Raw genomic sequence first — 71039 nt, forward strand, 5'->3', positions numbered from 1 at the left:
TTAATATTTTAACTCATTTTCTGCCAATCTTTGCTAATTTATCTATTTCTTTATACACACATATCTTCTTTAAAAGTTCCCTTGCATTTTATGGAGCAAAATCTATTTCTTTTAAATAGATTGGAATAAATATATGCTCCATTAGTTTTCATTTTCTCCAGGAAAGGAAAATAATTTTTTTGCTAAAAATACATTGAATGATTATGGGGGACAGTGGTCAAGACTACGCCAAAAAAAAAAATGTGGGAAAACAATTAAACTTAGGATATTTCCTAATCTATTTCAAAAGTACTTTATACTATGTTCTGTATTTAAAATGTTAAAAATTTAAATAATTACTATTAAAGGTAACTAGCTCATATTTTAAACAAATATTTATTTATTTATTTGAAAGAGTAAAAGGAGAGAGAGAGACAAAGAGATCTTCCAACTCCTGGTTCACTCCCCAGATGGCCACAAAAGCCAGGGCTGAGCCAAGCCAAAGCCAGGAGCCAAGAGCTTCATCTAGGTCTCCATTTGGATAGTAGGAGCCCAAACAGATGGGCTATCCTCCACTGCTTTTCCCAGGCCATTATCAAAGAAGTGGAGCAGCTAAGACACTGCATCACAGGCAGTGGCTTTACCACAATGCTGGCCATATTAGCTCACCTTTATATGGATTGAGGATATCCTACATTAATGAGATAAGTACAAGTGTTAAGAATGTATCAGTCAGGGCCGGCACTGTGGTGCAGTAGGTTAAAGCCCTGGCCTGAAGCACCAGCATCCCATATGTGCACTGGTTCTAGTCACAGCCGCTCCACTTCTGATCCAGCTCTCTGCTATGGCCTGGGAAAGATGTAGAAGATGGCCCAAGTCCTTGGGCCCCTACACCCAAGTGGGAGACCCAGAAGAAGTTCCTGGCTCCTGGCTCCTGGCTTCGGATTGGCACAGCTCCAGCCGTTGCAGCCATCTGGGGAGTGAACCAGCAGATGGAAGACCTCTCTCTCTGTCTCTACCTCTCTCTGTAACTCTGTCCTTCAAATAAATAAAATAAATCTTTAAAAAAAAAAAAGAATGTATCAGTCAACAGGATCTAAGTTACAGTTAGGAGAAGTAAGTTCCGGTGTTCTATTGCACAGTAGGGTGACTACAGATAACAATAATGCATTAAATCTTTTTTAAAAGCTAGAAGAAAGGATTTTTAATATTTTTACCTCAAAGAATTAATACATATAATTCATAAATATGTGCAATTTTTTATGTGTCAATTAAAAAGAATTTATCGAGTTAATAAACATGGGTTGACACTTTTTAAATAAGTGGCCCTGTGATCCTTAATCAGGCCATGCTTCTATGGATAAAAAAAATTTTATGGCATTACAGACCATGCTAATAATCTCTAGAAAATGTCAGATTCTTTCTGGGTGTTCTAATGACAGCTTTGTATATGGCCACTGCTAATTTCTATTATTTTTTTAAAACATTTTTAAAAAGATTTATTTATTTGAAAGGCAAAGTGACAGAGAAGGAGAGATAGAAAAGAGATCTTCTGTCTGTTGGTTCAGTCCTGCAATGAAACCAGGAGAGTTTTTCACATAGGTAGTAAGGGTCCAAGTACTTGGGCATCTTCTGCTTCTTTCCCAGGTGCATCATTAGGGAGCTGACTGGGAAGAGGAGGAGCTGGGACTTGAACCTGCACTCTGATATGTGATGCTGGCATTGCAGGTAGTGGCTTAAACTGCCTGCCCCAATTCTGTGTTTTAATAGTCGCTTCAAAGGTATATTCTGCCACATTTACTTTGATATAAATTCGACACCAATAAAAGGAGTGAGCCAGATATCAATTTGAATTTCAATGTAAAATCATACAAGATAGGGAAAAATATAAGCAAAATCAACAAAAACTGTAAGAAAAAAGGAACTTATGTCACAAAGGTTAACTGCCTTATTACTTAGCACTTACAAATTGAAAGACCAAGCTCTACCATACACACTAAAAAATAAAAAGGGCAAATGACTTATAGTCAGATCACCAAGAAAGAAGGGCAAGTAACTCAAGGCTACAAGGATACTTTAAAAAGTTTGTGGAAAATGGAATTAAAAGATGTTTATTTGGGTACAAAAAAGTTTGAACTCAATGCATAGTTTTTACATAATACACATTTTCCATGAACTTTTTTAAGACTTCTCATACATGAAAATATAAGTCAGATAGGATTTTTGCTTAAAGTTACATTTTTTTTTAAAAAAAAAAGACATTTATTTATTTTGAAAGTCAGAGTTACACAGAGAGAGGAGAGGCAGAGAGAGAGAAAGGTCTTCCATCCGCTGGTTCACTCCCCACTTGGCTGCAATGGCCAGAGCTACGCCGATCCGAAGCCAGGAGCCAGGAGCTTTTTCTGGGTCTCCCACACAGGTGCAGGGGCCCAGGGATTTGGGCCATCTTCTACTGCCCTCCCAGGCCATAGCTGAGAGCTGGGTTGGAAGTAGAGCAGCCAGGTTTTGAACCGGCACCCATATGGGATGCCAGCACTTCAGGCCAGGTTATTAACCTGCTGTGCCACAGCACCAGCCCCTTAAAGTTGCATCTTTAATGAATCTCTCTTATCTCCTGGGATTTTGAAGAAGTAACTCAAAGAAGGGCTAGAAATCAGTTGTTTGAGGATTTGCCTTTCTGTCATTACAATAAATCTTTTTTCCCTTCAGAATAGAGTACGGAGCAATATGACTAATAAGTATCTGATGCCTGTGACTTTAATTGCAAGAAAGACAATTTTTTTTTCTATTATGTCAGTTATCATGGGAAATACTATATACACTGTGGGCAAAATGCTATTTTGTCTAGCATGATTTGTATTCTTAAGCATTTCTATTAACCTCTGGTCTTATTGTTTATCTGAAAAGTACAGGCTGGTCCAATTACTCTCCTAAGATATTTCTAGTGCTGGCTTATTTTCTTTCATTTACTGTTTTTTTTTTTCTTTTTGTACACTTAAGTGTGAGATGTAAGTTAGTTAATCTATGACATTTAAATAGTTTTCTGTCTCCACCATTAAAATGAGAAAGGAATGAGACTTTAACTGCAAATCTACTTATGGAATATAGTGTCTATTACCAATTTACCTTTCTAAAACCTTTATTAGCAAAGAAGATACAAAAATAAATACATGTCCTTTCTGAGAAATGTCCTTCTTGCTCTCCTTGATTGTTATCAGAATCCCTGTCTCAGATATGGCATACCACAGTAATGCTTTTGATGGTTAAGGGGAAAGGGACTCTGGCACAACTGAATATGAAAGCCAACTGGCTGGCTGGTACTCACCAGGTACAAGCAGACGTCCATTCATGCTGCAGCACCCGTTTCTGAAAAAGCATAATGTAAATAGACTCAGAGGTAGAGAATCATCTAACATTAAATTTTAAAGAAGTTGGCTACCATTTAATGGCATTCCATGTCACCCCTACTCCAATGCCCTTCATAAAGCCTTAAAGGAAAGTACACAGGGTTCTAAACCTTGGCCCACAAATACATAGATCCTCCATTTTCTCCTTTTCTTCTCTTTGACAATTTGACAAAATCTTTGAGGGGAATCAGAGGAACCACTGGTATCTAATTCCCTATTTCATTCAAAGCATTGACTCTTGAGTTCTACCCCTCAGGAAGTTCACTCTCAAAACTCTCCCTTTGAACTTAGCCACTAAAACCACCTCAAGGCTAATGGGTTAGACAGTAGTTCCACTCTACAAGTAAACTTATGATGGTTAACTAGAACAGTTTTCTGTGCAGACAGTTGTCATTCATTCCTTTTAGAGACAAATCCCATTTTTTCTCCTAGTGTCTAAAATTATTGAAAGTCAGAACTTTTCCAGCATTTGATACATTCACGCTGGGAGAGAACTGGCAGAGACATGTTAACTGCTCTTGACAACAAGACTCATTTATCTCATACAGTGTTTACCAGGTGTTCATTTGAGATGAGTTGGCACTGGAAATATGGCAAGAAAACTCTACTCCTGGTTCATGGAACTTGCCCACAAAATTGGGAACAAGGCTCCGAACATTTCAAATGGAGCCTCTACTGGGTCAAATTACAATTAGTTTTACAAAACTCAATGTGAAAGTACATTAAGAATGGCTTGAGAAACCAGAAGGACAGAAATTCTAATTGAAACAAGTTCCAATAAGACATCAATGTAATCCAGCACCTGAAACTAAACACTAGCCATGTATTTTTCTTTTAAAATTTCTTGGAAGAAAAAATCCAAGTGACGTTACTACCAAGCCTGGGACATTTTTAGCATTTATTGTTATACAGAAACAAAGTGATTCTGTTTTCACCAGTAAGTGCTGACACTGAGCCACAGACCGTGTCCGCCTTGCATAACTCTAGGCACTAATAGAAATAATAATTCCTCCTTTCCTTGCCATTGAGATATGTCTGGATTTTATCCTCCAAGATTCTCAGGTGTTGATTTTATACATCACCTTCACACATAGTGTATTTTATGCTCTGCCTAGAATCAATTGCTTCATTGTTGTTCTGACAGAAGAAATTGCATGATTTGGTGAAACCAGAAAGTTTTCAGTACCTCTCAGACACAGAGCTGTAGTAGCGATAAAGTTGTATAATTCCAGAAGACCTCTTTGAGATCTATATGGTTACCCTCTATTTCCATGCCATCCTCTCCTACATCAGTCTTGTGTAATTCACGATTTTATGAACAAAACAGTCTTTGATATACAGGTTGAATTTTTTAAAACTTTTTATTTTATTCTGAATGTAACATAGGATCAACATAGAAAACGTAGAAAGCTGAAAATGCTAAAGAAAATGAAATGTCTACAATCCTATCAGCTGATGTTATTGTGGGTGTATTTCCAATGTCTCTTTTTATGGGTAACACCAGGATACGTTTGTTTTAATAAAAGCCGTGTACGGATTTGGAGTTGATTTTTCCTGCATACAAATACATCACAGTTTCTTACGGTGATACTCTTACAATACTTGATGCCCTGAATTCCAACACATAAAGATACCTACCATAAATTCCTTAATGCTTTCGCCACTTCTAGGATTTCTATTTTTTTCCTGAAATTATAAACCTTCGCTCAGAGCTCTGATGTCTTTGGTCTAAATTGAGGGGCACGGGTGGCCCACAAGGCTTGTTCCCTTCAGAAAGGCTCTAAGAGTCCTGAAAAGCCACTCGCACGGGTTGATGTTTTCACTCCGCCTGTCTGACAGGAAGAACGCGTCCGCCCGTTTCGTGCCGGCCACTCCACGCGCTCTTTACTTTCCCTTTTCGTCACGCAGGCTCCCTCACGGCGCCTGTGCGGTCTCGCCGCTTCACCACAGGAGTTCTCCTCAGCCGCTCTCCTCAGCGCGGCCGGCCGCTCGCCGAGACTCCGGAACCGCGCGTCCTCGCGTTCCCACGCCTCTGTGCTAGCGAAGCTTGCTCCAGGGCCTCCGCGCCCCACCGCGCCTGACAACTGCCATCCCCGGGGCCGCCGCTCCGGACAGCCTCGGGGCCTGAGGGAAGCGGCTCCACCGCCACCCGCGGCCTGCGCGCCGGGTCTCGCTCTTTAGCCCGCCAGGCTTCATTCTTCAAGGGGGAATTCCCAGAAACGATGACAACAGCACCAGCTGGTTTCTTCCCACCCTTCCTGGGCAGGGCAGCGGCCCTGTTTACAAACTCCGCGGTCTGCAAAGAACCGCGAGGCCCTGGCCAGCCCGCTGACCCGGGGCGCTCCGGCACCTCCAGGCCCCGCCCGTCCGCTTGAGGCCCCGCCCCTCCGCCCGCCAATTGGCCCCAGCCTGCTCGGCCTCCTGTCACTTCCGCCCAGGCCACGCCCACCTGTCGTGCCCCCGGCCTGGACACTTTGTGAGTTTGGGGATTGTTGCGTTTGCTCCCCGGACTCAAAAAGGGCTCCCCTGCTCAGTTAGCTGCCAGTTTTCCTCGCCCAGGTCTGGAAAAATGACGGCGTCTTCCGCGCCGAGCAAGGAGCCGTCGGTGCGGCGCGAGAGTCCGCTTCCTTCACGGTGGCGCGTGCTTGGGACGCTCCTGGTGACTGTGGGGTTCCTGCTGTTCACTTTCTCGGGTAGGACCCTGGAGAGGGCGCGCTCGCCGGCCGCGAGGCTGGAGCTCGGGCGGGCGCGGCTCCGGCAGGTGCAGTGCCTGTGCTCCGGGAGCGCGCGCGTGTGGCGGGGGACTGTGGGGACCACGCAGCACCCGAGCGACCGTGTGCTTGGCCGTCGGGTGGCGGGCCCCGGGGGCGTCTCCGCGGCGCCTGGCACTGTCCCTAGCCCAAGTTTGCAATGCATTTCCGGGATTGAGCACGAACAGGTGCACCACGGAAAGGCCTGCTTGCACTTGGGATTGCCCCGGTGCGTGGAGGTGCTGCTGCAGCCCGCGCTGAGCTTACCCTGCCTGCCCCGGTGCCTCGGTGAGTGGGGGTGCTCCCCACAGGGCGAGCCTGCCGTGCCCGGTTGTGCTAGGCTGCGGGGTTTGAGATGCGCTGGCCAGCGCTGCTCCGAGGCTGCGTGGCGGAAGCGGCCCGCCCTGCAGCGCTCGCTGTCCTGCGTTCCGGGCCGGCTCGGGCTCGGCCTGTGCTCCGGCTGCGGTTCTGCAGGCCCGGAGCTACCAGCAGGGAGGAACGGTAAGAGCGCGCCACCGTTTGGGGACCTCCAGTGAAGCGAGACACTATGAGTCTTGGCTTACATAACAGTTGCTTTTTTTTTTTTTTTTTAATAAACCACGGAGTTCTTTTCCCATTCATAATCAATTCAGACGGTATCCGATTCTATCACCTAAAGAGTTTATGGTGGCCGGCGCCGCGGCTCACTAGGCTAATCCTCCGCCTTGCGGCGCCGGCACACCGGGTTCTAGTCCCGGTCGGGGCGCCGGATTCTATCCCTGTTGCCCTTTTCCAGGCCAGCTCTCCGCTGTGGCCCGGGAAGGCAGTGGAGGATGGCTCAGGTCCTTGGGCCCTGCACCCGCATGGGAGACCAGGAGAAGCACCTGGCTCCTGGCTTTGGATCAGCGCGGTGCGCCGCGCCGGCCGCAGCGCGCCTACCGCGGCGGCCATTGGAGGGTGAACCAACGACCTTTCTCTCTCTCTCTCTCTTTCTCTCTCACTGTCCACTCTGCCTGTCAAAATTAAAAAAAAAAAAAAAAAGAGTTTATGGCGTTATTTTCCTTGTTTTCATAAGGCTGAGTCACATTTGAGGCAATTCCGGAGGAGCATAAACCACACTGTTGCCAACCCTAGTGAGAGATTAGCATTTTAAGAAAGGGACTTAAATCAGGTTAATCTGAGTTTTCCCTACAGCCTTATAATTAAATCTGTTCTTTGAATAAATTCATTCATTGAGTGAATAAATACTTTAAAATGCATTAAAATATTGAACACAATGTACACAAAGAAAAACCACTTTTAACATTTTGGTATATTTTTTGTGTTTTTCTATATACTTTGTGTGTGTTTGCCCCAGCTATCATAATTAGGATCCCATTACATATAACAGGACTCTTCAAAAAGTTCCTGAAAAGTTATTATGAAAAAACTATGCGTGGATTTCATAATCTCTCACCTGTTAATTCCATTTTCCACAAACATTCTGAAGCACCCTCCTATGTGCGTGAGTGTGAGCAGGGACTATGCTCACTGATGTATCTCCAGTGCCAGGAACATAATCAAAAAATGTTTGCTAAAACTTTCAGGGAGTGGCAGACATGCACCAAGGCTTAATCCTGACGGAAACATTTACCATAAACTCAGAGACACGCCCTGGAGGAAAGCGCATGGTCTTCTAACAGCACAGGACAGTGACAGGAGCAGGGAAGATTCTTCGGCGCACCAGGCAGGCCAGGCTTCCCCGCTTTGGGGTGTCTGCTCTCGCTGGACCACTCCCCTCAACCTTCCCCACCACCCTCTCAGAGATATCGCACCCGCTCAAAGCCTACCTACCCCCACCCCACTTTTAATCTCCCTTCTAAATCTATCTTTTCTCTCTGTTGCTCCCCATTAGAATACAGATATCTGGTGACACCTGTGGCTCCAAGTGTCCTTTTTTATTTATTTATTTTTTACCTCAGTCTCAACACTCTTTTGTAATTACTAAGTACCATGAGATTAAAGAGAATATTTTGACCACGGTTAGAGCCCAGAAAAATATTCCTCCTGCCTCCAGGTGGGAGGAGCTTTATAAAGGAAGGAAGCAGGTCTCGGTTTACAGTTTTGGAAGTTAACAGTCCAAGACTTGGTGGCCCCACTGGCTCAGGCCTTTGCTAAGTCCAGAGGATGGCGGAATGATGGTCACATGGTGAGTCAGGAAACAGAGATACAGGGAGCATGCTCACTCTTTGCGCATGCATGTGTCTCTCTCCACATAGCCACAATGATTCCACCATAGGTGCTCCCAAAAACCGAATCCAATCTAATCACTTTCCAAGCCCCAGCTTCGACACTGAAAATACCTTAAGTTCCATCCTTAGTCTATTCACATAAGACCCTGCGGATCGAGACTTTAACACATGGGCCTTCAGGTAACACCGAAATTATTTTCCAAACATGTTTGACAAGCTAGGACAGAGCAGCTGAGGATCGGAAATGACCTGCTGTCATGTTTCATTGCCATTCTGGTGTGCACACCTGATGATATGGAACTTCTGGTGATACAGTCTGGGCAGTGTGGGTGTGACAGAGAATTAATTTTTGCAAGAAGATATAAATGTAGAGAAGGTGAACGATTCAGTGGATCCAGGGTAGGGAGAGAAATCACTTTTTGAAAACTTGCCTGAGACAGCCTATCATATTAAATAGTGACATCTCTTGTTACAGTGTAGCAGTGCAACGTAACCACTTCATAAAATATCTAGAAAAAGAACTCAAGATAATTTTCCTAGAGCTGGGGATGTTTACTTCGAAGAATCTTCACAGGAAGAAAATTCAGTGATCTGATGAAGAGAAGAAATTGAATTATTAAAAAAGTGAGATAATTATTTATTACAGGGTATAAGGTTTGTAACCCACTAGTTGCCAGTCCCAAGGTTTAAAACTCTGAATATTGTTGGAAGCATATCTCTGTCTCGATATGTGTTAGGGAGAAGAATATTTCAAGTATTTCAAATTCCCATGGACTACATGGGACTAAAGCATCTAACTGACATTTCTTCTTTCATTCAGAACACTGTACGTGTGAGTTGAGTTTGCATTCTTTAGCTCTGTCAATAGTTATTCAAATCGAACATCTAAAACAAAGAATACGTGTATAGTTTTGTCTTTGACATACTGTTACCTGATTTCCATCTTGGCAGTTCCAAGAAATTCTAGCATGATGTTAGCATTTGTATCTAGAGCAGAATTGCATAGTGTTCCTAGGGACTCTCTCCCTCCCTCCTTTTTCTATTGTAAACTGAAAATGACTGGTTTAGGGTACTCAGTCAATTTAATGTTAGCAGTAAATCTTAACTCTATACTAATTCTGTTTGCTTTAATTACTAGAATGGGTTGGCTTTTCTTTGCTTTTATTTTGTTTTAGGTGGTAGACTGAGGAAATTTAGATGTCAAGGTCAGCACGATGCAAATGGTGAAAATTCATCGACAACACAGAGATTGCAGGACATGAATCAAATAAATGTTGGACTGTGTATACAGAGAGAAGCTTAGAATTTAGAATAGGACATGAAACGAGAGCAACACTGAGACCCTTATCCCTATTGCTCTTTTTTTTTTTTTTGACAGGCAGTGAGAGAGAGAAAGGGAAAGGCCTTCCTTTTTTCCATTGGTTCACCCCCCAATTGGCTACCACGGCCCGATCAGAAGCCGGGAGCCAAGTGTTTCCCCCTGGTCTCCCATGCGAGTGCAGGGCCCAAGCACTTGGGCCATCCTCCACTGCCCTCCCAGGCCACAGCAGAGAGCTGGACTGGAAGAGGAGCAACTGGGACAGAATCTAGCGCCCCAACTGGGACTAGAACCCGGGGTGCCAGCGCTGCAGGCAGAGGATTAGCCAAGTGAGCCGGCCCCTATTGCTTTTGATATTCACTTTATCAGTGTCCCTGCCTTAGCTGGCAGATCCTCTAGGAAGATAAACTTACTAAGCTAAGGGAGTGCCACAAGGGTAAGGCGCCCTGAATAGTCCTCTTCTCCATGTCAGCCTCTATTCTGAGAGATTTGTAGGGACTCACAGACCCCAGTCAAAGTAATCCCAGTCTACCCTCAGACCCACCCAGACTGGAGCCCATCATTGCCATTCCAAAGGAAACACACTGGCCCCATCACTGGACAATCAAAGGAAGGCCACCTGCACTGTGGACCAACTAGGGCCCCACACAGGAGAGGGTCACGCCCTGCTCACCCCCAACTTTGATGCACTGCCTTTACTTCCTTGAGGAGTCGGGAATTAAGCAGTACTTGCCTAACTCCTTGCTCTGTAATTTGCTGGAAATTCAATCTGAGTTTCCCATACGGGTGGCAAATACTCAACTTCTTAAGTGATCACCTGCTGCCACCCAGAGTGTACATAGCAGGAGCATCAGAAGTAGAGTTAGGACCCGAACCCAGGCACTATGATATGGGATTCAGGTGTCTGAGCAGAATTTTTTTTTAAGATTTATTTATTTATTTGAAAGGCAGAGTTACAGATAAGCAGAGGCAGAGAGAGAGAAAGAGGTTTTCCATTTGGTTCACTCTCCAAATGCCCTTAACAGCCAGAGCTGGGCCGATCCGAAGCCAGGAGCCAAGAGCTTCTTCCAGGTCTCCCACATGAAGGTAGGGGCCCAAGGACTTGGGCCATTTTCTACTGTTTTCCCAGGCCATAGCAGAGAGCTGGATTGGAAGTGGAGAAGCCGATTCTCAAACCAGCTCCCATACGGGATGCTGGCATCGCAGGCTGCAGTTTTACCCACTATGCCACAGTGCCAGCCCCTGAGCAGCATCTTAATCACTGCACCAAATGTCCATCCCCCACCCCCCACAATGCTTATTTATTTATTTATTTATTTATTTATTTTTTGACAGGCAGAGTGGACAGTGAGAGAGAGAGAGACAGAGAGAAAGGTCTTCCTTTGCCGTTGGTTCACCCTCCAATGGCCTCCGCGGCTGGCGCGCTGAGGCCGGTACACCGTGCTGATCTGAAGCCAGGAGCCAAGTGCTTATCCTGGTCTCCCATGGGGTGCAAGGCCCAAGCACTTGGGCCATCCTCCACTGCACTCCCGGGCCACAGCAGAGAGCTGGCCTGGAAGAGGGGCAACTGGGACAGAATCTGGCGCCCCAACCGGGACAGAATCCGGCCCCCCGACTGGGACTAGAAACTGGTGTGCCGGCGCCGCAAGGTGGAGGATTAGCCTAGTGAGCCGCTGCGCCGGCCCACAATGCTTATTTAGTAACAACTTCTCCATGGCATTTCTCAAGTACCTTCGGGGTCTGGGGCCAGCATGTAGTGAATAACACCACTATGGTCCCTGGCCTTGAGGAACTTGCCTTTTTTATTATTAAGATTTATTCTATTCATTTGAAAGGTAGAGCAAGGGTAGGAGGAAGAAGAGACAGAGATCTTCCACCCATTGGTTCACTCCCCAGATGAATGCAACCCCTGGGGCTGAACTGGGCCAAATCCAGGAGCCATCCAGATCTCCCACATGGGTGGCATGAGCCCAAGCATTTGGGTCCTCTTCCACTATTTTCCCACATGCATTATCAGGGAGCTGGATCGGAATTGGAGCAGTGGGAAGCAGGCATCAAAGGCAGTGGCTGAACCCACTGCACCACAAGGCCCATCCCCAGGAATTTTCCTTCTAGGAGGAGACTGAATCTTAAGTGACCAGCTGTCCTAAGTCTGTGTTTCAAAGTACACAAGAGGCATCTGAGCAGTGATAAGTTCGTAATGTAGAAGATCTCTTAGAGGTCAGTTTTGAAATGAACTTAGAAAAAGTAGGGAAAGATACATACCTGTATATGTACTTTTTTTTTAAAAGATCTACTTATTTATTTGAAAGGCAGAGTTACAGAGAGGCAGAGTTAGAAAGATAGAGAAATCTTCCATCCACTGGTTCACTCTCCAGATGGCCGCAATGTCCAGAGCTGTGTTGATCCAAAGCCAGTAGCCAGGAACTTCTTCTGGGTCTCTCATGTGGGTGCAGAAGCCCAAGGACTTGGGCCATCTTCTACTGCTTTCCCAGGCCATAGCAGAGAGCTGGATGGAAAGTGGAGCAGCTGGAACTTGAAGCAGTGCCCATATGAGATGCTGGCACTGCAGGCTGTGGCTTTTACCCTCTACGCCACAGCACTGGCCCCTGAGTATGTATTTTAAGATCAAAACCATTGATGCAGTCTGCTCAATTTACCACTGAATGAAAACTCAGTTTCTTCCCAAACAAACCAAAAACAAATAGTATGTACTTAAAATGGTTGGCTTAAAAGGCACATTCCAGAACTGGCACCATCGTGCAGTGGGTTAAGCTGAGGCCTACAGTGCCTGTGTCCCATGTGGGCAAGTCCTGGCTTCTCCAAGTCCGATCCAGCTCTCTGCTAATGCACCTGGGAAAGCAGTGGAAGATGGCCCAAGTCCCTGGGCCCTTGCACTCATGTGGGAGATCCAGAGGAAGCTCCTGGCTTCGGCCTGACCCAGAGTTGGCCATTGAGGACATTTGGAGAGTGAACCAGCGAATGGAATATCCTTCCTTTCTCTCTCTCTCTCTCTCTCTCTGTCTCTCTCTCTCTCTCTCTCTCTCTCTCTGCTTTCTCTCTTTCTCATTCTATCTTTCAAATAAATAAATAAATCTGTATTTTAAAAAAGTCACATTCCTCTACTACTACCTTGGGTAAACACATGGAATACTGATTGAAAAGTTTGTCAAGGACATATGATATCCGTGCTTTCTTTCTTTTTTTCTGACAGGCAGAGTGGATAGTGAGAGAGAGAGAAACAGAGAGAAAGGTCTTCCTTTTTGCCGTTGGTTCACCCTCCAATGGCCGCTGCAGCCGGCGCATCGCACTGATCCAAAGCCAGGAGCCAGGTGCTTCTCCTGGTCTCCCATGCAGGTGCAGGGCCCAAGCACTTGGGCCATCCTCCACTGCCTTCCCGGGCCATAGCAGAGAGCTGGCCTAGAAGAGGGGCAACCGGGACAGAATCCGGCGCCCCAACCAGGACTAGAACCCGGTGTGCCGGCGCCACAAGGCGGAGAATTAGCCTGTTAAGCCACGGCACCGGCCATCCATATCCGTGCTTTCTGTACTACTTGTTGCCAAATCACAGTTCCTGGCTGGTGACAATGGTATCAATATTTCACCTATCTTCCTATTTTTATTCCCTTGTCCTTAGATGCCTGTGGTCCACCACCAAAATTTGAGGCTATGGAGATGGTTGGTAAACAGAAGCCCTCGTATTCTCCTGGAGATCGTGTAAATTACAAGTGTAAACAAGGATGGGAACATGCATATACATTTACCACGACTACATATTGTGAACTGAACAACTCATGGCTTCCTATCACTGACTGGGCTTGTGAAAGTAAGTAACTAAAACAGTTTTTTTTTTTTGCTTGCTCTAAATATTTTCACATTTTAGGGTGCATATTCCACTATTACAGTGATGATTTTCTCATGTGAAATGAGGTTTTAGATAGAAATATATCTGGCGGGGGGCACTTTGAGAAATTGCCAGGGAATGATTTTCTTGGCAATTGGTTGCCTGAGTAAATGCCAAGCTTAGATTTGCCCTTGCAATAGTTACAGCAAAAAACAATATTCCCACAAATTCAAAAGAGCAATGTAGAATTTTGGTTTTGATTCAAATATTTGAAATTGGATTTTGAGAACTATTTTAAAATTATTTTCTTTTAGAGCTAAAATGCCCCAAACTGCCAACCATCCCACACTGCAGAGAACACCTTGTAAATGGAACTATCGCGTGGGGCCATCAGGTTCACTTTGTGTGTGATGAGGGGTGAGTAAGTTGCTCCTTAGAGGACGTAAGGTAAATGTTGCTAACTCCATTTCTGTTTTGCTCCTGTTCTTAAGTGTTCATATAAACTTGCTTTCATTCTGCTTCCTCTCAAAGAGGTTGTACTTCTAGCCAAACAACTCTTGGACATTTTATGGAGACAAGAGGGGTGCATAATAAATAGAAAGAAATTGAAATCAAAGGAAAGCAAAATTGAATAATATTTGCTATACCTAATAATAAGCCTATGATAATCATGATGATTTTATCTTTCATAACCAAGTGAACCCCGTTTGAAACTGTTAGCTTATTGAGTTGAATAGGACTCTCAAAAATGAGAGGTAGAAATTTTTTTTGAAAGATTTTATTTATTTGAAAGGCAGAGTTACAGAGAGACAGAGACAGACAGAGATAGACAGACAGACAGACAGAGGTCTTCCATCTGTTGGTCCACTTCCCAAATGGCTGTAATGTCCAGGTTAAGCCAGGAACCAGGAGCTTCTTCTGGGTCTCTACAAGAGTGCAGGGGAGTGCAAACACTTGGGCCATCCTCCACTGCTTTCCCAGGCACATTAGCAGGGAGCTGGATTAGAAGTGGAACATCTAGGACTCGAACCCTCACCCATATGGAATGCCAGCACTGTAAATGGCGGCTTTACCTGCTTTGCCACAAAGCAGTCCCAAGAGGTAGAATTTTGCCAGCCAAGGATTTTCTTATATCCAGATAATGCTATAAGGTGTTAACTAAACCAAAATTGGCTGGCTAGTCTTTACCATCATGTTGATCAAGATTGCTCAGTTGGAAAACCTCGTTTTTTAGACTGCTACAAAGGAGGGCAGCACATCTGAAAGGGGCACTGGGCTCCAAACACTTGCCTCTGTTCTGTGAGGTTCTTTAGAAGTATATATTGAGGATTATGGGCATTTATAAAAACTTTGTGTTTAGGGAACAAATAGAGTGCATGGTAATATAATACATCAATGAGCCTTAGGGGAAAAGCTATGACAACGTACAAGCAGTTTCACTGACTGTTTTTTAACTTGATCAAGTAAAAATATTGGAACATTCAGCTAATGTTACATAGAGCTCGCTAGAAACTTCGGGAACCAAACGTTTAAGACAATGGATCCTTCTCAGAGAAGTGGTAGCCTTACTGAGAAGCACACTATATAAGGAGAGCTGCCCAAGTGTAACAGTGAATGAGAAGTACCACAAAAGAGAATGCTACATGATCATGACAGTGAGAGCCCAGGAGGAGGAGAGATTCTTAAGTATGTAAATTATCAGGGGAGAATCATTGAGTGCAAGTACTCCTGAGCTATTCCCAGAATGAGATTCTGATAGCAGGATTATCACTCGGGGCTAAGACGCACCAGGCTGGGTCTAACTCTTCTCGTCTTGCAGCAATATGTGCTGCTATCCCCTTCTCACCGAGGGAGGGAAGTGAGCAAGACAAGATTCAGCGGTTTGCCCAAGCTCAAGTAGCCAGTAAGGAGTGGAGCCAGGACTGGAAGCCAGGCAGACAGCTCCAGGGCCTCCTCTCCCTACCCAGTCCTCATCCTCGCTGAGCAGAATGTGTGAGTCAAAGTAGAGAAATGAGCATGAAGGAAAACAGCAGAGAATCCAGGCTGGCAGCCACAGCAGATCTTTCTAGACATCTATGCTGATGGCAAGGGTGTGTTCTAATCCTCGAATATTTATTGGATTAAACGAAGATTTATTTAGCATTTTCATTAAACGTTGGTTAAGAAACCTTTCCCTTAAGCTAGGCAGCATAGATAAACAACCATAGAAGAACGCATTTGTTATTTTGTGCCTTTTATTAACTGCTAAAGAAAACAGTAACTTTTGCTTTTATTTAGTTATTACCTAGTTGGTAGAAAATTTATACTCTGTCAACTTAAAGGAGCAAGGACATTCTGGAGCCATGCTGTCCCACGATGTGAAAGTAAGTGAATTCTTGTAAAATGTAGACCAGCAATTCTCAGATGTGTTGGCCTCAGGAATCCCTTATGATTTTAGAGGAGGACTCTAAAGAGCTTTTGTTAATGTGGGTTATATCTGTAGGTGTTTATTACATTAGAATTAAAGCTGAGTTTTTAAAAATAATTATTAATTCATTTTTAAGGATAAAAAATTGATAATATTAACCTATGCAACATATCTTTTAATAAATAAAAATTTCCCCAAACAAAATACATAGTCAGGATAGTAACATTGCTTTTAACTGTTGCAAATTTCTTCATTGTCTGCCTTAAAGGAAGACTTTTGGATTTGACCTCTTGGGTTATCACATAATTTGTAGGCCTCTGGGAAAAGTCAATGTACATTTGTGAGTATGAAAAAAGCTATCTTGGTATTATCATGAACCGCCAATTCAGAGAATGGATATATTTATAAATTGTAAAGCATTTCTCAACCAGCACTCAGTTTTATTTTTAATCATAAATATATTTTCTCATCAAATTGTCAGCATCTCTTATGGTGATGTGAACAAAACTTAGCATGGCTTTGCAAATAAATGTAGGTGTTTTACACCTTAAGAAAATGAGTCTTGTTCTGAAAGTTCATTTCTATGTTAACAGTTTGAATTTGGGGTAAGAAAATTTTCTTATAAATGGATACTGAATTCCTAACTAGCTGTGAAATCTACTAAAATTTTTTTTAAAAAAGAGAGAACTCCTATATTGATAATTTTTTGGAAGTCAGTTTATAGAAGTTCACGATGTTGCCTCGGTTTTTATCTTTCCTTTACATTCCCTTTTTTCTCTTTTTTAAGAGATTTTGTGTTCACCACCTCCAAAAATAAAAGATGGAAAATACACCTTTAGTGATGTAGATATATTTGAGTATGCTGAGTCAGTAACTTATAGCTGTGATCCTTCACATGGGGAAGATGAATTCTCACTCGTTGGAGAAAAATCACTATATTGTGTCGCCAATGGAGTGTGGAGTAGCAGTCCTCCAGAATGTAGAGGTAATCAACTTCCAATTTATTTCCTATTTGTCATTTGTCAATACTCGGAAACATTTTACCTAAGATATATGTGCTTCCTCCTACTGTAGAATTGGCTTTCAATTGAGTATAGGTCAAGTCAAAGAATAATTCTCGTTGTAGAAAGCCATACCCCTCACCTCATTGTGCTCTTGGCATTCCTTTGTGTACACTGTTGCACTACTGTGTGTACACAGGAGTTAGGATTGCTTTGAAAGAACCAAAAAATTCAGCACCTATTGGCTTAAAAACAAGAAAGTTTTATCTTGTATTGCAAGAAATGTCAGATGTCTGACTATAGACATAGGTAGCATAGATCCTAACAGACTAAATCTCTCACTGATGAGAATGATAAACTCTGGGCAAAAGATATTTTTAAAACCTCGAATTGGGGCTGGTGTTATGGCGTAGCAGGTAAAGCCACTATCTGAGAAGTCGGCATCCCATATGGGTGCTGGTTCGAGTCTTGGCTGATCCTCTTCTGATCCAGCTCCCTGGTAATGTGCCTGGGAATGTGGTGGAGGATGGCCCAAGTGCTTGGGCCCCTGCACCCATGTGGGAGACCTTGGCTTCAGCCTGGCCCAGCCTTGTGCATTGTGGCCTTTTGGGGAGTGAACCAGCAGATGGAGGATCTCTCTCTCCCCCCTCCCCTCTGTAACTGTGATTTTCAAATAAATAAAAAAATAAAAATTAAATTTAAAAACTAAACTTCCAATGTTTAAGGCACTGAATAGTGACCAAAAGCAGGGAGACACTGGAGGGAATTTGCACCTTGGAAGAGGCGCTCCTGTAGAACAGGTGTATTTGTTTTTCAAGTGCATATAGGGTATACTTTAAGGTGAAGAGTAGTCTGGGAAATAAGAGAACTTTTAATAAATTTCAAAAAATTGAAATCATTCAAAGTATATTATCTGGGGCCGGCGCTGTGGCACGGTGGGTTAATGCCCTGGCCTGAAGCGCCGGCATCCCATATGGGCACCAGTTCGAGTCCTGGCTGCTCCACTTCCGATCCAGCTCTCTGCTGTGGCCTGGAAAAGCAGTAGAAGATGGCCCAAGTCCTTGGGCCCCAGCGCCCACATGGGAAGCTTGGAAGAAGCTCCTGGCTCCTGGCTTTGGATCAGCACAGCTCCAGCCTTTGCGGCCAGTTAGGAGGTGAGCCAGCAGATAGAAGACCTCTCTCTCTCTCTCTCTCTCTCTCTCTCTCTCTCTCTCTCTCTGCCTCTCCTTTCTCTCTGTGTAACTCTGACTTTCAAATAAATATATAAATCTTTAAAAAAAATTCTTAAGAAAAACCAAAGTATATTATCTAATCCCAATGGAATGAAAGTAGAAATCAGTAACAAAGATATGTAGGAAATTCCCAAATCAGTGAAATGTGTATGAGACATCTCGAAGTAACTTGCATTTTTTTTAAAAAAGGAAGAAAATAGGAAAGTATTTTGAAATGAATAAAACAAATCCATAGTATATCAAAATATCAGAACTTGTGGGATACAGCTAAAGCATTGCTTAGTGGGAAATTTATAACATGAAATCTTACATTGGAGAAAGAAGTCTCAAGTAAGCTTAGCTTCCACCTTAAGAAACTAAAAATGAAGAAAAAGTTTAAATACAAAATGAGGAAGTGGTGAACATAACAACAAAACCAATGAAGTAAAAAAAAAGAAAGAAGAGAAAATTAATAAAACTTATAGCTGGTTCCTAGAGCAGACTGATAAAATGAATAAACTGATAGATTGAAAAAAGACAGAAATGACCAATATCAAGGGTGAGGATACCATGCAATAACCAGCAGATATTTAAAGGATAATAGGGAAAATACAAGCAACTTTATAAATTTGGCAGTATATATATTTATTTATATGTCTGTAAATAAAATTGGGGGGTGGAGACAAGCAGGTCACACACCTGCATCTCATATTGTAATACCTGGATTCAAGTCTCAGCTCTGCTTCCAGTCCCAGCTTCCTGCTGATCTACACCCTGAGAAGCAGTGGGGATGGTTCAGTCAGGTCCCTGCCACACATATGGGAGACCTGGATTCAGTTTGGGGTTTCTGGCTTCATTCTGGCCTAGATCTGGCCATTATAGGCATTTGGGAACTGGACCAAAAGATGGGATATCTGTGTGTGTGTGTGTGTGTCTTGCTCTGCTTTTCAAATAAATAATAAATAAAACATTTTAAAAACAAAATTGGCAATTTTCTTGAATGATATAAAATATTCAAGCTCACTGAAAGATATAGATAACCTAAATAGTCCTATATCTATTAAACAAATACAATTTGTAGTTAATAACTTTTCCACAAAGAGAACTGCTGGCCCAGACAGCATCACTGGGGAATTCTCCCAAAGATGTAAAGAATAAATTATAACAACTCTTCACGATTTTCAAGAAGATGCAACCCAATAATGAGGACAACATTGCCCTGATACCAAAACCACATAAAAATTTCAAATAAATAAATGAATAAACTATTTAAAAAAATAATCAGATTAAAAAAATGACCAAGGCAAAGGATGGCCACTCTTACCACTCCGTTCTCATTATCCTGGGGGTGATATCCAGTACAATAAGCAGAAGAAAGTAATAGGCGGATGGCCTGGAAAGGAAGAAATCAAATTGTCTGTTTCCAAGGAGATACCACTAAATGCCTATTAGAATTTAAACACATAAACAACTGACAATATCCAGGAAATGGAATTCTCAAAAATCGCTGGTAAGATGTCAAAGTGGAATGACTACTTTGGAACACTTTGGGCAATTCCACCAAGTTAAAAAGAGACGGCCAAGCAACCCGCGTGAACCTAAAATGTGCGCACGGGACTCTGTGTGGAGATGCTCACAGAGGTCTTATTCATCATCACCCCAAAATGGAAACCCACTTGTCCTTCAGCTGGAGGAACAACCTACGTTACATCCAAATGACGGAATAATACTCAGCAACAAAAAGGAGTGAGTGACCGGCTCACGCAGCAACACAACGACTCTCAAAAGCATCAATCTAAGTGAAATAGGTCACTAGCAGAAGGTTATAACTCTAGTCTGTGACGTACTAAGGAAAGCTGGAGGGACCAGTGGTTGGCATGTTGCAGGGCTGGGGCAGGAAAGATAAGTCATAAAGAAGCATGACTGCATTTTGAAGAGTGATGGAGCTTTTTCTGTATGTTTATTTGGTGGTAGTTATGTGAAGATTATTCACATTTGTGAAAACGTATACAGCTGTACACTTGAAAACAGTGAATGTACTGCATGTAAATGATATCCAATAAACCCAGCTTAAAAAAAATCATTAGGTGCAAATGGACACAACAACAGCAATAAGAAAATATCTGTGACCTGAGACAAGGCAGTGGACATCCAATGTGATATGAGAAGAAAGACATAAAGTATGAACCTTACAGACATGCGGGAGAGCATCAGGCTGTCAAACATTCAGGTAACTGGAGAATCAGAGAAAGAAGAGAGAGGGGAGTGGAGAATTATTTGAATTACTAAAAAGCAAAGCTAAGAAAAAAAGCGACCAGTAAGAGGGATAAAAGCATCAACAAACCAAATTACATTTGAGAGGATGAGGACAATTTAGAATCACAGCTGAGTTCTCTTAAGAAACTACAGAGAGTGGCCGTCCCCGAGGCTCACTTGGCTGATCCTCCACCTGTGGCACCAGCACCCCGGGTTCTAGTCCTGGTTGGGGCTCCAGGTTCTAGTCCTGGTTGCTCCTCTTCCTGTCCAGCACTCTGCTGTGGTCCAGGAGGGCAGTGGAGGATGGCGCAAGTGCGTGGGTCCCTGCCACCCACATGGGAGACCAGGAGGAAGCACCTGGCTCCTGGCTTTGGATCGGCACAGTGCCGGCCATAGTGGCCTTTAGGGGAGTGAACCAATGAAAGGAAGACCTTTCTCTCTGTCTCTCACTATCTAAAACTCTCTCTCTCTCTCTCTCTCTCTCTCTCACTGTCTAACTCTGCCTGGTAAAAAAAATAAAATAAAATAAAAGAAACTACAGAGGGGCAGGCATTGTGGTACAGAGGGCTAAGCTGCCACTTGCAATACTGGCATCCCACATGGGAGTACAGTTCAGGTTCTGGTTACCCTGCTTCTGATCTAGCTCCCTGCTAATGTGCCTGGGAAATCAGCAGAAGATAGCCCATGTACTCGGACCTCTACCACCCATGTGGGAGACCTGGATGGAGTTCCTGGTTCCTGGCTTTGGCCTGCCCCAGATATTTGCTGCTGAGGCCATTTAGGGAGTGAATCAGTAAATAGAAGATCAATTTCTCTCTCTCAGTCTCTCTCTCTCAGTCTCTCTCTCTCTCTCTTCCCCTCCTTCCAAATAAATAAATCATTAAAAAAAATTGCAGTTACAACACGGTGATGCTTGTAAAGGTGCTAAAAGAAAAACAAAACACTTAAACCCAGACTTCTGTATCAAGGCAGACTCTTTGAAAACTGAAAGTGAAATAAATGAACACATTTTCATATCAACAAAAGCTAAGAGAATTTGTCACTAGTGAGATTGCACCACAAGAATTGCAGAAGGGAGTTCTTCAGGCTCAAAGGAGATGATACCAGATGGAAATGCAGATCCACGGGGGAAAAGGAAGATCACCAGCCTGGCTTAGCCGGCTGTACATTATCCGGCCCTGGTCTATGGCTCAGACTTAAGCTTGTGGGATATTCTCTTGCCTTAACTGTGCCCAGCCCAGCCTTTTTGTTCTGTTTCCCCAATTTTCCCAAGCCCATGAACGGGATCCTGAAATTAATCTAGTAGGTCATAGCCACATTTGATGTCTTAAGAAATAGGGCAAAATGGGAAATACCAGAGACCACTGATTTGAAAGCTAAGCCTTGATTTTAACTTTTATTTCAGGCCTGTCTGCTTGTGTCTAGATTTGTTTCTTGAGCTCTGGGTTGTTAAAACCCTGCCCTAACTCCACAGGCATTTTATCCCGTGAACATTATATATGTTGTTTCTGCCTGGAATTTTTCTTGATATATCTTTGCATGGCTAGCTTCTTTTCAGCTTTTAAATTTGAGCTAAATTATTACCTTCTTAGAAAAATCTTTCCTACCTTTTCAAAAAGTAGAGAACTGTTAATGACAGTATGGACTTGAAAAAAATTGTTTTTGAACTTAAGCCAAATTTGTATCTTATAGTGAGACCTTTTCAAAACTTGTCAGCAATGGGGAAAAACAAGACCAATAAACTATAATGATATTCTGGTTTTTTTTTGGGGGGAAATGGTCATTAGATTTCTATGGAGTTTTTTTGGAATTAAACTGTTTTACATTACTTTTTTTTAAAGTCAGAATTACAGTGAGAAGGGAGAGACAGAGATCTTCCATCTGCTGGTTCACTCCCCAAATGAATGCAATGACTGGGGATGGACCAAGCTGAAGCCAGGAGCCAGAAGCTGCTTGTGGGTCTCCCATGTGGGTGTCAGGGGCCCAAACATCTTCTGCTTTTTCCAGGCCATTGGCAGGTAACTGGATGGGAAGTGGAGGCCACTGTCGCAGGCAACAGCTTGACCCAACATGCCACATAAAACAATTTTTTAACATAAAAGTTTTTCTTTTTTTTTTTTAACAGTTTGCATTCCATTCCTTGTCACTTTGTTCCCACTAGAAATGATTACTTTGTACTAATTATTCTGGTCCTATGTTAAAAAATGTATTTCCATTTATTCTGAGGTTTCTTGATTTTTCAGTGGTCAAGTGTTTATATCCAGAATTAAAAAATGGAAGACAGATAACAGGATTTAGGAAGAAATATTACTACCAAGCAACAGTTATGTTTGAATGCAACCTGGGCTATCATGTTCGAGGCAGTGACACTGTTGTCTGTAACAGCAATAGCACCTGGGAGCCCCCGATTCCAACATGTGTGAAAGGTACAAAAGTTGTTTGTTTTTCTTCTTGTTTTTTTTAGAGTTTATTTATTTGGCATTAACCATCAATTATACAGAATAATTGAAAAGAATAAATTGTAGCATTTAACTCTCATATTAATTTTTATGCCAGGTGTATGACATAAAATTTAGAGAACTCAGCTGTTGTGATTTTGTACGTTTTTCCACATTATGTGCTTCATGTGGGTATGTAAGTTTCTCATTGAATAATTTTACCTCTAAAAAGTGGGTTATAACATTTTCAGAGTAAACTGAAGCATGAGCACTTTCATCTAAGTGAGTCAAAAATGCAAGGTGTAGTTCATGTGAGTGAAATGTGAACATTAACCCCCAAGTGGTTGATCCAGTCTACAGTATTTTCTTTCCTAGTGGTGATCCTTCCCAGTAGAAAACCTCTCCATTCCACTGCCTCAGGTTTAGTAATTCCTGCGTGTATTTTTCAAACATCTTTCAAATTTCTGCTGAAAATGACAATAACAACTCCCGCGTGGTCCAATCCACGTGATTTTCTTTTCCAGTGGTGACTTCTCCCAGTACAAAACCTCCAGATTCCATGGCCTGGGGTGTAGTAATTCCTATTTGTATTTTTCAAAAATCCTTTTAATTCCTGGGGATTTTTGCAAACATCCCATAAGTTTATGGTGATGTCCACCCATTTCATTGTTAGGAATGAAACGGGAAGGATATTTTTATAGCCATTTTAGCTGCTATTCATAGTGATCCTGGAAGTTTATTTGCCATCATCCTGAGATGAACAGGAATGTGAACTTGGGAAAGTTATATAATTTTTAAGTGTGTTTACTCATGTAAAATGATTTGGTATCTTTTTCACTAGGTGATAGTAAGGTTTAAGTGGGATGCATTTAAATTGTTGAGCACAGTGCCTGGTAGGTAGGAACCTCTTAAAGGTAGAGAATATATTAGCTCATGTCCCTACTGAGTTAATATCAATAAAGAGGAGGACCCATAGCCTCTTTTTTTAGTAGAAAGCTTTTATTTAATAAATATAAATTTCATAAGTACAACTTTTGGATTATAGCGTTCTTCCCCCCAAGTCCGCCCTCCTACCCCCGAACCATCCTACCTCCTATTCCCTCTCCCATCCCATTCTTCATTAAGATTCATTTTTAATTATCTTTATATATAGATCAACTCTATACTAAGTAAAGATTTCAAGTTTGCACCCACACAGACACACAAAGTATAAAGTACCATTTGAGGACTAGTTGTACTGTTATTTCTCATAGTACAACACATTAAGGACAGAGGTCCTACATGGGGAGCGAGTGCACAGCGACTCCTGCCATGGTCTCTCTTTGTTAATACGTGTTTACTGCTTCCTCAACTTTGCTATTTTACTCTTTTTTTGCATAGATCTGTTGACAGCTGACCTGGGGATCTTCCCAGGCAGGACTATGTCCCATTTCCTGGAATGTCCTAGTTTTTTTTATGCGGTGCATTTAAACTGGGAAATTGCTTTCTCCTAGGAGATCCATCTCTCTACCTCCTCCCTGGCCCTTTTCTCCACCTCATATAATTGTTGTTTTATCTCTTTACGGAGCAGCTTTATTTGAAGGAACAGTCCTTACTTATGAAAAGGAAAGGACTTGCAGGTGCTACTAATCACCTGTTGAGCTTCAGGCTAGAGGGGTTTTTTCCAATATGAAGGAAGGAATTATCTTCCTGACTTCGGTGCTGCTGTCTCCGGTTCCACTTTGGTTGCAGCAGAAGAGGCAAAAGGAATGGTGGGAAGAGCCTTAGCCTGGACACACAGGTTCCTGGTTGGGCTCTACTTGACTCAACTACCATCATTTCAATGGGCTTTAGTTTTCCTGTGGTTAATGAGGGTTTTGAAGTCAAATAATTCTCAACTACTCTGTCCTAATTTGTTTCTACAAAGAGACTTTGAAAAGGTCATGGAAAATGAAATTCAAAGATTTTGATGCAAAAAATTGGAAAATATGTGGATTTTTCTCAGAGTACACATTTTCCATTAACTTTTTGAAGACCCATTGCATGAATAGACTTTCTATTTCTAATATTTTGAAGATTTCGGGGAATTGCACATGTAACATAGTGATCAGAATATCTTTTTAAAATTTTGTAAGAATTTGGTACCTGTTAGCCTCTTTGAGTACCTAATTAAGGTACTCAATTAGAGTTCTAAGGGGTTTAGGGTAGGGAGGTGATGATTTTTTGGTGGACTAAGATTACATGTGAGGTTTATACTCTTTGAATCAATCATTTGTGTTTACTTATGTGTTCTGAGTGGGTATATGGTATATTATGTTTGTTGATACTCTCTGTCCAAAGAGTTGACTATAACTATTTCATAAAGAATTTGTAAAACAATGATTTAGCTGAGTGTTTAGAAGGTGAAGAGGGAATCAAATGAGAAAAACATTATAAAGAAGAGAAACCACAGGAATTTATTTTTTAAAAAAACTCAAAAATTCCTGAGGATTGTCAATCACTTTTTGTCATCATTAGCAAAAGACTGTGTGAAAAGTATCCATAACAATATGTAATGGTGTTAACATAGATCTAAGTGTGTTAATATGAAAGATAAGTCCAAGAAATACCAAGCAGAATGAGCAACATGTAAATTACATAGTATGATACTACTAGGATTCTTGTTTATTTTAAAAAATATGTGTTTTCCCCAAACACATTACTTATATGATTTATTAGTATCTAACTTCTAGGATTTCCATCCCAAAATACAAATGAGTACTTTGTGCATATATGCATACACACTTGTGCAAATGTACATACAAGTTACATTCCCAGAACTGTAACATCCATAGAGTATGTATTTTTCATTTTGATAAATAATCTTTTTTAAAAATAAATTATCAAAATTAAATCTTTAATAATATATTGATAAGGCTGATGAACTGATAAAATCAAATTTGTCTTTCTAGGTCCTAGGCCTACTCATCCAACCAAGCCTCCAGTTTATAATTATCCAGGTTCAGTAACTCTTTATCCTACTGATATTGTTAACAACTTCATAGGGCATGTATTAAAAATGATGTTTTAACTTGGATTTCTTTAAGCCTCAGTAAAGCCAAACTTTTTTTTACCTATATTTATTCATTCATGTCCTCTGCCCTATTTTCTATTATATTTCAAAAATTATTTTTGTTGTCAGTTTTTGAGAGCTTATTATATATTAAATCTTTTTCAAATGAACATTTTCTTCCTAGGGTTTTTTTGTTTGTTTGAATTTACTAGTCAGTTTTAAGAATTTTTTTTGTACAATTGGACACAGATTGTTTTTTATAACTTTTACCAACATGAGTATCATATGAATTGATTTTTAATAATTTCAGACATTACAAAAGTATAAAGTAAGGATTATTTCTCTTTCAAGTTCATTGAGTTAATCATACCAGTGGCTTAGAGTTTCCTTTTATGTTTCTGTACATCAGCATCCTTTTATGAGTAGTCAGACGTATAGTCTGGTATTTTTTCCTCCTCTTAAACAAAAATAACATTACCTACAATTTGCACTTTCTCCATTTTGTGTCTTGGATTGAGGTTCTGTTTAGATTCCTGGGCTTTTGTAATGGTGACTTGAATATGTGCCACAATTTAACTACTCTCCTATAAGTGGTCATTGATGTGTTCAGAAATCTCATACAAACAGGCAGGTGCATGTATCAACTTTTCCCCAATGACTCTGAGTTTTGTGTATTTCTTATGAAACTTTACTTCTCCATGCTGGAATCAGGTAAAAATTTCAACCATGTGTTCTGACTTCATGCTTTGTATTGAGATTATTGCTACATTTGAAATTCACTGTGGTATATGGAGTGAGACAAGGTTCTCCATACCCCATCCAATGGGCAAGCAACATTATTTCCTCTCCCCCAAAAGGTTTGAAGTGCTGCTCTTCATCAAACATTGTCATGAAGTGTTTTCATTTCAGAGTTTGATAGCTTTAGCTCTTAATTTAGGTCTTTGGTCCATCTGAACTTAAGTATATGAGAACAGTACAACTTCATTCTTTTGCCCGGGTATCTCCAATCTTACCAATACCATTTGTTAAGGAGACTGCTCTTTTTACATTGGCTGCTATTGAAACTCTTGTTGAAAATCATTGAACCCTATTCAATAGGGTTTAACTGCTAAGTTTTCTATTCTACTCTGTTGGGCTCCATGTCTATCACTGTGTTGCTACCATTCTTTCTTTTTAAGATTTATTTATTTATTTGAAAGGCAGAGTTACAGAGAGGCTGAAGCAGAGTGAGAGAGGTCTTCCATCCACTGGTTCACTCCTCAGATGGCAGCAACAGCTGGAACTGGGCCGATCCAAAGCCAGGTGCCAGAAACGTCTTCTGGGTCTTTCATGTGGGTGCAGGGGCTCAATCACTTGGGCTATCTTCCACTGCTTTCCTAGGTACATTAACAGAAACTGTATTGGAAGTGGAGCAGCCAGGATTTGAACCAGCAAGCGTATGGGATGCCAGCACTGCAGGCGGTAGCTTTACCAGCTATGCCACAGCACCAGCTCCTACCATTCTGTTTTTATTATATTTATTTATATTTATATATCTGTTTATATTATATTTATTATAGTTTTGTAGTAATTTTTAAAAAATATTTATGTATTTATTTATTTTAAAAGAATAATGGAGAGAGAGAGAGAGAGAGAGAGAGATCTTCCCTCCACTGGTTCACTCAGCAGATGACCAAAATGTGGGTGGCAGGGACCCAAATATTTGGACCATCTTGTGCTGCTTTTCCCAGGCCATTAGCAGGAAGCTGGATCAGAAGTGAAGCAGCTAGGACAGGAACCAGTGCCCATATGGGATGCCAGTGCCACAGACAGTGGCTTCACCCACTACACCACAACACCATCTCTATTTTGTAGTAAGTTTTGATATCAAGAAGTGAGAGTCCTCTCAATTTTGCCCTTCATTTCTAGGCTTGTTTTGGCTATTTGGGTTTCCTTGAGATTTCACATGAATTTGGGGATGGATTTTTCTGTTTTTGTAAAAAGCACCATTAGGATTTGGATAGAGTTTACATTGAATCTGTAGATTATTTTGTGTAGTATGGACAGCTTAAAAATAGTAAATCCTTTATGAACCCAGGAAGTCTTTCCATTTATTTACATCTTTAATTTTTATCAACAGTGTCTTGTAGCTTTCAGTGCACAAGTCTTTTACCTCTGTGGTTAAGTGTACTCCCAAAGGCAATATTATTTTGATGCTATTATAAATGGAATTATTGTCTTAACTTCCTTTTTGGATCATTCATTGTTAGTGTACAGAACTATAGCTGATATTTGTGTGTTGATTTTGAATCCTACAACTTCGCTGAATTCATTTATTAGTTTTAATAGGTGTTTGCATATGTGTGTATGTGGAATCCTTCAGGTTTTCTACATAAAAGATCGTGTCATCTGTGAACAGAGGTAATTTTACTTCTTTCCCAATTTGGATCCCTTTTATTTCTTTTGCTCGCCTAGTTGCTTTGGCTACAACTTCCAGTACTATGTTGAACAAAAGTGGCAAACACAGGTGCCCTGTCTTGCTCCTGGCCTTTAGTTGTTTATCACTGAGAATGATGTTAACTGTGGGATTTTCATCTCTGGGCTTTATTATGTTGAGGAAGTTTCCTTCCATTCCAGATCACCTTCTAAACCATTTATTGAGCCTGCCTCTATCTTTAAGTTTTAATTAAAATTGCCTTGAATTCACAGACTAATTTTCAGGAAATATGAAAGATAAATTTGCATGTTATACCATAGAATATATATATAATGATGTTAAATATAAACATAAAATTTTCTCACACTACTTTAAATGAGAAACATTAATATGGTTTATAAGAAAATGAAATTTTAAGAAGGTTTATACCAGGCTAAAAAAAATCAACCTATGAATTTAAAGGATTTTAAGCTTTATTCTTTTATTTTATTATTAATGTGGTTTTACTGACCCCATTTTCTTCTTTTCTTTCTCCCCCTAGGATATCCTGAACCCCGTGAAATATTTAACGAGGATATAGGTTACTGCTTTTGGTTACTAATCCTGCATTATGATATGTTAGAGCAGGGGTAGGGAACCGTTTTTCTGCCAAGAGCCATTTGGATATTTATAACACCATTTGAGGACCATACAAAATTACCAAACTAGCTTGCTATAGATTTAATGGATTTTGAGTGCTGCCCGCAGTTGCCTTGGCAGGGCCAGATCAAATGATTTTGTGGGCCTTATACAACCCATGGACTAGACATTCTCTACTCCTGTCTTAAGAGTTTACATGAAAATAGAACCCAAGAGGATTCCTAGTAGGGGGATGTAACCTTCTTAAATTCTGTTCTTATATGTAGGTTAAAATACATAAAACACAACTCATTTTCCACATGACAGTGTTATTTTACAATGGCAATTGATACATTTTCTTTCTTATTACTTCCTGTATGAGCTGCATTAATTTTTTTCTGTAACAGGCTAGTTTGGCACACTTTCTATAGGTTTACACATATCAGACAATATATTAAAGAAATTGATGAAGTGTATTGTGAAAATTAAAGTTCACTGAAATGTAAGGATTTCTTGATAATGAAAAGGAGAGAAAAATCCATTACTTTCCATTTAGTAGAGTAGTTTAGTAATGGCTAGTCTTTTCTAAAACTCACTGTTGGCTTGTTTTTTAGTACAGTTGATCCTTAGTATCCACTGACTGATCCTAGGACCTCCCCACTTCTCACAGATATCAAACCAGAGGATGTCCTAGTTCCTTATATAAGATGTATGGTATTTGCATATAACCTCTCATACTTTAAGTCATCTCTAGGTCATCGATAATATCTAATTCAGTGTACAAACAAAGTATTTAAATTGGTATCATAGTGTATTGTTTAGGGATCAATAACACATGTTCAATACAGATGTAGTGATTTTAAAAATATTTTCTGTGGCTGTTTCACTAATCCACAGATGTGTAACCTTCAAATAGAGAATACAGCTTTATAAACGCTCCTCAACTCATGATGGGGTTCCTCCGGTAAACTCCTTGTGAGTTGAAAGTGCACTGATGCACCTGCCACTCAGCATCCTCGTTTAGCAGTCTGCTGTGGAGTACTGGCTGGTTCCCCTGAGATCACGTGGCTGGCTGGGAGCCGTGGCTTGCTTCCTGCCCAGCACTTGGACACAGTATCGTGCTACGTTTCCCACCCAGGAAAATATCAAAATTGAAAATTTGAAGTGCAGTTTCTACTGAATGTTACCACTCTGGTACCATCATAGGTCAAAAAATGCCAAGTTGAACCACCCACTGTTAGGGACTATCTATTTACACTTAATCTTCCACCTCTGTGGTCAAACTGTCATTGTTATCAATAAATCCAGTGCTGTTTTTAAGCTGTTAAATGCTTGGTAACTGTGTGAAATGAGAGGCGCTGGATTAAACACAATAGTTTATGCTCTGACTTGTAGCAACTCAGTAAAAATAAAGACAATTCAGAAGCAAAGGAACTGCTAACAGAAGCACTTCTAAGAATTCAGATTTTGTAGGATTATTTAGTATTTTCTGGCTAGTCAAAAATGTATGTTGAAGTTTCTCTGCATAACTTTGCCCATGAACCCTGGTGTTTCATTTCCATTTCTAGAGGGAATCTCCCTATACTAAGGACTATGTCTTAAAGCGAGTGGAGTTGGGGAGGAAGGAGTTGATAATAAGATCTTCATTATTTATGAAGACCCCACAAATAGCACCTGTGTGATGATATTAGAAATTTATTTATGACTTATCCTACAGATCCACCTTGAGGATCTTCTAAAAATCAGAAATGATAGAATGGATGTAGAAGGAAACCGCAGACAATGGGATAATATATTTTTTGAATGACTTTTCTCTAGTGAATTCTAAAAGCCTTTACTAAATAAGTTGATGTGGAAGCTCAGAACACACAATGGAAAGTGATATTCCTGTTAAGGGTTTCACAACTGGATCCTAAACCCAGAAACTTGCTTAGAAGGGTTCTGTGATCAGAGTAACTTAGGTGTACTAGCAAGCAAATGCTAGAACTAGACAGCCTGTATTTTGCTGTAGGGTTTATGTGAGCTGATGTAAATGAAAATACAGCTGCTATCTGGAGACTCATTTATGTTCAACATTTTCAAACTGTTTCTGTTTTTTCTTAGATGCATGGCTCATTGCTCTGATTGTTGTTACTGCAAGTAAGTATCCCCCATTTGAACCTCTTAAATTGAAATGTTACTGTAAAGAATTGAAATTTTTTAAAAATTAATTTTTCTGTACTTGAAAGGCAGAAAGAGAAAGTTCGCATCTGCTTGTTCATTTCCTTAAATGCTTCCGTCAGCCAAAGCTGTGCCAGGCTGACGCTGGGAACAAGAAACTTAATTTGGTTCTCCCACTGGGGTGGCAGGAACCCAACTGCTTGTGCCATTACCACTCCTTCTCAGGGTCTGCATGAGCTCCCGCAGTCAGGAGCCAGAGCCGTGAATCGAAGCCAGACACTCTAACATGGGACACAGATGTCTTAACCACCAGGCTAAATGCCCACTCAATGTGTTTATTCCTAATATTTTTCAGTTTCTATAGTTTGTATAGTTTAAGTAAACCAACCTAGAGGAATGAGACCCTTTCCATGATTTACTACCTTGAGTTGGTAATTTTACATTGTTTCATACTCTATATACACATCTAGTAAGAACTCCTAATATGTGTTTCCTCAAGATGATTCATAATGCCAGTCTGCTCCCCAAATATGCTTTTAATAATCTTCTGGATTAAGCAAGGCTTCTCCTCTGACTTCCTGCAGACTAAGCAATTGCAGGAAACAGGATTTAGGTAATGAAGAGTTTGGATGGAACAGAAATGTATAGGTGCTTCAATAACGTAACATTTTCTGATCACTGAAATAGAACCAAAATTATTTCTGGTAGATTTTGAATCAATGTAAGTCGTGTTCAGAGTCACATGTTGTTTGCTTCCTGATTCCTTGTAGTTGCTGGGATTGCAGTATGCTGCACCTGCCTGTACAAATGTATTCATGGCCGGAAGAAGAAAGGGTAATTAAAGCATGTCTCTTCCAACTCACTGGCCCCTCTTCTCCTTGACACACTTGGATGCTGCTTAAGTTTGTCCTCTAAATTGCATGCTCTCTTTAAAAATGTGCCAGCACTCACGTGCCCTACAAAACTGCGTTTCCTTTCTAAAAATATTTTCAACTACTTCTAACATCATTGCAATGTGTGGAATCTGTGCAGTGTTGCTTCAGCAGCTATTAGACAAGAAGACAGACTTCTGTGAGGTTTGACAGTTCATTAGTGAATCGTGGACCACTACCAGGCCACCCTGACTATACTTTACTATAGCACATTTCCTGGATGGACTGGTAGCCAAAATGGAAGCATTTCTTCAAGGAGGCCTTGAGAGTTATAGTCCCTGAAATTTGTATGATGCAAGCTTCCATTTGTCTGTATAACCTAATTAGTTGTAAGAAGCTATATAGGTGTTTCATTTAGATAATCCAATTTGATTTCATTTGGAGCTACTCATAGATGTCAATCTGGGAAGTTAATGACAACACTATTTGACTTTCCTCTATATCCTCCTAATTTATTAGGCTGCAGAATGACTGATGGGGTTTTAACTATAAAAATGAAAGGGGGGGGGGGAATAGAAAAAATGCAAAAATACAAATCTTCTAAGGAAAAGAGTTCTGAAATATCAAACTTAAATTTAAATGAAAGTGTTTACAATTTAATAAAATATTAACGATAAATCCTGGAGTTAAATGCTTTGGAATTTCTGACAGATAATGTGCATTTTTACTGTTTTGCTTTTCCCCGTAGCTTTAGAAATGACTTTAAAATCAAATCTAGTAATTTTAAGATTTTTTTTGGTGCTTTTTGAGCTATATAAGAAAAGTATATTCTTCATTCACAAAGAGCTCAAACATTTTTCATACTGGTTATTTTCTAAGTACCCACAATTCCTTCATTTGCATCTTTTGTTTAGAGATGATTGATTGATTCAAAAGTTAGAGAGAAAGAGAGAGAGAGAGAGAATATCTTCCATTCACTCCCTAGATGGCCACAGCTCTTGACCAAGAGTCAAGAGCTTCTTCTGGTTCTCCCACGTGGGTGGCAGGGGCTCAAGCACTTGGACCATCTTCCACTGCCTTTCCTAAACCATTAGCAGGGAGCTGGATTGGAAGTGGAGCAGCTGAGACTGGGACCGGCGTCTATATGGAATGCCAGTGTTGCAGGCAACGCTTTACCCTCTTAGGCCACAATGCCTGCACCCATTTTTCATCTTAAATCTTGTGTTTATGGAACACATGATACACATATTTGATATTTCTGTCATTTGTGTATGTGCATATATTTATTTATTTAAAGACTTATTTATTTGAAGTATACAGTTACAGAGAAGGAAAGACACACACACAGAGAGAATCTTCCAGTAGCTTACTCCCCAGTTGGCTGCAATGGTCTGGCCAAGCCAGGCTGAAGCCAGGAGCCAAGAGCTTCATCCAGGTCTCCCACATGGGGAGCAGGGGCCCAAGCACTTGTGTCTCTTCTGCTGATGTGTCATGCACGTTAACAAGGAGCTGGATTGGAAGTGGGGAAGTTGGGACACAAACCGGCGCCCATATGGGATGCGGGTGTTGCAGGTAGTGGCTTAACCTGCTATGCCACAATGCTGACCCATTTTAAATTATATATGTGCAACAATGTGAGTAGGAAATACAATCAGTGGAGTTTTTTGTTTGTTGTTGTTGTTGTTTTTTTTTTTTTTTGACAGGCAGAGTGGACAGTGAGAGAGAGAGACAGAGAGAAAGGTCTTCCTTTTGCCGTTGGTTCACCCTCCAATGGCCGCCGCGGTAGGCGCGCTGCGGCCGGCGCACCGCGCTGATCCGATGGCAGGAGCCAGGTGCTTCTCCTGGTCTCCCATGGGGTGCAGGGCCCAAGCACTTGGGCCATCCTCCACTGCACTCCCTGGCCACAGCAGAGAGCTGGCCTGGAAGAGGGGCAACCGGGACAGGATCGGTGCCCCGACCGGGACTAGAACCTGGTGTGCCGGCGCCGCTAGGCGGAGGATTAGCCTATTGAGCCGCGGCACCGGCCTGTTTTTTGTTTTTTACAACTCCAACAGGTTGGTGTAGAAATGACTCCAAAGGGAAGCAAAATAGCTGTTTCTCATTTGCCTTCTTTTAACAAATCACTGCATCAAAATTCTCAAAGGTTCTCTAGCAAGTGTCAATCAAACCCTCCTTAGCTACCAGTTAGGGAATTTTTTAAAGCTGAACAATCAGCTGATTGTTGTGTTCCCAAATTAAAGTTTCAGTGGCAATAGTGATCTGAGATCCCAAGATAGTTTGCTTTGTGATTTTTTTTCTCCTAAATCCCACATTTTACAGTGTGGGTATCCAACAGAACATTGCTGTATTAAAAGTTTAAAATATTGTGGGACAATATTATATATTTATGCACCACAATGAATCCTGTCTACAAGAGCACAACTTGAGAAAAAAAAAAGTTCTAAAAAATTGGGAGAGAGGACATTCCTAACTGCCTTTTAACTAAAATATAAACTACATAAGAATCTTTTAGAATATACGTTGCTCTTTCATGGACAGCGACCTACTCCATTAGAAAGGCATAATGGCTGAATCAAAAGTTGGGTTCTTTTGGTGGGTTGTTTGGCTTCAGGACACGGAAGTCCTAACGCTTTGAGCCTTTTGAGTCGCATATTGATAGCTGTGGTTCCTCCTCTCATGTGGGGTGGCATACCTTTCTTCCTTAGAACTCAGAGAAGTGCCTCTCTAACTTTAACCTGCATGCAGATCACCTGGGGATGTTAAGATGCTCGACTCACTGGATCTGGGAGCCTGAGATCCTGCACCTGAGTAACTAGGGTGTAGATGGTTATTAATGTGTCCACTCATATTATTGAAATTTGAATAGCTTATTGGCAAAATTTTCTGATGTTTAATATCACTGGGGGTTTTTAAAATCCATGTTGTGTGTATGTTTTTAAAAATATGAGGTAATACCTGGCTTTGAGATTTCTATTATTTTCTTTGTACCATTTAATAGTCTTTCCCCCTAAAAAACTGGCTGCAGTTTCCAAGAAGATGGGATTAGATGGATGTAGCTTCTCCTTTCTCCTATACTCTCAATCAACAGTCAGCGCATGAGACTTTCATGAAAGAATGTGGGAAGATTGTCTTTACACGCCCAGCAAGCCTGGGACATCAGCCAGGTGTCCTCTAGTTCAATTCAGTTCTGACCCTGTCTACCTGGAGATAGCACCACGCCCCACAGCTGGAGGGTTCTGTCTTCAGGACTACCTCACCCCTGACGCACACACACACACACACATAAACACAAACACTTCTAATGCTGAGTGCAAGCTCCAAGGTGCTTTACCCATGCATATGACCCACTAGTTATAACTCAGGGTTCTCATAACCCCTTCTTTGGGGTCTACTGGGAAGAACATTCACTGGTTTATTATAAAAGATATTAGAGGACACAGATGAAGCAATCCATAGGGCAAGGTATGGGGGAAGGAAGGGGTGGAGCTCCTATGCAAGGCCCTCTCCAGGTGACCACCTTCCAGAAACGTCCACTTGTTGAGTGACTTGAAGCTCTTTTAACCCAGTCCTTTTATAATTTTTGTGGAGGCTTCATTACAAAGCCATGGTTGATTGAATCACTGGGCACTAGTGATCAGTTCGACCTTCAGGCCCTCTCTCCTTGGAGGTTACGTGGATGGAGAGGGATAGATACTGAAAGTTCCAACCTTCTAATTCTACCTCAGTCATCTTGGTGACCAGCTCCCATTCTGGAGCTTTCTAGAAGATACTAGTCTGTAGACAACTCAGTAGCTTACAAAAAGACATATCACTTTGAAGATATTAGGAGCTGCATTCCAGCAACCAGGGATGAAGACTGAATGTATACTTCACAATATGGCATTGCCTTGGATACTTCTTATACAAGACAATAAAACGTATGGGGTTACTTTTCTACCTCTAGGGATAACTGTATAAATGGAGTACCAAACATGCATATATAACCCCAAACTGTTGCTAAAGCTTGATCCAAAATGGATTTGGTGTAAACTGGTATTTTTGATGATTTGGAAACACAATTACTTTTCTAAAGCCTTCAGCTTAAAGTACAAAAATTATAGAAGTCATCAGTCTTCAGATCATCCAACATCATTTAAATTACTTGATGAACAGTGGCCAAAAGGTTAAAGTATTCTGTTGTAGTTTTGTTTCTTAGCTCTCAGTTTAGAATAGAATAGAATCTCAACTAGACTAAAGCAGGTGCCATCTACACGCTCCTTCCTTTTCCCTTCTTTAACAAATTCTTTTTTCTTTTTTTTTTTTAGATTTTATTATTTATTTATTTGAGAGGTAGAGTTACAGACAGTGAGAGGGAAAGACGGAGAAAGGTCTTCCATCTGGTGGTTCAGTTCCCAAATGGCAGCAATGGCTGGAGCTGAGCCAATTTGAAGCCGGGAGCCAGGAGCTTCTTCTGGGTCTCCCACGTGTGTGCAGGGGCCCAAGTACTTGGGCCATCTTCCACTGTTTTCCCAGGCCATAGCAGGGAGCTACATCAGATGAGGAGCAGCCAGGACTCAAACCGGTGCCCATATGGGATGCCAGTGCCGCAGGCGGAGGCTTAGGACACTGCCACAGCGCTGGCCCCACTAATTCTTTCACTGTTGGAAGCCACAGCCCTTGCCCTGTCTTTGCCCTGGGTCTGTGCAAGTCTTAGCTATGTAGTTCTGAACCACAGATGGTGTTTGTTTACAGAAATGTTTTCATTCCCTACTCTGACTCATTTTTTCCATAAACGCATATTCTTTACTTTGGTTAAATCATCCCTGGATAGGTGAGAATTGACTAATGATAATTGTTTATAATTAATTTTTTATTGCCTGTGACTAGTTTTCTCTCCTCCATAAAGATAGTTACTATTTGGTATAACTTAAACCTACTTGGAATATTATGTTAACACTGGTTGATCCAATTATTTTGTCATTTGTAAGCCAGCTGTGGAATGTTTTCATTCAAGCACACTAGTCGGGGGTGTAATGACAAAGGATGAAAAACTTGAGATCAAATTAACATGAACATTTTTTCTAGTTGACTTTCAAGTTCATGAGCATTCAACATACCAATCTAGAAAGTTTTTAAAAAATAAATTTTATTTACTTGAGAAGAGAGAGAGAGAGGAAGAGAAAGAAAGAGAGAGAGAGAGAGAGAGAGAGAGAGAGCTCCCATCTGCTGGTTTACTCCTCAAGCAGCATTAGCCAAGGCTGAAGCTGGGAGCTGGGAACACAATCCAGGAGGCCAACTACTTGAGCCATCACCGATCTAACGTCCAGGGTTTCCGCTGGCAGGAAGCTGGAGTCAGAGGCCAGGACTGGGAAAAAAAATTCAGGCAGTGTGATGGCAGACACAGACATCTTAACTGCTACACTAAATGCCTGCTCCACTTTCAAAAAAAATTTTGAACAACAAAAAAATACCTAACAAAAGATTGTATAATTGGTTTAGAAAGTATATTTATGAAATTAAATGCATCCCAGAAATTTGGGAGGTTATATAATAATGTTCTACAAGGATCTTCCCTCAAGTTGAAAGCAAACGTGCCCCTAGAAAGAAACTTCACTCAGGGTAAAACTGAAGATGCATGTGAAAATGTATGACTTGTCATAAACGGGTTTCTAGGACAACGTTACATACACTCAACATGTACTCGATGTATTCCCTCAGAGACAGTCGGGACCATTTGTCTTTGCACAGTCTGTTATTCTTGGAAAGAACTCTTACATTATTTGCTTTGTGCAAAATGGTTTCAAAGGTAAACACACTGTACAGAGACATAGAACCTGCCCATCAGCTGGAAGACACACTCCTGTATGACTTCAAAGAGAAAGTAGCTCCTTGTGCAGAATTCATGTTGAGTCTCCGAGTTAGAATCAGAAAATCTTAATGCACGAGCCAGCTTCTCGGCTCTACCCTCCCTCCCTCCATCGCTGCTTCTGTCCCACGTGGGACGCTCCTCCTGCTTCTTTGGGGTTTGATGTCACTGTGTTTTATTCAGTGCTTTTCCCTCCCTCTGTCCAGCACACGCCTAACTGATGAGAGCTAAACAGAAGTAAAATTCACTTCCCTCTGAGAAGAAGAGACGAGAGAATGGTTTGCTTGTTTTAATCATTAAAAGGCATCTGCTGTCTTTCGTTTCTTTTCAAAGATGTCCTTTCTTCTGAAAAATATTCAGTGGATATTTAGATATCAGTAACCTGAGCTAAGATATGTTGGCAGTCAACATCAAAGAGGAAACTGAAGATTCCTGCTCCTTTTGCTAAATTATTGATGTTTTCTTACACCACTCCTTTTTTAAATTTAACATAATGTATCCTGGCAGGCTTTTGCTTTGACACAGCCCGAAACAAACTTATGTTCTCTCATCCTTTTATCAGACTCTCAAGCTGCCACCACCTTCCAGAACAGCTCTGAATACAAAGCAGGGAGATTTTCTGAGCTCAATGGGAACTAGTTAACAGATCCAGTTCGTTCTAAGTGCAGGCAGGAAAAGTGCCCTGTTACAGAGACCTTCTGTAAATGTGTTCAATTTCAATTTGTTAAGTAACTCTGTAAAAGAATTTATTGTCCTGCGCCAGAATATTTTTTAGCATATTAAAGAAAAAAAAAATCCCCAGACTTCAAAAAAAAAAATGTGGATTAAATTGCCTTAAACCCTTTGACTCCATCTTCTTTATTAATTATTATTTTTAAAGATTTGTTTATGTATTTGAAAGTCAGGGAGAGAGAGGGAGAGGGAGAGACAGATCTACTGGTTCACCTCCCAAATGGCCACAGAGGCCAGGGCTAGGCCAGACCAAAGCCAGGATCCAGGAGCTTCATCTGGGGTCTTCCAGGTGGTCTTCCAAGCTCTTGGGCCATCTTCTGCTGCTTTTCCCTGGCCATTAGCAGGAAAGTGGAGCAGCCAGGACATGAACTAATGCCCATACAGGAGGCCGATGTTATAGGAGGCAGGCTTACCACTAAGCCACAATGTCAGTCTCCAGCTTACTGTCTATTTGAAATGAATTGGATTTGGTCCTCAGTGCTAAAATATGTGTCTGCCGAGCTGAGAAGACAGGAAGATTGTATCCCACCTTGGCTAGAGTGAGAGGTCCTGTCCTGGTTTATGATCAAGAGTTTGGGAACAAGATGGACAAGGCAAAGGGAAGAAGAGTTTCTTGGTAAAAGCAAAGTGGTATCTTTGACCACAGGGCCAGAGGGGAAAACAAATACACTAACCAGAACTGGGGGTCTGAGGCCTCCCCAGGACGCTTTTGAAGCCAAAGCCAACCAAAAATGTAGCTTTCAGATTCTGAGCATTAAGGTGTCTATAAACATTTTGAAGAGAATACAATGAATGCTGAAGTTAGTATAAAAATAACAGTAGCTGGTAAATTCAGTTGCAAATTTTTATTGTCTGCAAAAGATTGGAACTATCACACAAATGTTTACCTTAACGCTTTTTGTCTTTTGCACATGTTGCATTTCTTTCAAAAATCCTATTCAAAGAAAAGTATTCTATTCCAAAAAGTAAAATAAAAATTACTGACTTTTGGAAAAATGAAACTGTTGTAGAGAATTCGGTGACAGGACAGACTATTAAATCACTCACTATAGCAGTCCCTAGGTCACAAGCCCACAGAAGACCACAACAATGGCTCCTCCACAGAGGAACCCAAGAGTACCCCAACTTACACTGACTGGGTAGGCATCCCTAAGGCGTTAGACCTGACACACAGACTGTGTATAACTGACTGCTCCAAATTTACTTTGAGTTGGTCTAGTGTGGCCAATTTACCAAGGCAAGGCCTAGAGCTGTGCTGTCCACTAGTCGGCAGCCACGTGTGACCACCGAGGACTTCAAACGTGACTCACTCAACGTGAGATGTGCTCTTAGTGTGAAATATGCCCTGGATTTCAAAGACTTAGCTCAAAACAACATAAAATACAAGTCAGATGACAATATTTTGAATGGGCTAAATATTGTTGTAATTTTGCCCATTTCTTTCACTCTGTGTAATGTGGCATCTGGAAAACTTTAAATGACGTTATGTGACCAGTGTTACATTTCTTCAGACAACACTGAGCCTACAGTAAGGGATCTGACAGGTAACCTCTGTTACAATAAATGTTAGACAAACCTGAGTCATGCAGGAGACTCTCTGGCCAGGACACCCAACTTCCTGGCTGGTGAGGAGGTGAATAAGGCACTTCTGTACTTGAACTCTGCTAGAACCACTACCGTTTCCAACATTCCATCCCAGAGCCACAGACTTAGAACTGTGGCATTAGGGCCACACGTTTTCCCAGCCTCTGCCCGTGGGCCTGAATCACAATGAGGACATCTTTACTACTGAGTGGGTAGCAACCTTCTTGTTCTTGACTTGGAGGGCACTGGCAACAAGGTGAGAATAATTCTGTAGTGTGAGAGTGGGCAAACATTTGAGATTACTTTAAAAGAATCACTTTGGGACTCAACAGTATGAACAGCTTTTGGTTTTTTCAATCGTCCATTTTCTAACTGGGCTTCTGGAAGTGAATTTGTGTACTTGACTGTATTCACTTTTAACACTATCTTTACAGCTTGCTTTGCAGGAAGAGAGAGGTTACAGCTGGGTACACCGCCTTCCAGCACCAATTCCCCCGTCCTGCAGAGTGCACTATCAATGGTTTCCACAACCCGGCCTACCCATTACCTGCTGATCCTGTTGAAACCTTCAGAAGCCAGACAGTCTCTGTTTTCTTACGAGTGCACCTGTTGAGTCACAGTGCAGACATGTGAATATGGCTTGGATAGAAACCAGCCTCTGGTGCACATTTGAAACGTATGAATTTGGTTGTGAACAGATTGCCTGTTTTCCCATAACCAATGCTGTTCTTCCAGGGAAAGTCAACGCAGTATCCCTGGTGTGGCCCTGATGAAGGGAAATGATTCATTTTACAAAATCCACAAATTTAGAGAAATGTAGTTTAAAAATGAAACTATGTTTGTAAAGCGATCCTAAGATGTTTGTTCAAAGATTTACTCTTTCAACAACTCGACAATGTATTTTAAATACTGCTGTTTGTAACAAGCCCTGACATATGTCCACTACTGCTCTCATCAGTCGACGTCAAGAACACTGAAGGCTGGGACAAGGTTGACTTCCTCCAGTGAGATGATCATTGGAAAGTCAAAAACTAACAGGAAAACATTCTATTTGTGTGTAACTTTTGTAACAAAAAGCAACTGGAATGATTACATATGGCATTTTTTCCACCCCCACCCTCCCCTTTTTAAAATAATACCAACACGCAGGTCTAAGAGTTCAGTGGGGGTGGCAGAATGAGCGGCACCCGGTGTAACAGTGCGAGGATTGACAGCACAAAATGTCAGCTGAAGGTACGCAGTGAACACCATCACCCTGTGGTTTCCATGGAGAATTCACCACCCCAGTGCTGGCTGCGCTGGCTTTCTCACTCGGGCACGCCACCGTGTGAAAGTAGGTGGTCCAGTCTGCAAGTTCATCAGGGAGCCCCAGGCTGTGTCGGGGTCTGTGTTGCCTTGTGGTGGAAACCTTGCACTGTGTGCGTCTCACCTCGTCCCCCAGGAGGCAGAGTAGGAAGGGAGCCACAGCTCTCAGGAGGAGGAAACCCACTTCGTCCGTCTGCTGCTGGCTGTGCCGAGTGCTGAGGAAAGGCAGCCCGGCCCCCAGCACCTCATACTCACACAGAACAGACCCCAGTCCTCTCTCACAGTGACTGTCGAAGGAGCCAGCGGGCATAGGGGAGAGATCACTCCTCGATTCAGATTCCAGTTGTGCAACTTTTGTCTTAGTGGGCCAAAGACACAGTGCCATGAGGAGGCTACGGCTGGGGAATCAGGAGTGGAGCACTATAATACTGTTTTTCTGTGTAGACACATGTTTACTGCACACGCTGAGTGCCCCTTGCATTCTCTAGTGAGCTGCATTAGGAAGAGAACATTTGAGCAGAAATAAGCAGGAATTCTGAATTAAGCAGAATTGAAAGTAATACCCATTTTCACATGTCTCTTCAAAAATGTAGCAACTGCTCAGAAGCAAAGAATGGTGGTACTGTTTTTTATAAACCTGATGTGTTTTCAACCAAATATTTTTGTGCTTAAAATAGTTTATAGCAGTTTCTGCTTAAAATTTAACTGTATCAACCTCATATTTGTTTAAGCCAGGCTAAGAAGCGTATTTGAATTAAAAATTATCTTTTGATTGCAAAAATGTATTTTCAGTAAAATGAGAAGTCTCATGTACAGAGCTCTTTTATTATTTATTTTTTGAAAAACCAGATCTCTAAGTCTGGTAAAAATAAAACTGTACATTTTGAGATGCTTCGCTTGTGATGATGTGTTTATTTCTAGTGTGTTCTATCTTGAATAAGAGTGTCTAATTGGGGCCCATCTCTAACCATGCCACCCCCACAGGCACTGCTGCTGGCCCTCATGTGTCAGGCTCCCAAGTACCTGCAAGCCTCTCCACTCCCAGATCACCCCAGCTCCCTCCTGTCCCCAGGGGAGGGAAGTCCAAATTTCCTGGCATGAAACTGGAAAGCCTGCTCACCAACAGATCCTAACTCCCCTTCCCACGCCTCTCCTTTCTGCTACACTGCTGTCATGCCAGACCTCTGCCCCTGTGCTTGCTGCTGGCCCCATCGTTGCTGGGAATAACGACTGCCCTGTCCAGGTAGTGCCCATTCCATGAAGCTCAGCCTGATTTCCACCCGACGCCCAAAGCCTCTGTTCCCTAACCGGGAACTGGCCACACACAGGTACCCAGCAGGTGCATCATGGGACGATGGCTCTCCCACTTCACTGTAATGCATTATGTAAGACTGAATCAAAACACAAGTCCTAACAAAGTATCAACCTTGATCTGTATGACCAACAGGATTTTTCTTCACGCAGAAATCATTTCTGCCATCTTTGCAGAAGTGAGTTCAATCAGATGGCAGCATCTCTCAAGCCAGGCCTGTGTGTCTCAGCCACGGCGGCACAGTGGAACGCCTGGGGAGCTCTGCCGACACCTGGACCCTCCCCCAGGGAGATTTCGGGTCACTGATCTGGGATGTGGCATGGGGAATGGGATTTTTAAAGGTGTCCCACGCAATTCTGATGTGCAGCTGAGATGGAGAACCTCCATCCACAGTCATGATTCCCAACCCCTACAGTCAGTTTCTCCATAGAAAGTTTCACACAGGAGAAAGGCAAAAACAAATGTGCTATTTTAATTCAGCCTATTCAAGAAACTGAAAATTTCAAAGACTTGAATTAAGACCTTGTTGCCTGGCTATGTGAACAAGGTTATCTGTGGTTTAAAAATATAAAAGCGATCTCCCTGCTTCCTATCAACACTGCATGTACATCTTATTGACTACAAATAAAGCATTTTAGAAAATTCTGACTTTACTCTGAGGCTATAGTATATTTTTAAAGTTGGCATAACATATAATATATACAGGGAGAGATTTTAAGCTTTTAAGGTTACTAAGTCAGTCTTCTGCAAGAATGCTCCAGACCTAAGATTGGAGGAAACTCATGTTTGCTGGGGCTAGCGCTGTAGAGCAGCGGGTTAAGCCGCTGTCTGCAGCACTGGCATCCCAGGCTGGTTCAAGTCCCAGCTGTTCCACTTCTGATCCAGCTCCCTGCTGATGGGCTGGGAAAGCAGTAGAAGATGGCCCAAGTGCTTGGGCCCCAGCATCCACGTGGGAGACCCGGAAGAAGCTCCTGGCTTGACTTTGGACTGGCCCAGCTCCAGTTGTTGTGGCCATTTGGGGAAGTGAACCAGCAGATGGAAGATCTCTTTCAAATAATCTCTTAAAAAAATTCACATTTGCTTCTTGAAGTTGTCAACTCTGTGATATTCTTCAACTTAGTAATGCCCAACAGATAACATTTTAACCAGCAATGAGCTATTTATGCATTTACAAAATTTGTATACTTGTACTCAAGAGGTTTGCACAGTTTGTTAACTTACAGAAAAAACTGACTGACTGGACAGATGGATCTCCCCTCCCCCCAAGCTGCATTGCTTTCCTCAGAATTTCTAGGTACATTCAGGAAAGGACCCAGCAAGCTGACGCGTGGGCCTCGCTAAGTCACAGCACTGCTGCCCTCCTGTGGACTGGCGGGGCTCTTGCTAGTCCCTTTCCCGACCGACAAACCCATCATTCAAAGTTCACTTATTGCTGATTCCCAGAGCCATTTTTAATTTCACTTTGGATTCGTCTCTAAGAAGTTGTCTTCCAAAAAGTTTATATTTTTAAAGGGTTCAACTCTGCTTGAAAATGGGGAGAATATAATATTAGGGATCTCTGGTCAAAATATTTCCTTCCCTTATGTTTCCATACCAAGCAGAAGCTGAACATATTGCCACAAGGATGGGCAACCCTGCTTCCCGACCGTGTAGTGCAAAGCCCTCTACAGATAGTAGAACTGATGCGAGAAGCCACTTGGTAACTGACTTCCCTTATGGAGCTCTTAACAAACTATCACAGCACATGGCGGTGGCAAACTCTGGGCTGAACTACTGAAACAGGAGCTCCGGCACCCTGCTTTGTGCTGGTAGCTTCACCGGGCATTCAGGGGATGACTAATGCTCAGATGTGGGTTTGGGAAAATTCTGTCATCCGATTACACACCTCCACCTGAAAAGGCTCTTAAGAAAAATACTCTAAGTTTGTATTTGAGGGTAGGACTCAATTACTGCAGAATCCCTTGAGGAGGAGCCCATAACCTCAACCATCTCAAGTTTTAGTAGTAGGTGACTCACTTGGAGAGCAAATGCAGATTTAGTGGGTGCCAGGAGGGGTGCCTAATGGGCTCCTAGCATTGCTGTTTGTGGCAGGCTATGGGTATAATGACCTCCAAAGCGTCCAGGTACTAATACCTGGAGCCTGTGAACACTTCTTTCTGGAGTAACTGGGTCTGTGATGATGAGAGAAAGAACTGTGAGATGGGGTTACTCAGGTGGGGCCCTGGATGGGAGCAGAGTGGCCCCTGTAAAAGGCAGGCAGAGGGGAATCTGACTGCATTAGACGATGTGACTGCTGGAGCAGACGGCTAAGCTGCCGGCTTCGAATGTGGAGGAAGGGGTGAGCCAAAGGATGCCGCTCCAGAGGCTGAAAACAGTACAACTTCTCACACATCCATGGCCCTGCCAACACCTTGATTTCAGTCCAGGGAACTGACTCCCAACTCCCAGCCTCCAGCACTGTTGACAACAAACAATGTGGTTCTTAGACCTAGGTTTGGGGGCCGGTGTTGTAGCACAGCTGATTAAGTCCCACTGCTTGAGACACAGGCATCAGTACCGGAGCGCTGGTTCAAGTCCCGGCTACTTCTCTTCTGATACGGTTTCCTGCTAATGCCTGGGAGGGAGCAGACGATGGTTCAAGCGCTTGGGCCCCTGCCACCCATATGGGAGACCAGGATACAGTTCCTGGCTTTGGCCTGGCCCACACTTAGCTGTTGTGGACATCTGGGGAATGAACCAGTGAATGGAAGCAGTGTGTGTGTGTGTGTGTTGCTCTTTCAAATAAATCTTAGTTAAGTGTGTGGTCATTTGTTACAGCACAGTGACAGGGAGTCTTCAGCCCATACTTTCAGAAAGATCACAGACATGTGGCTCCTGCCCCTGGCTCCCTGTGATACTCGCTTAGGGAAACTAGAACGGAAACAGGCCCAGGCCCCATTCCTAGACCAACCAAACCAGGGCCAGCTGGGGTGAGACCAGCAATGACTAATTTAAAGGCTCCTTGGGTGAATGCAAGAGGAAGCTAGGGTGGGGCATTACTGGATTAGACCCAACTTTTCTAGTGCTCAGCTTAAACTCTTAAACCGCCCCCCCCCCCCCCCAAAAGACAGACACACTCGCCTACGTCAGCACCTCATAAAGGTCTGGGTCAAGATCTTGCACAGGGAATTAGCAGGCTGCACACTTGACCTGTTTCATCCCAAGTAGCCAAAGCTTTCTGTGGTCTCACACATCAGCATGTGTCTCCACGGATGGAAACTGCCAGTGAATCCAGGTGTCCGTGTGTCTCAGCCTAGTATGTCTCCTCCACTCAGAAACAGATGGGGCCAGCGTTGTGGTGCAGAGGGTTAAGCCGCTGTGTGATGCCAGCCTCCCACACGAATGCCAGGTCGAATCCCGATTGCCCCACTTCCCTTCCAGCTCCCTGCTAATGTGCCTGGGAAGGCAGTGGAAGATGGGCCCCTACCACCCACACAGGAGGCCCAGAGGGAGTTCCTGGCTCCTGAATTCAGCCTGGCCCAGTAAGGGCTGTTGCAGCCATCTGGGGAGTGAGCCAGCAGTTTGGAAGATCCGTCTTTCCCTCTCTGTGACTCTGCCTTCCAAATCAAACCTTAAAAACAAAAACAAACAAACAAAAAAGAACAAAAACCCAACCAACCAACCAACCTCAGCAGGATAATTTCAGGTATAGGGCTGTAAGTATACAGATGGATAAAACCAAACATTCCTGTTCGGGAGATACCCCAGCCACATTCTGCTGCGTAGGATTTAAGCAGGCATTGGGAGCACTGTAAACTTAATTTATGGCAAAGATGTCCCACATCATTGTTTTTGTGTGTGATGATGAAAAACTCAACAGGACACACTTACTGCTCATCTGAGGGCCAGTTAGGATCACCTGGGGGCAGACTCCTGGCAACAGACAGGGGCGGTGAATCAGCATCTGTTTAATGTGTTCTTGCAGCAGAGCCCAAACTGTCACACCTGCAGGGATTAGAGTAGCCCACCTCAGCGGGGAGGTGAATGGACCGACTTACGACACCATCTAGGGTCCTCACTTCCCACCACCCCACCCTCCCCAGGACCGGAATGTGGATTTTCCCACAAACAGCTTGTGAGAGCGCTGCAGCTGCGGCAAGGGGCTGCATCCCAATCCCTGGGAAGTCTTCCCAGTGAATGCTTCATCCGCCTCCCAGCCCCAGCCCCGTGGGCAGAGCAGCCATCTGGGGGAAGAATGGTGGGCTGGGGGCCTAGGAAAGGCTTCCCAGGTGGCTGACTTGCCTTCCTTTATTGAGAGCCACTGGCATGAAATAATCGTGCTGCAGGTAGTCCACTGTCGGCCACGCACCTCCTGTGGACAAAGCCTCCCCCTCCCCTGCTGAGGGGCCACAGCCTTCCTTTCTGAAGATTCTCCAAGCTGGATCCCCTACCAAGTCAAATCTGGCTCATCTCCGAATAGCTTTACAAAACTGGCTCACCCTGTTTTCAAGGGTTGATATAAACTCCCAGCCAAAAGTAGAACTCCATCTGCTGTGATGCAAATGACATCAGTGCCGCTCCCCTGTGAGGACCCTCTGACAATATGTTCAGTTAGCAAAAGTTTCTTGCAGGAACACTCACTGGCACAGGGCCTCGTCTTGCAGCCCCTCTGGAAGCAAAGACAGTTCTCCCTTTTAGTAAGTAGCGCCCTCCGCCTAGCCTGTCCGCACTGCTTCTCTTCCGTCATCTCTTCTCTCACTTTATTTCTTGGCTCGTAGAATTCCTTAATGGGCTTCAAACATAGGGAGGATCTGCACAGTGAATTAATTTTTCAGGACCCACTTCTCATCGTCATGGAATTATGAATGGAAAATAATAGATGAAAAACACAGACATAATAAATTGAATATAGTAAATTATTTATTAAGGTCAGGATGTATGAATAGGCTTGGGCTTAACAGAAAGATAATTCAACAGCAACCAAGTTTATTCAATCTACAGCAGTTCCACACTTTAGAAAACACAACGGAGGGCATCAGATAAATTACAGTGATTTGTTGCTTTCAGATCCATTACTTTACGTCTTACCTCTGCAATAACGCTATCATAAATGCAGTTAAAGAAGTTAGGAGGGGAGGTGTGATCTTCTTCCCCACTCTGCCCGTTCGTCTTCCAGGACACCACAGGCGGTGGCGCGAGGCGTGGAGGTCGCTGCTTTTCCCCCTACATCATAACCGATTTCAAATGGTGCTAGACAAAAACAGACTCTGAACACCAGGAGAAATCGGTCAGCCTGTGTAAGAGATGGGCCGGTGGCGCTCCCAGGGCTGCACCTGTGCGCAGGTGACAAGTCTGACTTCAGCTGCGCGGCAACCACAGCTGAACGCTCTGGGGCATCCTCTGGGGGCGGGCGGCCAGTGCTGGTGTGGTCGGAACAGCCCTCTAGCACACGGCCCTCCCCCTCGCCTGTCACAATCAATACCCAATACGTCAGCACCTGCTAACATGACTGCAGCTCCAAGCCCTGCCAGCGCATCAGCCGTCACCGGCTGTGAGCAGTCAACAGGAAGAGCATCGCAACCTCTGCTCCTGCTCAAGCCACCGCGTTCCACACTACCCTCCCACCAGCAGCCCTCCAACAACACAGCGTTTTCCAGAGCGACTCTGCTGTTCAAGTTCTTCCCCCCGGCTTCTCGCACAGGCTCAGGTGGCCAGGGAAGAGGAGCCAGTTCCACGAGAGCAGTTCCTTGACGTCCACGCCCTGCTGTGCTGCAATTCTTACTCCTAAAACACTGATTTCAAATGGTGCTAGATACAAAGATGGAAAAATCTAAGCCACCATGTGAAACCAGCTTCCAGAAGAAGAGGTTGTCACCGCAGACAGAAGGGAGATGCGACCGGAAGCCCGAGGAGGAACATCTTCTTGCAGCTCCACTTGTGACGGGGCATGAAGCCCTCTTAGAAAAAGACATGGAGGGGCCGCCCAGCGGTGCCCAAAGCAACATGCCAGTCAGGGCCAATGCCTCCAATACACGAGAGCAATGCGAATGCACAAATTCTGTGACCAGGCAACGCGAGCTATTACACTTACGAAGAACTAAGGAGCCAAGCTAGTATCAAAATACATTAACCATCGCATCCATACTGTACGGTATTTCCCAGCGTGCAAGGCATTCCTTGGGCACCCTACCTGCCTAGGAGGCCACAGCCACCCCCAAGGTGAGCCTCACCCAGGCCAGGCCAACCCCCACGTGCCCTGCTGCCAAAGAGCGTCGGCTCCTCCCTCCCACCCATATGCAAGGATCAGAACATTCAAATATGAACCCCTTCACTGACAATCTGATGTAGCCTGCGATGAGAATTTAAGAACCAGTCTCCTGTAACTGCACCAAGTAGGTAATCCTCTAACACAAGAATCAAGTTTCATTTTGTTTTCAAATTTGCCTGAAAATGAGATTTGCAAACTGAACTCCAAATCAGATTTCTTCCTTTGCATCACCACTTCTGGTTTTATGAAGTGTTTCCTCTGATACCATAACGGAGAGGAAGAAACGGGTACAGGATGTACATTTCGGGTTCCCTGCCAATTCTTCAGACCTTTAGCTTTGGGTTTGTCTTCTTCCTGGATCCTGGCACTAACAGTATGTGTAGCTTTAAGGAAAAGAAAGAAAATGTGGACCTAGTTCATTCTCACAACAGTCCTAGAAAGCAGGGGTCATTCTGTTTTTTTGTTTGTTTGTTTTCAGAAGAAACTGATCTTTACGGAGCTAAGGCACTAGTCCGTAGTCACATGACCCATACGTGAGGTCCCACGTCTGCCCGTCTGTCCCCCAGGGCCTCCCTACAGCCTGGAGCGCCCTCACATTTTGTTCTTGGACTTAATCATGAACAGGAGAGGGAGGGGAGCCCCAGGCGGTATTTCGGGGGGGGGGGGTGTCTGAAGCGGGATGGTGCTGACTGCGTAGGAGGGGTCTTCAGAAGGGTCACGGAAAGTGCATACTGTGAGAAAACGCACAGGGACTTCTCTCGGCTCCTCTTGACAACAAACAGAAACGTGCCTCTCTATTCTAGTTGCTCACAATCCTTTTGAAGGCCCCACAGGTAACGCGCTACCCGTGGGTGGGTGATGGGGCAGGACTCTGGTCCCGCAAGGGGACAGGTGACTCGGGGGCACTGCTCTGCTCCCCTCCCCAGCCTGACACAGAGACGCGGGGTGGGGGAGTCCACCCAGCAGGTCCTACTGCAGCCCTTGGCTCTGAGTGAGGCACCTGGGCCCTGAGAAGCAGGTAACAGCGAGGGGTTTAACGGCAGGCATGTGTGCAGAATGAGAGCTGTTAGCGAGGGCCCAAATCCTGTGATATGCGGGGTGCACAGGGTCCTGTCTGGGAGTCCTCAGCTTTTTGGCTTTTTACTTTCGCTCTTCCTTGGCGACCTCCTGTGCCGTCACAGGAGACCCGGCTGTGCTGTCCCCTCTCTGGAACACTCCCAGCTCTCCACACTTGCCCTTAGCTGCTGGCCCTCAGTGCCCCCTGCCCGTACCCCCGTCCTGCTTCTCACCTCAGCTCAAGGAAAGCGTCCCGGTCCTGCCTGGCTTGGGGGAGGCTTCGGGTGCCCTGTCCTTGAGAAAGCACTTACCCTGCCTGATCACCGCGGTCAGGTAACACCGCTCCTGCTACCCACAAAGCCCAGCGCCAGCAGAGGAGCTGTACAGTTAGGGGCCCCCACCACAGAGAGAAAGAACTAAGAGGCAGGCACCGGAGCCCCGAGTCCTGGCTCCCCTCTCTTGGGGCTACCACCTAATGCTCAGCTCCCTGAAGACAGGCCAAGGAACCACTGGCATGCGGGCTATAGGTACTCTCAGGAAGGAGGGGCCATAGCAATCTTCACCCCGAAATCTCCTACCCTCCAGACTTCACTCAGCTCCCAAGGGCCAGCCGATCCCAGCTCTCGCCACAGAACCAAGGGCCCCTCCTCCTACAGGCAGCTCAGCGAGGACTGCCCTGGAGCGAGTGGCGCTTCTGCCCTTGCTGGAAGGGACGGCCAGTCCCAGGCACGGAGCCTGAGGGCCAGCCAGAACCCTCAGGAGGTGGCCCGGCACACACAGCTTGCCGAGGGCCCCGCGGCCCGCTCAGAGCCACTGGATTCTGCCACTTCAGCCCACAGACTGCCTGGGGGCGAAGGCCTTGGCGCGCTGCCCCAGCCCCAGCCCCAGCCCCAGCCCGATGGGCTCCGTGCTCAGCAGCTCCCCGCCCCTCACCGCAGGACGCTCCTCTGCCTGGGCAGGGACCTGGCGGTGGAGAAAAGGTCGCACAGTGGCTCCGATGCCGCCTTGGCGCCAGCTCTGGGAGCAGGGAGCTGCCGCTTGCCCTGAACGGGCCTCGGTGAATCCGTCTGCAGAGCCGAGGCCGGGGTGGACCGTCCCACTCAGCCCAGTGCTCGGAGGAGGACTGGGCAGCAGCCACAGCAGCAGCACGCAGTGGCCTGGGGAGGCCGTGTTTTGTCTGAGGACACACAAAACCAGATACGCAAACACGCGCCACGCGGGCCAAGCAAGACCCATCCGAGGGTTAAATCCCACTCACGGGCCTTTGGCCGAAAACGGGGTGGAGACTACACAGGCAGCTTCTACTTGACTGGAGCCAGGCTATGTCTCTCAGAGCCCTACACATCCTGGGCCCAGAAGGGTGCTCCTAAAATAACACAGAAAGCAAAGGGGTTCCTGATCCATGAGATGCCTCTCCCAGGCTCCCCCCGCCAAAAGCAAAAACCCACGGAGCAAAGAGATGCGGGCCCCCAGCAACCAGATCCTGCTTGCCTGCTCCGTGCGGCTGCAGCGTGCACGATCCAGAACGTGGGAAGGTTCCTGCCAAGGCAGCAGCGTCTCCCTCCTGACCCAGCGCTGGGTGCTGAGTCACCGCTACTTACGTGACGGATGCGAGCTCCAGCCAGACTGGGGGAGGTGCCGGAAGCCGAGCCAGATCCTCCATCTTCTTGCCACTGGGAATGCTGGTTTCAGGGCTCCTGGCAGCGGGGAAGAGCTCGTCTTGGTGAGAGGGGCTCCGGGCAGGCCCTTTAGCAAAAGGGGAACGACCTGCCCTCCAGACAGTCCCGGGGTATTGTCTGCATGGACGGAAAGGCCGGCCCAGCTTCCTGTCACTCTCGGCTCCGGCCCAGGCCCAGTGTCCTGGACATTCTGTCTTTAGCTGTCAGGGCGGGGCCTGCTGCCAGCTCGTGGTGGTTAATGAATCAGAGGAAAGAGTGATAAACTGAAGGCTATGCGTGGAAGGGCCCAGAGCCGACTGGCCCCCAGCCCCTGGCCATCTCCATCAGGTGCTTCCATCCCAGCAGCACCCTGACCACAGCTCGCCCCAGGCCCTGGACCCCAGTAACATCTTCCATCCCCTCTGGGCCCCTCGCGTAACAGGGCAAGAAGTCACAGCCTTCCAAGCACCCATGGGCCCGGCATTAGCTCCCTGGGCTCCACAGGCCTACATTTCTAGGCAGCTGCACTCCCAACAAGCTAGGTTTTCTGTCCCTTCCTCGACACCATCAGCAAAATCTCAGAAACTCCCCAGGGGAGGTCCTGGGTGGGGACTGCTGGCCAGACAGGGAGGAAGGCATGGTGGCCAGCTGGCCCTGACCTGAGATAGGCGTAGAGGGCAGGGATGGAGGACCGCAGCCTGGTGTCCATGTTCCCAGACACAGGGGCTCAGCTCTCGCAGAGGACAGGCACGGCCCTGTGCTGCCGCCCAGGAAGCCAGTGCTCCCCAGGGAAGGACAAGTCAGTATGCCTACAACCCACTACACAAACAACACCCCCCACACAGCTCCCAGGCTCCGCCCGACGCAACCCAAAGGAAGGCCACCACCTCGTCACACCCGATTCACCTGCTTGACTAGGGGAGATGCACCAGAAGAGAAGCTTCAACTTCACAGGGACTCCACCTCCGCAGGGCTAGGGGGAGATGCCCAGAGGCCCCCCGCCACCCCCTCCCCCGAGGCAGGGCTGGGTCGCTCCCTCCTCCAGCCACCACGCTGTAACTAAGGCAGGGTGTCCCACCAGGTGCCACTCTCACAGGCCCACGCACCTGCCAGCTGGGAAAAGCTCACTTCGGTCCCCAGAGCCACTCCAGGGGCATGCCCAGCCTGTGCAGCACAGCCTCCGCTCCTCCTGGGACAGAGAACAGCAGCGAGGTGGAGCGGAGACCATGTCCACAAGCCAGACATCCTGGCCTGGCTCGGCCGCAGGACGCAGCACCAGGAAGCCGGGGCATAGCCACGCACCTCGTGGCGCAGGTGCACACCTGGCAGAGCACACGCACCAGGGCACACCCTGTGACGTGGCTCCACCTCCCTAGCTGGGGGGTTGGCGGCTAGGCCGCACCGAGGGCCAGGCAGCCCCAGGCCTGCCTTCTTCCCGGCTTCTGCTGGGCTGACAACACTGCTGTCCCAGCCTCCTTGGGTTATCAGGACCTCTGCCGGCCAGTCTCAAGAACAGTGAGTAGCAGGAGGCAGCCAGAGGAGGAGGGAGGAGGGGGGAGGGCGGGAGGGAGGGGAAGAAGGTGGAGGAGGAAGTTTGCAGTCTACTGCGTTCCCATCAGATCAGGGAGAGCGCGTACAGCTTCCCTTTCCCAGCTCTTCTGTGCCCCCCTTTCCTTTCGGTTCCTGGACGGGGGACGGCGTGGCGAGTGGGCTGGGCAGGGGCAGGAGCCCAGGTACCCAGCCAACTGGGCTCTTGCCCGGCTCCATCTCGGGGCTGGCACGCTCCCCCGGGCTGTTACCCGGCATGCCCCTCTCCTTGTCAGGGAGGCCTCGCCCTCTTGTTTTCAAAGTTTTATAACAGTATTGTTTGTTGTCCAGCAGATTAAATTCTTCGGAGGCTGGGGGGGGGGGGTGGCGAGGGGGGAAGGGGAAGGACGGAGGGAGGGAGAGAGAGAGGAGGGAAAATAAAGGAGAGAAAATACAAATAACTTCTATTAAAGGCCAAAAGATTAAAGAAGTTCCTTTCTGAACACAAAGTTCACCTGTCTTGGAGGGAGGCCAGTGGCCAGGAGCCTGTGTTCCCTTCCGCCCTGCCTGTGCCCGTCCTCTGGCAGGGTGAGCCGTGGTCACTGCTCGGGTCCGAGCTGAGGAGCGACAGCAGATGATAAGCTCTGGGCAGACGACACAGCACGGGGGGTGGGGCGGTCCCGGCAAGGACACCCTAGGTCTCGGCCACTCAGGCCCCGGGCCAAGCCACGTCAGTCCTGGACTCCTGGGAACGAGCTCTGCAGGCAGCTCCCTCCCACCCGGGACTGCGGCGTGCTCACACACCTGAATCAAGGCCACGCGTTCACGGCCTCCAGCGACCATGGGGCAACTGCACGCCCCCAACTGCAGGGGACAGGCCGTCGGCCCTCCCGCTGCGGGCTCCCGGCCCCAGCCGCCACAGACAACACACGTGTATTAAACTTGCTTGCCCATGCACGCTCTATTCCATGTTGCTATTCTTCAGGCAGTACGACTGCTCTTTATCCACGCGGCCTTTTCGCCATACTAGGTATTACACGTAATCCAAAGATGATAGGAAGAACGCGAAGGAATGTGGGTAATATGCAACTACTACACCGTGTTCACAGAAGTGTATGGGACTCTTGGCACCCAGGGCTGGGGAGACCAGGGGAGGGACGTCCTGGACCCAACCCCCTGCCCCATGCCAAGGGGTGTACGCACTCACATTCGCATATACCTCACGAACCAGAGCGGCAAACAGGAAAGGAAGCAGCCACTGGCAAGGCTGACGTGAGCAGCGGGAAGGGAAGCTTTTTTCTGCCAAAGGCCATTTGGACATTTATAACATCATCTGCAGGCCTTACGCAACGACGGACCTAAAAACGAGCCTGCGATAGGTTTAAATGGGGCCTCGAGTCTTGCGTGCCGCTGCCTTGGCAGACCAGACCCAGTGATTTCAGGGGTCTTAGATGGCCCGTGGCGGGGGGAGGGGGGGTGCTCCCCACCCCTGTGTGAAGAGACAGCCCAGGGTCCCTGGTGTCAGCCTTGCGCTGGGAACTGTGCAGGTGATAACAACACAAAAGGATGCATGATTTTCCACAGTTACTACAACTCTCATTTCACCATTAACTAATTTATTTCAGACTCTGGGTTGCCTCCAAATCGCATGGCCACTGGAGACGCGCCTGTGCCTTCAGCATCACGGGCAGAGCTTGGGGCTCCCAGGGCTGGTGCTCCTCTCCCACCCCTCACTTTCTCCCTCACAACCCACGGCCGGCCCCGCCTCCTCCCATCTCTCTCTCTCTCTCTCTCTCTCTCTCTCTCTCTCACACACACACACACACACGCACACACGCACACACTCACCTCTCCAATGCCTGTCAATGTCCCTAGTGCTGGAAGGCAGGGCAGGCAGTGGTGACCTTAGGAACGGAACACAGGACTGGAGTAGCTCGGCCTTTCCTGGAAGGAACATCTTGTTTTCTCTTTTTATATGCAAACAGCAGCAGCTTCCACAAGTTCTCTCTGCAAAAGGAAACTCCAGTTCCAGGTCTGCTGTCCACACTGGTGCACCTTCCCTGGCCCACTCCTGCCCCGCTCTCCACCTTGACACCCACACCTCACGCTGTTCCACCCGTGGCTGCCAGGTACCACGGCTTCAGGACTGGGGGGACCCTGTCCAGGATACCTAGTCTCCCCACCTCGGATCAGAAAGGCCTGGCCTGGGCACCCTCAGCAACGAGGACTCCCAGTGACGGAGCTCAGCACTATCATGCCTATACGTGCAAGCCGAAGCGCAGCCAGATGTTCCAGAAGCTTCCAAATGAAGGAAACCTCTCCAGGAACACGCGGTGGGTGGCTGGCTTCTCCCCAGTGAAGGAGTGGGACCAGCTCCCCAGAGAGCGCCAACAAGTCTAATGAGCCAGAGAACAGGAGAAGCCACGCATTTGAAGGCTTCCCTCCCCTCGCAAAGCACAGAACAAGGGACCTAAGAGTCCTCAGAGACGGAGGACACTGCCCAGACCTCAGGGCCCCACTCCTGTCCCTGCTCCACCGGGAGAGGACACCTGGAGTCAGCGGGCCCGGGTGGGGCGGGGAGGGAGCCAAGCTAAGCCGGCACAAGCAGTCAGGACACTGCGACCGGCTCATCATGGATGAGGGCACCAACACCTGCCCTCATGGGTTCCAGGGTGGACCAGACAGGCAGCGCCCAAATGACAAGGTGGGCCTGACGGGACAGTTGAATAGTCAATGGCTCTCCTGCCCGAGCCCCGGCCCCAAGCCCTGCTCACTGTGCCACGCTGGGAGTGGCCTCCCAGCTACCAGGGACCCCATGCAGATGCCCCCTCTTTGAGCCCCTCACGCTCACTGCCTCCTCCTCATGCCAGCCCAGATCCCGGGCAGCAGGCAGCAGGTTCCGTGGGCAAGGTGGGCCAGACACCCGGATGGGCAGAGGGAGGATCCTGTGGCCTGACGCAGGCCGAGATGGCAGCCCGTCCCCTCAAGGAAATGAGCCCTGGACCCTGGCGCTGCACACATGGAAAACACGTCCTCCCAGTCTCCTGCACCACCCAGTCGCAGCCCCACGTGGGCAAAGCCACTCAGAGCATCTGATGCAGAGCGACCTCTCACCCCCACGCCCAGCCCTATCACGGGCATCAGCTCGCGGAGCTGTGTGTCCCGCTGGGCAAGCAAGACTGAGCCCTGAGTCTGCCTCCCACAGGCACGTATTTGGTGAGCCGGCAAAGGCCTAACCTGAATGTGTTCTCACGGTGACCCAGCTGGGGCAGAGAAGCCAGGGCGGCCATGGCAAATGGGAAAGAAATGGTCCGCTGGTGACCAGAGGTTTGGTGTCACCCCATCTCAACCCAGGCTCACCCGAGTTCCCGCAAGCAGAGGGTGGATCTTCCTGATCCTTAGGAAACACGAGGGGGTCAGGATCCTTGTTCGTGCCCACTGTCTGGATGGGGGTTCCATCTTTGTGGCCTCCCACTAGCTGGGGCCCTTCAGTCTCTGCACCCCTCTTGGCTGTCACCTGGACCCCCTGTCCGACCGTCCTCACACAGTCTCCAGATAGGCCTGGTTTATATATTCCTACAGTCTTTTTCAGAGGAGTTACTTATGACTCTCCACAGGCTAGAACAACACCTGCTAAGGGCTCTGGATACATTTGCAGAACGAATGAACTTGCCTTGCTCAGCTCTGCTGGTCCCCCGATACCAAAGGGGAGCTGCCCCTGCCCTGCTTTCCCCAAAAAATAACACAGCATAGCCATCCCCGGCAACCAGAAAGTTCCCTGACCGGGGGTGGGGGGTGGGGTGGGGGCGGGGGGTCTGTCTTTCATGCCAGTCGGCATCGGTGCTGTGAGGATCTCAGCTCACAAAAATGCCTGCCTTCAGCTCTAGACGATGGAGAGAAAGTACAGCTTGGGAGTCAAAAGTGCCCGGATTGAAATCTCCAGTGCGTGACCTTGGCTAAGTCACGAAATGATCACGCTTGCTTTAACCATAAAAGGGAAACGACTCCTACGTCATACGGCTGTTGGGCGGACGGAATCAGATAAGGGTGGGCAGGTCCTTAGCAAAGGTCAGCCTCCCCTGTCCTGGACGGCCAGAGCGCTGATGTCCATCTCATGCCTTCATGCCTCATTACACACCCTGATCTGGGCACCACGCTGCCTGCAGCACCAGGCACTCGGACGCAAAGCCCTCACAGGGGATGCCCCCTTCAACTGGGACCACAGCAGGCAGGCCTGGCTGCATGGACGGTCCTCCATGTCCTCTGGGCCTTGCTCCTGTGCCGCGACCACGCACCAGTCCTCCCTGCGTGTCCCTCTCCAGCCCCGCCCCACAGGAACCTGCATGGACTGTGGGGCCCTGGAGGTGTTCTCTGGCTTTAGCACCCACGAACAGCTCCGGTGGAAGGAGCCAGCCAGAGTCCAACCCCACTGCACGCTTGTCTCACAGTAGCTCCAGGTCCCGGAACGGCAGAGCAAAGGGAGGGCCTGCTGCGGACAGGGCCGGGAGGCATGCCTAACACATCTCAGAGGGAGGCCACAGGCCCAGAGAAGTGACCAGGCTGAGGAACAGGGCCCGGCTCAAGCCGTGGCTGCAGCGTCACAGGCACTCAAGCCAGAGGACAGAGCCGAGATCTGCATCAGACGGTTCAGGGGCCTGACCAGAGCAGGATTCCGGAGAACAGAGAAGGCGCTGACCAATCAGGGCCCCTGGCAGGGCCCCTCCCCCACGACCTCAGCCAAGCCACATCACCTGGGCTCCGGCACCAGCAGCTCCGTTAACCTGTGCTGGATCCCAGGTGGAGCGGCCCCACGCTGCCTCCTGGCTCCCAGGCCTCAAGGATTCAAAGGTGAAGGAAAAAGTGCCAGATACGCCGGGGCCCCCTGGCAGGGGTGCCGCCTGTCCTACCCGCCTGACTGGCAGCACACAATGCCCCGTGTCATGGCAGCAGGAGCCAGGCTGGTGAGCAGGGTGCAAAGAACTAGACGAGGGACAAAAATAGGAAAACCAGCAGGGCAGTGCCAACCCCAATTCTGGAAACACGCCCCAGAGACGACGGCATAACCAGGAGCAAAACCAATTTCCCCTTCACGTCCTGTCCTGGTCTTCCCAACCTGGCCAAGGACGGGGCTGTGGAGAGGAGTGGAGCTCAGCTGGAGCCAGGCCGGGGGACAGGCCATCTGTGTGAGGGCCAAGGCGGCGGCCAGACCCCATCCGGCACATCCTGAGAGACCTGGCTTGCTCCCTTCACCTGCACCCAAGCTCACGGCTCCTCTTTGTTCCTGCTCCAGCCCCAGTACCCCAGCCGCCCCTCGCCACATGCCTGCAGGAGGAGCTGAGATGGGCGGGTTCCGTGAAGGAACAGACACTGGACTCCTCCAAGCTGTCCCGAGTCCTCGCTCGGCCAGGATCTCAGAGGCTGCTCACAGCCAACTCAGACTCCTGTCAAACAGGGAGAAGAGGAAACGCTGAGGGCGAGACCAGGAGAGCGAGCCCACAGTGCGGCTGGCGGTGGGCAAGCACGGGTGCCTTGGAAAATCATCTGGCTAGATCCTTTCATCTCCAGACCCCAGAGGACCGTGCAGCCGGCTGACTCCAACTGGCCCTGCTGACCAAGAACGCTGCAGCCATCTTCCCGATGCAGGGAGAGCTCCCGGGGATGCCGACCGCCCGCCTTCCGCACTGTCCACACCACAACACACCCCCCTCCCCCAGCTCTGCTGGCCGTGGTCACTTGTAGTCATCGACCTCTATCAGCCGGACCAGCAACAGGGGAGGCAGAGAAACCTCTCTATGCCAACAGCCCAGAGATGCTTTGCGATGGTTTTTACTGGGCCCAGACCTCATTTTAAAGGCAAAGGCAGTGGACAAAGAGACTTATTCAAAAAAGAAACTCCACAAATAGGGGGACGTCCCAGAGCTCCCTGCTCTGCCCCATCGGAACTGCGGGCCACAGCCCCAGCTACCACCCATCGAGGCTACAGGGTGCCGCAGCAAGACGGAACAGGGAAGGGAGAGCCCGCGTTCCAGGCAGGCTTCCAGGATCGCACAGGGGTTAAGCCCTGAGTCTCCGGCTGGCTGCTGGGGACCGAGGACAGTTTCCATTCGCTTACTGTGGGAGGTCCCGCGCTCTGCCAGTGCCACACCCAGCAGCGCTGCCCAACCATCTCCCACACATCCCAGCGGCCCGAGTCTTCGGCTGCCCGCCCTTCCCCCAAGCCTCTGCCGGTTACTAACCCCATTCACAGAAAAGCCAGGAGTGGAGAGTGGAAAGAAGAGAGCAATTGTCTGGGAGATTGTGAATGGAGAAGTTGGATAATCCCCCTCACCCCAGCAAGGGAGATGACCTTCACGCAAAAGGGCCCCAGGGCCGTCACACTTGACTCACCTGGGACGCAGGGAGGCCGTGAGGTTCTGTTTTCCTGCTGCATCTGGTTTCCAGCAAGCAGCCTGGTGCTGACTCACTGACAAGAATGGGATCACGTCACATCAATCAGCACGCGGGCCCCAGAGCCACACAAGCCGGCGGCTCCACTCCCAGCAACCCCGAGCAGGCCTAGCTCCCGGACGCCGGCGGCCGAGCGTGCCCTCAAATATCCTCAAGGAAGTGGCGGAGGAAGGCAGGGACCGCAAGAGCTCTGAAAGGAGGAAGAGCGAGGTCAGAAGACATCCTTGGGCAAGGCAAGGCCAGCAGGAAACGAAGAGACACCGGGGCTGGTCTCCGACGCAGGGCACAGCCGTGCCTGCAGACGCACGCTGTCTCCGGAGGACCCCCTTAGCCCCTCCGGGCCCCCTCCCACATCAGCGCCCTCATCCAGCGGGACCCTCGACTCTATCGGCTTCTGGAACAGGGGCTAGAAAAGTGAGCTTGGCAGCCGAGACCCCGGGAGAGGTGCACACACATGCACACACACACGCACGCCTTCCCAGCCTCAGAGGCCCTCGGAGACAGCTCACTCTCTCTAGGTTCGGGTTCTCTGATAGAAGCGCTCCTTTCCCGCAGGGGAGGGCAGACACGTCTGATAAGAATTGCTTAGCACGATGCTATATATAGTCTAGCTCCCTACCAGCCTAGAGATTTGGAGCTAGAACTTGGCAGAGAACCATGCTAGGTGCTGGCAAGGACCATCCTCCTGCGGTCAGCCAGCGGGGAGCCCCACCTCTGGGCCGGGGGCCGTGCAGCACGCAGGGTCCTTGTGGCCACGGCGCCCTGAGGGATGCAGGCTGTTGGCTCCGTTTTTGAGAAAATCAGCTTCTCCCAACATGAAGGGATGCGGACTCCTCTGCAGCTCTCCAGTAGCACCAGAAAATCAATCTAGTCCTCTCTCCTGGAGGGCCGCGGGAGGGGGGCGCAGGAGGAGAATGGAGGGAGGCACAGCTGGCCGTGCTCAATAAACATCCATCCACTTCCGATGTTCGAAGAAATAAAAGAATGTAAAAGAAAGCAGACGAACACTCACTGCAGAGCGGGGCTGCCAGGCGTCTCCCTCCTCTGTTCCAAATAAACGCGAGCGAGCCGCTCCATCCGGCACCGCGACGGCTTCTTTCTGCACCCTGGCACCGTCAGCTGAGCCTGAGTCGCCAAAAGGTTGTCACCCACTCATGCAGCCAGCCGCACTCTCCTGTCTGCTCTGCAGGGACGAGAGAAGGGAGGCAGGTGGTACAGCTCATAGGGCCAACCAAGCTGCAAACTGCGTTCTCCCTGGCCGGGACCCCTTCTGGGCCTGATACGTGGCCCCTGGGCCATGGCCCGAAGCTGCTGTCCATCATGCAGCCAAAGAAGCAAGACACAGACAGGCAAAAGTGACCCGGGGGTCCGCTGTCCTGGAGAAAGGCCGGTGCCAGTGGGTCTGACCAAGGAGGGGCTGTCCATCACCTCGTTCAGAAAAACAGAGCCGTGGAGCACAGAATCCAGGCGCTCATCCTGTGTGCGCTCCACGATGAAGAAATTACAAGAGACACTGAAGTTCCCAACGCCCACATAGACGCCATCTGTTTAGGTCAAGCTGCTGTGCGCTCGGGCTCAAAAAGACATGACGTGCAGGGGCTGTGGCCGCCTTTGCACTCTGGGTGGGGACGCCTGGCTCCCATCCCCTGCCGTGCTCCACTCTCGGCTGTGACCTCGGTCAAGTCCCCCTGGCCCCTCGGGTTCTCGGGGCCCAGGAGCCACTCCTACCAGAGATCCCAAGTGAGTCACCCTGGGAGGTCCCTGGGGAGAGGAGGTGGTGCCCGGTGACAAATGTCAGGGCTAGCATGAGAGGAGACAGGGGAGGGGCACCCGGCCAGGCAGACAGGTGCTCCTCCGCTGCATGCTCCGGCCGGGAACGGTGGTCCGGCCAGGATGTGGTGGCCGTGGAGGTGGGTGCGTCTTCTCTCCTGCTCCCAAGAAGGCATGGTGGGGCAGGGCGGGGCCCGCAGGGCGGGGCCGCGGGGGAATCACGCGCCCGTGGCGCAATGCTGCAGAATCAAGAAGAGTCTAGAACCCGGGCCGCCATGATGATGCGCAAAAACACTAAAAGGTCAAGGACTCCAGGTCCACTGTTGCACCTAAGAAGGAAATGAGGAAGACGAAGGAGCAGGTTCGGCTTGGGACAGTCAGGCAGGGAGCCTAGGCTGCCCTCGGCCGAGGGCCGGCAAGGGGGACACACAGGCTTCACGTAAAGCCCGCCCGGCAGAGAACGCCTAAGACGCCATGTCTCCGCAGCCGCACTTGCTCCTGGGGTCCCGGACGGCTGGAGCTCACCTCCTCTGCCTGCCCCACACCTGCACTGCAAGGGACGACCACCAAGACCACCACAGACAGAGCCATGGCGAGAAATCCCAGCAGGTTTCCCTTCCGGTCCTGAGAAAATGTCTGTCTTTTGGGACCAGGGAGAAGAGCTCAAAAAATGACCCTGTTGCCAAGCTCACTGACAACACAAACAGCTGTATTTGCTCGCCAGTCTCTAAAATCCGAGAGCCCGTAGAGCCCTGTTGAGTTACCTGGCGTCGCCTGCGTCCTGGTGCCCGGGGCTGGCCTCCTCTGCCCAGCCCTCCCTGAAAATGACCCCGGGCAGAGAGGATCGGCTCAGAGCCCCGCTGAGCTGTTTTTGCTGCTTTCATGTTGACAGAACATCCTGGCCACTCGGCTGAGAGCTCCATCTCCCGGCTCCCGACACACTGAGTCATCTTCCAAAGAGGAAAAAAACAACAAAGCAGCCGTCACCAGGGTCCCCACTGCCGTCGACTGACGACTGGCTGGCTGTCGTCACTCTCCGCTCTGCGGCCCGGAATTGGTGACGAGGGGCTTCAGGGTACCCACCTCCCCTCCCACGGGACCAGAGCGTCAGGAAGCAGGCAGCCACTGCTGAGATGCGGGAGGGAGGGAAGCGAACCTGGCACCAAGAGGCTGTGAGCTCGCTGCTTAACCCTCACTCTGCCACCACGGCGCCGCCCGCCACTCCACGGCCACCAGTGGGTGGGGACACCACCTCCCGCAGGTTCGAGGTGCCCACTTGCCTGGGTTACCGTGCCCCCGGTTCTGCTCCAGCCACCCTCCATACCCATGTTTTAGGTATCCGATAAGCCACCAGGCAGGAGAAGTGAGCTGCATAGGTATCTACTAGGAATTTCCACAGAACGGATTGCCGTGGCTCCATCTCACCGGCCGAGGACTAGAAGATGTAGAGCAATCAAACGGCTTGTCTAAGACCACCGAGTTAACAAGAGGCAGGAGACGAGACCTAGGTCTGTGCAGCTCCGAGGTCCCAGCTCCCTGCCCTGGGACTGTGTTCTGAGGAAGCTGGAACCAGCCCACCTCCACTTCCTCTTCCAGGGCAAGGCAACCAGGAGACCTGGAGCTTGTTAATACCTCAATCTCAGCTACAAACAAGCCATCATCTTGAGTGAGCCTGGTCGCAAAGAAGAGGAGAAGGTTAAAGAGGTAGGCACGGAAGGAAGAGCTACGGACACAAGCAGACCGGCCCCCCAGCTCCCACACGGGACTTACAAACTCCTTAAATAGGCACATAGCAGGGAGCCACCTCCTCATAGGCATCTTGCAAACACTAAGGATACAGAGAGAAAAACGCAAAGGTTGCGGGAGGCTGGGGCTCAACCACGAGCGGCCACTTACCAGCCACGGGAAAGCACGCCATGAGCTCCCCGACGAGAGCCTAACATGGTATCTGGCAGACAGCAGGCACCAAATATGTATTTGCGCTCCTCCTCCCTTCCTAAGCCTCCCTCTTGGAGCTCGTACCCCAAGAGGTGGCAGACGATACCCCACAAAGAACCGTGACACAACAAAAAGTCCCACCCGAGGGTGGATGGGGCGTGTGGGAGTCTGGCCCAGGGGCAGCGCTGGGTATGGGGGCTGCTCCCTGCCAGGGTCTTGGGACAGGGCAGTGGAGGTGCCGAGGCTGCCGCAGGTGGGTGCAGAGGCGAGATGGCAGGGGACCACCCCTGCTGAACACAGGGGCACAGGAAAAACAAGAAAAAACCAGGAGCCTGGTTTTGCTGGAACGCGTGGTCCACTCAGGGAAACCAAGCGAGGCTGCCTGGAGCAGCAGCGTGAGGGCCGGTGACAGACAGCCTCGAGCCTCGTGCAAAGGGGAGGCATTTTATTCTGGGAACAAGGAGAAACCATTTTACATCTGTGAGCAAGAAAGACAAGATGGCCGCTGCACGCAGAGGGGCCTGGGGAGGAGGGCAGTCAGCGGGGAGCCTCACCGCAGGACGACAGCTGGACCCACAGCACAGGCAGGGGGCACAGGGGGCACACACGGGAGGAAGACGGCGAGAGGGCAGAGCCTTCCGAAGACATGCCGCACGCTGCTGAGAGCCTCATGCCTGCTCCTATGGGCAGGCAGCCGGAGACACAGCCCATTCGGGGCACCCAGACCTCAGGCAGGTGTGACGCATCAGACACTGGGGGTCGTGCTCTGCCCCCACCCTCCCCGCAATGCAGCCATCTACCCCTGATGCCCTCAGCCTCAGGCAGATGGGGCCACGGAAAACCCAATGCCCATGCTCCGGCCAAGCCGGGGCCCCAAGGTGGTGAGGTCCCCACGCAGAAGCCTTCACCCGAACCCCCCTCCCGGGGCTGCGTCCGAGGGTGGGACTGGGCGGTCCTGCCCCTGGGGCCACCTCCACTGCGGCAGCCACCACTGCGCCTGCGCCCCCCGCTCCGCCAGCGCCCCCGCCCCCCGCCCACTCTGCGGAACTGGCACAGCAGGACTACAAACACCAACGCCACCAAGCCCAGCAGAAATGCCTCCAAAATGGCAGCCGATGGAGAAGCCCAAGAAGACCAGGGACCCAGACGAGGAAGGGGCAGCCACGGGGACCTGGGGGCTTCCGGAGACTGCCAGCTCCTCCCATTGGGCCCTCACACCTGCCCTTACTCTCCCAACTCTCACACCTCTTCCCTGAGCCCTGCCTTCAAAAATCGGAAAGGACGCCAGGGAAAGAAAGGCGCCGGCCCCTCCCCCGGAGAGGCCCTGGGGCACCATGGGTGACCCAGGGCCTTGGGAAGGGCATCCTGCATCCTGGGCCCCGAGTCCGGACAGCAAACCATTTCCCTGCTCAGACCTAGCTGCGGTCACCCACTGGACAAGAGCCGGCCCTCCCAGGGAGTGAAATCCTCACGGCTCCTCAGTCAGACCCCCCCTCCCCACCCCCCAGCTCTGTGGCCCTGGGGATCCAGGAGGTAGGGTTGCAAGGAAGGGCCGAGAAGGCACACGCCATGCCCTCCGTTATGTAACGAGAAGGGCGGGTGCTCGTCCCGGGCCAGGGACCCAGGGCGCACTGCGCTCCCAGATGCGCAGTCATGGGCGGGGGCGCGCCGCGGGTCGCAGGGCTTGGGAAACCCCTTCCCCACAAACAGGGCTCCGCAAGGAGGCCAGGATGGGGAGTGGGGACCCTGGACCTCTCAGGCCTCCCTCCCGGAGCAGAGCCAACAGCCTGCTGCCCTAGTTTCACTCTCACTCTCTTCTGTCCCCAAACTGACAACCCTTTCTAACCCGGGACCTCCAAACCTCTGGCCGTCCCCTGGCTTTTCTGGAAAGTCCCACCAAACACGCAGCCCCCGAGCCAGGTTCCCGGGGCCGGCCTCCATCCTCACCTTTGCTGGCACCAGGGAGCAGCAGCTTCCAGGAGGCAGGTCCTCCCCACAGTGGGCTCATCTCACGGCTGGCTCCTGAGGACCTCTGGACAGCCCCGGACGTCAATGCAAATCTCGCGTCCCCGGGGAGCAGCCCAGAGGCAGCAGGAAGCCCGGGGTGGTGGCAGCGCCAGCAGCAGCAGCTCTGCCCTACCTTGCTGTGCGTTTCCAGGGGAGCCAAGAATTATTTTGCCGCAACACTGAGGTGTGGCCGATTGGAAAATTCCCTCTTCCGACACCAAACTAAAGGGCAAACATCTCCTTCCAATTTGGCCAGCGCTCTGCGCACCCATCTCCCCCAACCTTCCTCCCTCCAAAAATAAAAAATAAAAAAAGTTTGGGGAGCCCTGAGCTCTTCTTCCTCATAGTGCAGGAAATTTTAAAAGGCCCAGGAGGAGGCTTCTACTGGGCAGTCAAAGGCAGGCATAGACACCGGAGCCTACGCACACCCCTAAAGAGATTTTAGAAAGCTGCTGGGCTTCTCCCCCCTCCCCTTTAAGCAAGTGAAATGCAAATTCAGATTTGATACCCAGTCCTCAGCCAATCAAAAAAAGCTTTTCACCTGCCATCGGCCCACCCACCAATCAGAGGAGGTGTCTGGAGTGAGAGCCCTCCCCTGGCCAATGGAAGGCCAGCTCAGTCACTTAGTTAATGATGCAGCAGTACAGGGAAGGCCATCACATGTGAACTGGAAGGGAGCCAACATGGAGACACAGAGAGCGCAAGGTAAACAACTTTCCAACGCCAAGAGGATGACATTTAATCTCTAAATGCTAGTCCCTTCTCGGCTCATCCTCGGCCCCTCTCGGCCGGTCCCACAGACCGGGGAGCCTCACTACCTGTCCCCACAGAGCTCCTACCAAGATGCAACAGTGACTGCGTCACCAGCCTCCACTTTTCCCAACTACGCAGTGACAAACCTCCCAGCTCTGCCCCACTTCTCGCAGCCCACACCCCAGCCCGCCGCCCACTCCCTGCCAGCCCCACATGCCCAGGGCCACACATTCCAGTAGGGGAACCCCTAGAAAACCTGCTTCTCGCCTTCCTGTTAGCACGTCTCCTCCTCATTCCCTGCCTTCCATGCCAGACCTACGCAGACAGACAGATGGACACTGACACCCCAACAGCCCAGAAAGCCAGTCAGTCAGTCGGTCTGTCTGTCCACTGGAAGGGAATGGGACGAGAGCTAGGAGGTCAGGTGGGAAGCCAGGGGACAGTTCACTCCTCTCGCTCCTCTACCTCTGATCAGGCTTGAGCAGCTGATACACACTAAGGGAAAAGAAATTAAAGTGAGAAAAAAAAAATCCTCCCTCCAAGGGGAAAAAAAGAAAACAGCAAAAAGCGAGAAAGAAAGAGCACCCACATACGCAGAGACATTGCCCCGGATCCCAGCAAATACGTACGTGGGGGGAAGAAGGGGATGACGCCATTGAGTCCTGAAGCCCGTAGGACCACCCATCGCTGCCTGCGCAGACCCAAATCTTGGTCCGGCCGTAAGGTGCCGCAGTCCCGAATGTTCCAGAATTTGGTCTCGTTCAACCTTCCACCGTCGCCCCGCAACCTCTTGCTCCCACCCCTGCCCCCCCCACCTCCTCCCCGCGGGAACCGCCCGCGCCACCTTGCGTGTCATCGCCCTAGCCTAGGCTACCCAGAGGCCTCCGGCCCCCGACAGATTTCTGAACGCTTGGCAAGTGAGCTGGCAGAACCTGGTGCCCGGTGTTGCTATGACTTGTTTCTTGATTTCTCTCTCTCCCTGCTGCAGCACGGCTGTTGCTAGCAGACCTATCCACGGAGCTCGCTCGCTCGCTTGCTTGCTCTCTCACTCTCTCTCTCTCTCTCTCTCTCTCTCTGAGCTCTGTGACGCAGATCTAAATTCTCCAGTCTGCTCCTTGTGTTGCAAGAGCAGAACTGCAGCTTTTCCCCTGGAGAGCCGGAGGGCAGTGCCAAGGCTGGTCAAACAAGGCAAAAAAAAAAAAAAAAAGTTGGGCCTACACTCTGCTTCCCCGGCCACACTTTGCAGCCCCCTTTCTCCCACACCTCACTGCTCAGAGGCTCGGAGGTCTGGGTCCCTGCAGGCCCATCGGTTCCCTGAGGGCTTCCCAGCCACAAGACTCGCTTAACTCTTCGAGTGGCAGCCTGCAGAGCCCAGACAGGGCTACCCCATGCTAAACGTTGCATCATCTCTCGAGACCCAGGGGCTTCTCCCAGCCAGTAGAAACAAGCAATCCTCACCCTGAGACCCCCGTCCCTTTAACTCTTTCCGCCACAGACAAGTCCAGAATTGGAGCCGTAGCTCATTTCTGTTGTTGTTTTTGGCTTTTTTTTGGCTACAAACCAGGACCTTTTTCTCCCTGGAATTTCCTAAGGACAAAAAGCATAATTAAAACATTGCCTGCTCACCCCACGAGTGAGATCCTGCTGCCTGCTCACCCCACGAGTGAGATCCTGCTGCCTGCTCACCCCACGAGTGAGATCCTGCTGCCTGCTCACCCCACGAGTGAGATCCTGCTGCCTGCTCACCCCACGAGTGAGATCCTGCTATCAGCGCAGGAATTTGAAAAACCACACCGAACCAGAGCCTGGAGAATCCAGAGGGGAACCCCGGGCCCAGCGTGGCAGGGCCTAGGTAGCTACATCTAGCTGCTTTCTGAACAGACACTCGAGCCACACAGTCTCCAAGATTCAGGTTGCTGAGTCATTTGTTCCCAAGAAGATCCTCCTCACAACATGAAAAGCAGCAAAACAGAGCCACGGCCAGGCCCGGGCCTGCAGTGGCCAATGACGGCGCTCTCCTCTCTGGGACAGGCACGCATGGAAAGTGGGCACCCAGCAGCCAACCCAGCGGCTGTACGAGGGTAACGCACGCATGTGCACCCACCTGGGGCCTCTGCCCCGGAGACTGGCTGCAGCTGGTTTGGGATGCTGACAGGTTTCCAGGGCAGCAACACGCAGAGCTCCCGAGATTTTCCTGCCCCCCAGACCCCAACACGCTTCCAAGAACAGCTCAGATACTAATCCACCAGAGCCGGCCTAGCCAGACACACCCAGGAAGCCTCCGTTCCCACACCTCTACATCCCAAGAATGCAGACCACAGAGGTTTCTGACGAGCAGTCGCGCCCCGTGAACGGGGACCTGGCCAGAAGGGAAGAAACCAGCTCGGGTCCTGGGGCAGCTGACTCACAGAGAGCAGCACATCGAGAACCCTGCAACTTCCAGAGCGCCGAGGCGAGATCGAGAGGCCAGGCAGCCGGCCACCGTATCCCCTCTGCGCTTCCCAAGGCTCCTTCAAGCAACGGCTCCGGCCCAAGCTTTCAACCCACGGAAAGAAGGACCACTTGGAAGATCCCCGTGGCACCACAGAGCTTTAAAAGAAATCCAGACCTTCTGTGCCAGGCTCCCAGCAGGGGGGAAAGTGCTTCAAATTCACACCTTCTGGGCTCTAGAGTTGAGCATGCCAATAAAGAAGTCACCTACTGGTCTGATGACCAAAGGAATGTGGCCTTGATGGCACTAAAGCAAGTTCCCTGGAGTGGTCCTCTGCTTGCTCAAATCCCATTTGCCACAGTTTCCTTCTCCATGGAAGAAAAACATGCCTAAGTTCATGTCAGGACATTCCTGATTTATCCAAGAGCCCAGGATCAAATAAACAAAGGGCTCTGCGCTCTGCCAGGGAGCCTCCTCCTTCAGGAGGGAGAAGCAGAGAGACGCAGGCCCCGCACAGAACTGGCCCATCACCCCGCACACTCGGTGAATGACGTGGCTGCTCAGTGCCATGGCGATGGAGATGTCACGGGTGGGTGGCAGCCAGAGAGAAGAGGCAGATCAGCCAGAGAGCCAGAGCAGGAGCAGGGCAGGGACAGAGGGCGGAGACCACGCGGCCGCGGGGCCGATGGCGGTCTCACCACCACAGGCACAGGTAGGTCCCGGGCTCGGGTGTGGCGTGGACCCACTGTGATTTGCAGGATGACGATGCTGTGCGTGGGCAGGCTTGCTGTCACCACCGCACTTTCCACCGAGACCTTTTCCTTCCCACGACCTCGTTACCCTTCTCACAATCTTACTAGGATTACAGCAGTCACTCTGCGCGCCTCTGGCCAATTCTAGATCTTCCTTCTATTAACCTGATTCTGTGGGGCACCGGGAACAGAGAAAAAAAAAAAAACAAAAAAACCAATGGGATGACCAGGAAGCAGAAATGAATTCGTTCCAAAACCAGGGGAGGATGTTTACTTAGCACACACAAGGAAGCGGCCTCACCAGGGTGCCGCTCGCAGTGTTTGATTTCAGGGGGTGAAGATAACTTCGGAGTGAGAAGGTGCTGGCTCCTTCCACTCACCCTCAGAGGCCCGGGGAGGCCGGGGCCAGGGCCAGCTTGGAAAGGCAGGGCTTCAGCTCGGGCCCGGCAGGTCTCGGCCTCTCTGCTGCTGCAGGCCCCGGGAACTAAACAAACGCTCCAGACATGGCGAGCCGTCCGCGGCCTCCGGCTGATCTGGGTCAGAACTCTGCAATGCCAAAGACAGAGAATTTTTTTTTTTTTTCCTCTTGGAAGGGAATGAGCTGAACTTTGACCTGCCCTTGTCCAGGGCGTGGAATGCACGTGCTCGGTACCAGGCAGAGACCCCAGCTTAGCGGGCATCCGCCAGGGACGCAGGCTCCACCTGGCCTGGCCCCTGTCCCACACCAGGGCCGGCTCTACGGGCACTGGGTCTTTACGGTGCTATCAAGACAGGGCAGCCATGCAGGGGACCGATTCCAAACCCTCTCCGGCTCTCGGCAGCAGGAGTGGGTGTTCCAGATAAATCAGCGGGCGATCCGGTCTGAGGCGGAACGGGCGGGCTCGGGGCCACAGCGAGGTGGCATTTCTGTTTACTGCCTGGGAGGGACACTTGCTCAGTGACCCCTAGAGGTAAATCATTTATTAAGCACCTACTGTGTGCTAGGGCAACATAATAGCACAGGAGGAGTCCAGGCCACAGTCCAGCACCTTAGGTGAGGTCCCCAGGTGTACCCCCATACAGGCACTGCTGCCATTTCAAAAACCTGCCCTTTCAAAGCTGGAATCCACTTCCTCCTTGAAATATCAAACATTTTACGGGGTTCCCAGGCTAGCTCACAGAAGCCCGTTTTGTCCACCTCAGAAGTCACCAACTCCCATGCCTTTGGGGACCAGACCAGGGATAAAAGAGTGCCGTGAGCAGGGAAGACAAGGTGCCGGGTGGAAAGCCTGTACCACTCCCGACGGGCACCCTCCCTGGCATGGCCTGCTCAGGGCTCCCGGGGAATGAAGACCCGGAGAATCCAGACTGGCCCGTTTCGCAGGGCAAGACGGAAATCTGGCATTACCACGTTAAACCCCTGATTTTTAAATACTGTCCAAAAATGTTAAAAGTCAAAACATACCTACACAGAGCTTCCAGTTTTAGTCGCCGGCTCCTAATGTTTCCAGAACACAGTCTGTTTGCAATGAAAAGGGGGAGCAAGTGTGGCCAGAATGAGAAATTCCATAAAACAAACGAAGACGGCGGCAACCAGAGAAGAAATCCTTGCTCTGCAGGTGCTATGGGGCAGAACGAGGGCACCCTGAGCCTTAGGTCGACCACGCTGTCCATCAGCCCTATGTGGGGGCTAGGTGACAGTCACTTAAGTGCATGAACGCACTCACGTGTCCCACTCTGACCAGCGGGAAGGGCGTGGACCCCTCCCACAATCCCTG

General features: G+C 47.9%; 1 protein-coding gene and 1 long non-coding RNA gene across 8 annotated transcripts; one reads left to right on the forward strand and one right to left on the reverse strand.

Moving 5' to 3' along the window:
- Positions 1–2274: 2274 nt before the first annotated feature.
- LOC133773169 (uncharacterized) lies at positions 2275–5671 on the reverse strand. Its single transcript, XR_009867914.1, has 3 exons — positions 5025–5671; positions 3305–3345; positions 2275–2457 (listed from the first exon to the last, which is right to left on the reverse strand). It is a non-coding gene; the product is annotated as an uncharacterized LOC133773169 (long non-coding RNA).
- A 197-nt stretch (positions 5672–5868) lies between these two features.
- On the forward strand, positions 5869–42221 carry CD46 (CD46 molecule). 7 transcript variants are annotated; one of them, XR_009867912.1, is made up of 12 exons: positions 5869–6079; positions 13302–13490; positions 13823–13925; positions 15786–15871; positions 16703–16900; positions 22627–22809; positions 25752–25799; positions 27052–27154; positions 28172–28252; positions 28810–28848; positions 30990–31025; positions 31817–31840. XR_009867912.1 is itself a non-coding variant. In XM_062210260.1 (11 exons), exons 1-11 carry the CDS (start codon positions 5956–5958, stop codon positions 40710–40712), a joined length of 1269 nt encoding a protein of 422 aa, XP_062066244.1. In that variant the 5' UTR covers positions 5869–5955; the 3' UTR covers positions 40713–42221. The 7 variants fall into 7 exon arrangements, 5 of the variants coding, with proteins under 5 accessions (XP_062066244.1, XP_062066248.1, XP_062066246.1 ...); XM_062210260.1 differs by lacking the exons at positions 27052–27154; positions 28172–28252 and adding an exon at positions 40514–42221 and having other exon boundaries at positions 31817–31880; XM_062210264.1 differs by lacking the exons at positions 27052–27154; positions 28172–28252 and adding an exon at positions 38326–38664 and having other exon boundaries at positions 31817–31880.
- Positions 42222–71039: the final 28818 nt, after the last annotated feature.

Source organism: Lepus europaeus, chromosome 14 (genome assembly GCF_033115175.1).
Source record: "Lepus europaeus isolate LE1 chromosome 14, mLepTim1.pri, whole genome shotgun sequence".
Classification (NCBI taxonomy): domain Eukaryota; kingdom Metazoa; phylum Chordata; class Mammalia; order Lagomorpha; family Leporidae; genus Lepus; species Lepus europaeus.

Bases quoted from the DNA above. Each gene is read 5' to 3' on its own strand.
- CD46 (XM_062210260.1), top strand. From the start codon at position 5,956: ATGACGGCGTCTTCCGCGCCGAGCAAGGAGCCGTCGGTGCGGCGCGAG. The intron at 15,872-16,702 runs GTAAGTGAATTC...CTCTTTTTTAAG, and splicing joins TGCTGTCCCACGATGTGAAA to AGATTTTGTGTTCACCACCT. The intron at 28,849-30,989 runs GTTACTGCTTTT...GTTTTTTCTTAG, and splicing joins AATATTTAACGAGGATATAG to ATGCATGGCTCATTGCTCTG.